The 72,089-nt window shown below is 49.3% G+C and overlaps 2 protein-coding genes across 2 annotated transcripts in view; both read left to right on the top strand.

The window, feature by feature from the left end:
- The window catches only part of LOC140198483 (choline transporter-like protein 4), a 102,072-nt gene extending 89,336 nt beyond the window's left edge, over positions 1-12,736 (top strand). The window contains 3 exon segments of the mRNA XM_072259569.1: positions 10,344-11,355; positions 12,239-12,257; positions 12,627-12,736. Coding sequence (XP_072115670.1) covers positions 10,344-11,355; positions 12,239-12,257; positions 12,627-12,736 — 1,141 coding nt within the window.
- Positions 12,737-25,248: 12,512 nt separating this feature from the next.
- On the top strand, positions 25,249-46,566 carry LOC140198482 (zinc-binding protein A33-like). The gene is made up of 6 exons (XM_072259568.1): positions 25,249-26,502; positions 32,007-32,102; positions 33,270-33,503; positions 36,216-36,238; positions 36,336-36,448; positions 46,013-46,566. The coding sequence occupies exons 1-6, from the start codon at positions 26,026-26,028 to the stop codon at positions 46,564-46,566; spliced, it is 1,497 nt and encodes a 498-aa protein (XP_072115669.1). The 5' UTR covers positions 25,249-26,025.
- The last annotated feature ends 25,523 nt before the right edge of the window (positions 46,567-72,089 follow it).

Here is a 72,089-nt window from a genome sequence, read left to right as displayed (position 1 = left end):
AACGTTGTACCCGTACCCCGACTATCCGTGTCCCTCCCCAATAACGTTGTACCCGTACCCTCGACTATCCGTGTCCCTCCCCAATAACGTTGTACCCGTACCCTCGACTATCCGTGTCCCTCCCCAATAACGTTGTACCCGTACCCTCGACTATCCGTGTCCCTCCCCAATAACGTTGTACCCGTACCCTCGACTATCCGTGTCCCTCCCCAATAACGTTGTACCCGTACCCTCGACTATCCGTGTCCCTCCCCAATAACGTTGTACCCGTACCCTCGACTATCCGTGTCCCTCCCCAATAACGTTGTACCCGTACCCTCGACTATCCGTGTCCCTCCCCAATAACGTTGTACCCGTACCCTCGACTATCCGTGTCCCTCCCCAATAACGTTGTACCCGTACCCCCGACTATCCGTGTCCCTCCCCAATAACGTTGTACCCGTACCCTCGACTATCCGTGTCCCTCCCCCAATAACGTTGTACCCGTACCCTCGACTATCCGTGTCCCTCCCCAATAACGTTGTACCCGTACCCTCGACTATCCGTGTCCCTCCCCAATAACGTTGTACCCGTACCCTCGACTATCCGTGTCCCTCCCCAATAACGTTGTACCCGTACCCCGACTATCCGTGTCCCTCCCCAATAACGTTGTACCCGTACCCTCGACTATCCGTGTCCCTCCCCAATAACGTTGTACCCGTACCCCCGACTATCCGTGTCCCTCCCAATAACGTTGTACCCGTACCCCGACTATCCGTGTCCCTCCCCAATAACGTTGTACCCGTACCCTCGACTATCCGTGTCCCTCCCCAATAACGTTGTACCCGTACCCTCGACTATCCGTGTCCCTCCCCAATAACGTTGTACCCGTACCCCGACTATCCGTGTCCCTCCCCAATAACGTTGTACCCGTACCCCGACTATCCGTGTCCCTCCCCAATAACGTTGTACCCGTACCCTCGACTATCCGTGTCCCTCCCCAATAACGTTGTACCCGTACCCCGACTATCCGTGTCCCTCCCCAATAACGTTGTACCCGTACCCTCGACTATCCGTGTCCCTCCCCAATAACGTTGTACCCGTACCCTCGACTATCCGTGTCCCTCCCCAATAACGTTGTACCCGTACCCTCGACTATCCGTGTCCCTCCCCAATAACGTTGTACCCGTACCCTCGACTATCCGTGTCCCTCCCCAATAACGTTGTACCCGTACCCCGACTATCCGTGTCCCTCCCCAATAACGTTGTACCCGTACCCCGACTATCCGTGTCCCTCCCCAATAACGTTGTACCCGTACCCTCGACTATCCGTGTCCCTCCCCAATAACGTTGTACCCGTACCCTCGACTATCCGTGTCCCTCCCCAATAACGTTGTACCCGTACCCTCGACTATCCGTGTCCCTCCCCAATAACGTTGTACCCGTACCCTCGACTATCCGTGTCCCTCCCCAATAACGTTGTACCCGTACCCTCGACTATCCGTGTCCCTCCCCAATAACGTTGTACCCGTACCCTCGACTATCCGTGTCCCTCCCCAATAACGTTGTACCCGTACCCTCGACTATCCGTGTCCCTCCCCAATAACGTTGTACCCGTACCCCCGACTATCCGTGTCCCTCCCCAATAACGTTGTACCCGTACCCTCGACTATCCGTGTCCCTCCCCAATAACGTTGTACCCGTACCCTCGACTATCCGTGTCCCTCCCCAATAACGTTGTACCCGTACCCTCGACTATCCGTGTCCCTCCCCAATAACGTTGTACCCGTACCCTCGACTATCCGTGTCCCTCCCCAATAACGTTGTACCCGTACCCCCGACTATCCGTGTCCCTCCCAATAACGTTGTACCCGTACCCCCGACTATCCGTGTCCCTCCCAATAACGTTGTACCCGTACCCTCGACTATCCGTGTCCCTCCCCAATAACGTTGTACCCGTACCCTCGACTATCCGTGTCCCTCCCCAATAACGTTGTACCCGTACCCTCGACTATCCGTGTCCCTCCCCAATAACGTTGTACCCGTACCCTCGACTATCCGTGTCCCTCCCCAATAACGTTGTACCCGTACCCCGACTATCCGTGTCCCTCCCCAATAACGTTGTACCCGTACCCTCGACTATCCGTGTCCCTCCCCAATAACGTTGTACCCGTACCCTCGACTATCCGTGTCCCTCCCCAATGACGTTGTACCCGTACCCTCGACTATCCGTGTCCCTCCCCAATAACGTTGTACCCGTACCCTCGACTATCCGTGTCCCTCCCCAATAACGTTGTACCCGTACCCTCGACTATCCGTGTCCCTCCCCAATAACGTTGTACCCGTACCCTCGACTATCCGTGTCCCTCCCCAATAACGTTGTACCCGTACCCTCGACTATCCGTGTCCCTCCCCAATAACGTTGTACCCGTACCCTCGACTATCCGTGTCCCTCCCCAATAACGTTGTACCCGTACCCTCGACTATCCGTGTCCCTCCCCAATAACGTTGTACCCGTACCCCCGACTATCCGTGTCCCTCCCCAATAACGTTGTACCCGTACCCTCGACTATCCGTGTCCCTCCCCAATAACGTTGTACCCGTACCCTCGACTATCCGTGTCCCTCCCAATAACGTTGTACCCGTACCCTCGACTATCCGTGTCCCTCCCAATAACGTTGTACCCGTACCCTCGACTATCCGTGTCCCTCCCCAATAACGTTGTACCCGTACCCCGACTATCCATGTCCCTCCCCAATAACGTTGTACCCGTACCCTCGACTATCCGTGTCCCTCCCCAATAACGTTGTACCCGTACCCTCGACTATCCGTGTCCCTCCCCAATAACGTTGTACCCGTACCCTCGACTATCCGTGTCCCTCCCCAATAACGTTGTACCCGTACCCTCGACTATCCGTGTCCCTCCCCAATAACGTTGTACCCGTACCCTCGACTATCCGTGTCCCTCCCCAATAACGTTGTACCCGTACCCTCGACTATCCGTGTCCCTCCCCAATAACGTTGTACCCGTACCCTCGACTATCCGTGTCCCTCCCCAATAACGTTGTACCCGTACCCTCGACTATCCGTGTCCCTCCCCAATAACGTTGTACCCGTACCCTCGACTATCCGTGTCCCTCCCCAATAACGTTGTACCCGTACCCTCGACTATCCGTGTCCCTCCCCAATAACGTTGTACCCGTACCCTCGACTATCCGTGTCCCTCCCCAATAACGTTGTACCCGTACCCTCGACTATCCGTGTCCCTCCCCAATAACGTTGTACCCGTACCCTCGACTATCCGTGTCCCTCCCCAATAACGTTGTACCCGTACCCCCGACTATCCGTGTCCCTCCCCAATAACGTTGTACCCGTACCCTCGACTATCCGTGTCCCTCCCCAATAACGTTGTACCCGTACCCTCGACTATCCGTGTCCCTCCCCAATAACGTTGTACCCGTACCCCCGACTATCCGTGTCCCTCCCCAATAACGTTGTACCCGTACCCTCGACTATCCGTGTCCCTCCCAATAACGTTGTACCCGTACCCTCGACTATCCGTGTCCCTCCCCAATAACGTTGTACCCGTACCCTCGACTATCCGTGTACCTCCCCAATAACGTTGTACCCGTACCCCGACTATCCGTGTCCCTCCCCAATAACGTTGTACCCGTACCCCCGACTATCCGTGTCCCTCCCCAATAACGTTGTACCCGTACCCCCGACTATCCGTGTCCCTCCCCAATAACGTTGTACCCGTACCCTCGACTATCCGTGTCCCTCCCCAATAACGTTGTACCCGTACCCTCGACTATCCGTGTCCCTCCCCAATAACGTTGTACCCGTACCCTCGACTATCCGTGTCCCTCCCCAATAACGTTGTACCCGTACCCTCGACTATCCGTGTCCCTCCCAATAACGTTGTACCCGTACCCTCGACTATCCGTGTCCCTCCCCAATAACGTTGTACCCGTACCCTCGACTATCCGTGTCCCTCCCCAATAACGTTGTACCCGTACCCCCGACTATCCGTGTCCCTCCCCAATAACGTTGTACCCGTACCCTCGACTATCCGTGTCCCTCCCCAATAACGTTGTACCCGTACCCCCGACTATCCGTGTCCCTCCCCAATAACGTTGTACCCGTACCCTCGACTATCCGTGTCCCTCCCCAATAACGTTGTACCCGTACCCCGACTATCCGTGTCCCTCCCCAATAACGTTGTACCCGTACCCTCGACTATCCGTGTCCCTCCCCAATAACGTTGTACCCGTACCCTCGACTATCCGTGTCCCTCCCCAATAACGTTGTACCCGTACCCTCGACTATCCGTGTCCCTCCCCAATAACGTTGTACCCGTACCCTCGACTATCCGTGTCCCTCCCCAATAACGTTGTACCCGTACCCTCGACTATCCGTGTCCCTCCCCAATAACGTTGTACCCGTACCCTCGACTATCCGTGTCCCTCCCCAATAACGTTGTACCCGTACCCTCGACTATCCGTGTCCCTCCCCAATAACGTTGTACCCGTACCCTCGACTATCCGTGTCCCTCCCCAATAACGTTGTACCCGTACCCTCGACTATCCGTGTCCCTCCCCAATAACGTTGTACCCGTACCCTCGACTATCCGTGTCCCTCCCCAATAACGTTGTACCCGTACCCCGACTATCCGTGTCCCTCCCCAATAACGTTGTACCCGTACCCTCGACTATCCGTGTCCCTCCCCGATAACGTTGTACCCGTACCCTCGACTATCCGTGTCCCTCCCCGATAACGTTGTACCCGTACCCTCGACTATCCGTGTCCCTCCCCGATAACGTTGTACCCGTACCCTCGACTATCCGTGTCCCTCCCCGATAACGTTGTACCCGTACCCTCGACTATCCGTGTCCCTCCCCGATAACGTTGTACCCGTACCCTCGACTATCCGTGTCCCTCCCCGATAACGTTGTACCCGTACCCTCGACTATCCGTGTCCCTCCCCGATAACGTTGTACCCGTACCCTCGACTATCCGTGTCCCTCCCCAATAACGTTGTACCCGTACCCTCGACTATCCGTGTCCCTCCCCAATAACGTTGTACCCGTACCCTCGACTATCCGTGTCCCTCCCCAATAACGTTGTACCCGTACCCTCGACTATCCGTGTCCCTCCCCAATAACGTTGTACCCGTACCCTCGACTATCCGTGTCCCTCCCCAGTAACGTTGTACCCGTACCCCGACTATCCGTGTCCCTCCCAATAACGTTGTACCCGTACCCCCGACTATCCGTGTCCCTCCCCGATAACGTTGTACCCGTACCCTCGACTATCCGTGTCCCTCCCCGATAACGTTGTACCCGTACCCTCGACTATCCGTGTCCCTCCCCGATAACGTTGTACCCGTACCCTCGACTATCCGTGTCCCTCCCCAATAACGTTGTACCCGTACCCTCGACTATCCGTGTCCCTCCCCGATAACGTTGTACCCGTACCCTCGACTATCCGTGTCCCTCCCCAATAACGTTGTACCCGTACCCTCGACTATCCGTGTCCCTCCCCAATAACGTTGTACCCGTACCCTCGACTATCCGTGTCCCTCCCCAATAACGTTGTACCCGTACCCTCGACTATCCGTGTCCCTCCCCAATAACGTTGTACCCGTACCCTCGACTATCCGTGTACCTCCCCAATAACGTTGTACCCGTACCCTCGACTATCCGTGTCCCTCCCCAATAACGTTGTACCCGTACCCTCGACTATCCGTGTCCCTCCCCAATAACGTTGTACCCGTACCCCCGACTATCCGTGTCCCTCCCCAATAACGTTGTACCCGTACCCTCGACTATCCGTGTCCCTCCCCAATAACGTTGTACCCGTACCCTCGACTATCCGTGTCCCTCCCCAATAACGTTGTACCCGTACCCTCGACTATCCGTGTCCCTCCCCAATAACGTTGTACCCGTACCCTCGACTATCCATGTACCTCCCCAATAACGTTGTACCCGTACCCTCGACTATCCATGTACCTCCCCAATAACGTTGTACCCGTACCCCCGACTATCCATGTACCTCCCCAATAACGTTGTACCCGTACCCTCGACTATCCGTGTCCCTCCCCAATAACGTTGTACCCGTACCCTCGACTATCCGTGTCCCTCCCCAATAACGTTGTACCCGTACCCTCGACTATCCGTGTCCCTCCCCAATAACGTTGTACCCGTACCCTCGACTATCCGTGTCCCTCCCCAATAACGTTGTACCCGTACCCTCGACTATCCGTGTCCCTCCCCAATAACGTTGTACCCGTACCCTCGACTATCCGTGTCCCTCCCCAATAACGTTGTACCCGTACCCTCGACTATCCGTGTCCCTCCCCAATAACGTTGTACCCGTACCCTCGACTATCCCTGTCCCTCCCCAATAACGTTGTACCCGTACCCTCGACTATCCGTGTCCCTCCCAATAACGTTGTACCCGTACCCCCGACTATCCGTGTCCCTCCCCAATAACGTTGTACCCGTACCCTCGACTATCCGTGTCCCTCCCCAATAACGTTGTACCCGTACCCTCGACTATCCGTGTCCCTCCCCAATAACGTTGTACCCGTACCCCCGACTATCCGTGTCCCTCCCCAATAACGTTGTACCCGTACCCTCGACTATCCGTGTCCCTCCCCAATAACGTTGTACCCGTACCTCGACTATCCGTGTCCCTCCCCAATAACGTTGTACCCGTACCCTCGACTATCCGTGTCCCTCCCCAATAACGTTGTACCCGTACCCTCGACTATCCATGTACCTCCCCAATAACGTTGTACCCGTACCCCCGACTATCCGTGTCCCTCCCCAATAACGTTGTACCCGTACCCCCGACTATCCGTGTCCCTCCCCAATAACGTTGTACCCGTACCCGACTATCCGTGTCCCTCCCCAATAACGTTGTACCCGTACCCCCGACTATCCGTGTCCCTCCCCAATAACGTTGTACCCGTACCCTCGACTATCCGTGTCCCTCCCCAATAACGTTGTACCCGTACCCCCGACTATCCGTGTCCCTCCCCAATAACGTTGTACCCGTACCCCCGACTATCCGTGTCCCTCCCCAATAACGTTGTACCCGTACCCTCGACTATCCGTGTCCCTCCCCAATAACGTTGTACCCGTACCCCCGACTATCCGTGTCCCTCCCCAATAACGTTGTACCCGTACCCCCGACTATCCGTGTCCCTCCCCAATAACGTTGTACCCGTACCCCCGACTATCCGTGTCCCTCCCCAATAACGTTGTACCCGTACCCTCGACTATCCGTGTCCCTCCCCAATAACGTTGTACCCGTACCCCCGACTATCCGTGTCCCTCCCCAATAACGTTGTACCCGTACCCTCGACTATCCATGTACCTCCCCAATAACGTTGTACCCGTACCCTCGACTATCCGTGTCCCTCCCCAATAACGTTGTACCCGTACCCTCGACTATCCGTGTCCCTCCCCAATAACGTTGTACCCGTACCCTCGACTATCCGTGTCCCTCCCCAATAACGTTGTACCCGTACCCTCGACTATCCGTGTCCCTCCCCAATAACGTTGTACCCGTACCCTCGACTATCCGTGTCCCTCCCCAATAACGTTGTACCCGTACCCTCGACTATCCGTGTCCCTCCCCAATAACGTTGTACCCGTACCCTCGACTATCCGTGTCCCTCCCCAATAACGTTGTACCCGTACCCTCGACTATCCGTGTCCCTCCCCAATAACGTTGTACCCGTACCCCCGACTATCCGTGTCCCTCCCCAATAACGTTGTACCCGTACCCTCGACTATCCGTGTCCCTCCCCAATAACGTTGTACCCGTACCCTCGACTATCCGTGTACCCGTACCCTCGACTATCCATGTACCTCCCCAATACCGGATAATGTTGTCAATGTACCTGCACCCATCACATCTTGTGCTAGATTGCTCTGTAATCATCCCATGGTCTGGGTGAAGAATTTGTCCTCGGGTATTGAACCCTTGAATTAATTAAAATCACTTCACCTTTGTCATCAGTAGATCGTGTCATCGAGCACTCTGGAACAGAAACAGGTCATCTGGCCAACTCAGTCCAAGCCAAACTGTTAATCTGCCTAGCGCCATCCACCCACACAGACCATAGCCCTCCATATCTTTACCATCCATGCACATATCCAAATTTCTCTGATGTTGAAATCAATATTGCATCCACCATTTCCATCTGGAGCTTGTTCCACACTCTCACCACCGTCTGAGTGAGGAAGTTCCCTGTCATGTACTCCTTTAACATTTCACTCTTAACCCATGACCTTTAGTTTTAGTCCCACCCAGCCTCAGTGGAAAAGCTTGCTTGCATTTGTCCTAATCCTCATTATCATCCTGTGTTGTGTGATGTGGTCTATCCTGTGTCGTGACCATGATTGTTCTTGGCAAATTGTTCCGCAGAAGTGGTTTGCTGTTGCCTTCTCCCGGGCAGTGTCTTTACAAGACGGGTGACTCCAGCCATTATCAATACCGTTCAGAGATTGTCTGCCTGGTGTCGGTGGTCGCATAACCAGGACATGATATGCACTGGCTGCTCATACGACCACCCACCACCTGCTCCCATGGCTTCGCGTGACCCTGTTCAGGGGGTTCAGCAGGGGTTACATCTAGCCCAAGGGTGACCTATAGGGTCGCAGAGCGACGGAGTACCTTACTCCTCTTTTGGTATCACCACCCCAGCATTCATACCCTATCTATATCCCTCATAATTTCTGTATCCCTCAACTCAATCTCACCTCGTTTTCCTTCTCTCCAGGGTATAAAGTCCTAGTCTATTGAACCACTCCCTATAACCCTTGTTAAAGTTCTCCTCTCTTTGTCCATCTTACTGATATATTTCCTGCAGGCAGGTGAGCAGAACTGCACAAAATACTTCAAATTCGGCCTCAGCAGCCATTTATACAATTTCAACATAACATCCCACCTCCCGTACTCAGTACTTTGATTTATGAAGGCCGAAGTGTCAAAGGCCCTCTTTGTATCCTCCAGTCTTTGGTTGCCTTTTACTGCGAGGAAGACAGTACGGTTACCTACCTACACCACTCATGATTTTATCCACCTCTGTCAGATCCCCTACGTTCCATGGACAATGTCTTGCCCAGCCCACCATCCCTCTCTAATTCAGGTTCTCACATCCTCGAACATTCTCAGAAATCTTCCCTGCACCCCTCCTAGCTGAATGACTGCCTTCCAAAAACGGGGAGACCGGAACTCTCCTCCAGGTGCCATCTCACTAACATCTTGTGCACATCCAAGATTCAAGATTGTTCAACGTCATTTCCAGTGCACATGTGTAAAGGAAAAAGAAGTCATTGTCACTCTGGAACTGATAAAAATAAGGCATCCATTAGTCTTGCGAGACCATGGATCTGCGCCTGGAAAGTCTTCACTCTCCAGGGCGCAGGCCTGGGCAAGGTTGTATGGAAGACTAGCAGTTACCCATGCTGCAAGTCTCCCCTCTCCTCAACACCGATGTTGTCCAAGGGAAGGGCATTAGGGCCCATACAGCTTGGCACCAGTGTCGTCGCAGAGCAATGTGTGATTAAGTGCCTTGCTCAAGGACACAACACGCTGCCTCAGCTGGGGCTCGAACTCACAACCTTCAGATCGCTAGTCCAATGCCTTAACCACTTAGCCACGTGCCCAAAACTGATACAGCACAAAAATAACCCACAATAAATATAAATAGATAAGATAGCTGATGTATGTCCATAATATGACCCTAGGCACAGGAGTATCTGTACGTAAAGTGACTGACAGGAAATGATAAAGTAGTGGTGGGTGGAGGTGCGTGGAACCGTACACACGTCATTCCACAGATGCGCGGTAGACGCATCCTGACCAGCTGCGTCATTGCTTGCTATGGAAACTGCACTGTGGCAGACAGGGAGGCTGTACAACGGTGGTCAAAACTACCCAACGCACCTCCGGCACCAGCCTACCCACCATCGAGGGCGCATATAGAGAAAGGTGCTGGAAAAGGGCCAATAACAACAGGAAGGATCCCAACATCCCGACTCCTGTACTCACTGACGTGACTGATGAAGGTCGGTGTGCTAGAAGCTTTCTTCATCTTGTCAACCTGTGACTCCATGTTCAAGGAGCCATTTACGTCCCTCTTATCCACAACTCCCACCAGGGCCACAACGCTCGCTGTACCCTGGTGTGTCTTACCAAATGCAACACCTCGTGCACAATTTACCACTCCTCAGCGCCTAAACCCAGACTGTAGAGCAACCTGCTCTGGGGGAAGAGGAGATTCCTCTGCTCAGGATAGCTCCTCACCCTCTGAATCTCTCATGACTCTTCCCATGTCTTTCATCCAGCAACCCCTCTCGTCCCATTCCCAGCACAGCCAGGACCCACAGGAATGTGAACAACCCCTCCCGTCCCATTCCCAGTGTGGCCAGGACCCACAGGAATGAGAACAGCAACCACTCCCATCCCATTCCCAGTGTGGCCAGGACCCACGGAAATGTGGACAACCCCTCCCGTCCCATTCCCAGCACAGCCAGGATCCATGGGAATGGGAACAACAACCTCTCCTGTCCCATTCCCAGTGTGGCCAGGACCCATGGGAATGGGAACAACAACCCCTCCCGTCCCATTCCCAGCACAGCCAGGACCCATGGGAATGTGAACAACAACCCCTCCCGTCCCATTCCCAGCACTGCCAGGATCCACGGGAATGGGAACAACAACCTCTCCCGTCCCATTCCCAGTGTGGCCAGGATCCACGGGAATGGGAACAACAACCTCTCCCGTCCCATTCCCAGTGTGGCCAGGACCCACGGGAATGGGAACAACAACCCCTCCCGTCCCATTCCCAGTGTGGGTAGGACTCACGGGAATGTGAACAGCAACCCCTCCCGTCCCATCCCCAGCACTGCCAGGACCCACAGGAATGTGAACAGCAACTCCTCCCATCCCATCCCCAGCATGGCCAGGACCCACAGGAATGTGAACAGCAACCCCTCCCATCCCATCCCCAGCACTGCCAGGACCCACGGGAATGTGAACAGCAACCCCTCCCATCCCATCCCCAGCACGGCCAGGACCCACAGGAATGTGAACAGCAACCTCTCCTATCCCATTCCCAGCACGGCCAGGACCCACAGGAATGTGAACAGCAACCTCTCCTATCCCATTCCCAGCACGGCCAGGACCCACAGGAATGTGAACAGCAACCTCTCCTATCCCATTCCCAGCACGGCCAGGACCCACGGGAATGTGAACAGCAACCTCTCCTATCCCATTCCCAGCACGGCCAGGACCCACAGGAATGTGAACAGCAACCTCTCCCATCCCATCCCCAGCACGGCCAGGACCCACGGGAATGTGAGGCATCATAGTAGTGTTGCAATTAGGTTAGCACAATCACATCACAGTGTCACCAATCACCAATTGCAGTTTGAATCGCGCCTCCGCCTGTAAGTTTTCCCCCTGACTCCCTGGGGTTTTCCGGGGTACTTCAGTGTCCTCCCACATTCCAAAGATGTACGGATCAAGGTTCGGGAGTGGTGGACGGTTGCAGGAAACATGGCAACACTTGTGGTCTGCCCCTGGCACAATTCTTGCTGATTTGATTTGACAATAACAATGCATTTCACTGTATGTTCGACATACCTGTGACGCATAAAACTAGTCTTAATCTTATGAAGCATCCTCTGGGGAAGAAATTTATCCCAATTGACGCCCACTTCCTTCTCCAGTGAAAACATAGTCTCTGTCAAAAAAGTGAGAGGGGGGAAGCAGTCATTCAGCCCCTCAGACCTGTTGGACAAGGATGGGGGAGGTCATTAGACCAGAAGACAACAAGACGTAAGAGCACAATTACGCCATTCTGCTCCGCCAATCCATCATGGCTGATTTATTTTTCCTCTCAACCCCATTCGCCTGCCTTCTCCCTGTAACCTTTGACGCCCTGACTAACCAAGAACCTATCAAACTCCACTTTAAATATACCCAGTGACTTGGCCTCCACAGCCATCTGTGACAATGAATTCCACACAATCACCATGCTCTGGCTAAAGAAATTCCTCCACATCTCTGTTCCAAATGGACGTCCCTCTAATCTGAGGCTGGTCCCTCTGGTCCTAGACTCTGCCCACTATAGGAAACATCCTCTCAACATCCACTCTATCAAGGCCTTACAATATTTGACAGGTTTCAATAACATTGGGCCCTCACACCAACTCCCTTCCTCTCTTTTGTTAAGCAGAGATCTCCTCACCTCGGAGGTAATGTCACATCCTTCGGTCGCACTGGAGCCAACATTGATCACAGCTTGCGAGGAGGGATTCCCAACCCCTCCTGCCCCATTGCATGGTGATGTGTCCCTGCGTTTCAATATCCCAAATCCTGGCTAGGAATCTCGCACCTGCACCCTCCTGCTCCCGGATGCCCAGGCTATGAAAGCTTGCAAAGATCTGGATCAGTTGGGAAAGTGGGCCGTAGATGGGAGATGGAATTTAATGCACACACATGTGTGACGTTGCACTTTGGGAGGACAAACCAGGGTGGGACGTACATCCTGGTCTCACTCTCCCAGGAGGGGTGACACTTCAGCATTGACCTCCCTCTCTCTCTGCTTCTCTCTTCACCCACAGTGGAAGACCTCGAGCGGAACGATGGCTCTCTCGAGAAACCGTACTACATGTCCAAATCCCTGATGAAGATCTTGAACAAGAAGAACAAGGCCCCGAAGAAGGGGAAATAACCCCCACCCAGCAACCCTCCCCCAGCCCAGCTCCAACCCTCTTACCACCCCCGCACTTTAGAAATTACACAAACAGTAATTTGCCAGTGACTGCCAGAGCCTTTTGGGTGGGTGGGTGGGGGGCAAAGAAAGGGGCAGGAGGTACTTACGGATACGTTTTCTGGTAGAATTCTTCCCCCCCACACATGTCCATGTTGCACACTAACTGGTGAGACTGAGTAACTTTGTACAGATGAATTGCACCCATTTCTCGTTTGCAATCCAGTTTGTAGAATATGAAACTGCCCCATCACCCCTACTGGGGCATAGGCTGTTGACAGCAGTTTGCCGGAGTCCTGAGCCAATCTTCCAAGTTGACTCCAAGAGCAGCCCGTTCCTTCCCCTCCCACGGATGAAGTCTTTGGGGTTTATGCAGCTCTTGGTTTTTATGAGATGGGGTACCTGGCTCCACGTCCAATCGTCCTCCTCTCCCAACTGGGCTTGGGACCAGCCACGGTGGAGCTGAGGGAAGTGTTTGGGAATTGCCAAAAAATGGCCACACATTTCCATCGTACCTCCTACCTTGCCTGGTCGAATGATTACCTTGGGATGCTCCCCCCTCCCACCCCGCTGCACCTTGTTGACCATGTGGCAAGGGGTCTGTGAAACCTTCTTCTTCATTCCGTAGAGCCCGGTCTCAATGAGCCCTGAATAGACGGGGAGGGGTGGGGGAAAGGGAATTATTGCACTTTTTGCGATTTGTGCCTTTAAAATGATGTTACTCCCAAAACAGAAAAACGAATGTGATGATAGATGTACTGGATTTTAAATTAAATGACACTATTTACATTTTTAAGCATTAAACCTATTGACCGTGACTGGGCATCCCCAGTGGGATGGCCCTCAGGCAGACATCCCACCCTGCAAAAACTGATTTCAGGGAGGTAGCACCATCAATTTGCAGGAGACTCCCGGAACTTCTGGGAGAGGTGGGATGTCTGCAATAGAGTAGCTCCTTAGCAGCCAGCCAGCTAGTTTAAATAACGTTAGCTATGCTAATGAACGAATGACACCTGTTAAACTCACCTCAACATGTCTTTTACATTTTAACCCACCATGGGCAATAGAAAAGTCACTGTTGCAAACAGTGCAGCGAGCAACACTGTCATTATTTTTGACCCCTATTAGGCAGGGGTACACTTTAGTGTAGTCTGGGGTGACGTACGTTTTATATTTTCTTTTTTTTCTGGAACACTCTGCCACGGCGCCCTCTCTCGAGTGCGCTCTCTCTCTCTCTCTCTCTCTCTCGTGGTCGCTTGCTTTCTCTCTCACGCTCTTGCTTGCTTGCTCTCGCGCTCTCTCGTTCGCGCGCTCTCAAAAAAAATTGGTTTCCGTGATATTGTATATAATTTGTGGGCATCAGGGAGCCACTATTCATATGCGGGAGACTCCCGGAACTTCCGGGAGAGGTGGGATGTCTGCTCAGGAATACTTATCTTTGAAGCCTGCTCAATCTTCAGCTCAAGATGGTGCCTCTCCAATTTTGTCTGCCACGTAAATGGTTGTCGAAACATTGGGTTCAGCTCTGGGGCCTGGAGCCAGCCGCCTCGATTCAGCACAGTGCTTAAATCATCAGCAAACAGCGGGGTCATCACTTCGATGGGCTCTGGGGCCTGGGGCCTGGGTCCTGGGTCCTGGGGCCTGGGCCCTGGGTCCTAGGGCCTAGGGCCTGCCGCCTCAATTCAGCCTGCACCCATTGTTACCAATTCAGCACAGTGCTTAAATCATCAGCAAACAGCGGGGTCATGGCTTTGACACACTCTGGGGCCTGGACCCAGCCACCTCGATTCAGCTTGTGCCTGACCTTTCTGATTCGGCCCGGCACTTGAATCGGTCGGACCGTGGATCTTCCTCGCTCTTGGCGATGGGCCCGCTGCCTCGCCCTGCCCTGCCTTGCCTGAGTTCTGCCACAACAAATTGCCTGCATTTAGCAGACTATTGTTTGCGATGATCATTTGCCAGAAAAAGAGTAATTAGCAAAGTAGTTAGCTGTTCTCCTAGTTTCATTCGTCACCAGTCAAATGTCGCTGAAATTCACTGGCACCTTCTTAAACTAGAAGCCAGTTCCTCCCTCACCCCCTCTCTCCCCTCACTCTCCTCCTCTACACCCTCCAACTTCCACCCCCACCACTCTGTCCACTTCTCTACCCACCCTCTCTCCCCCTCTCTCAAACTGTCCCCCTCTCCCCTTCATGCCCTTTCTGCCCCCTCTACCTCTCTCTGCCCACCACCATCCCATCTCTCCCACTTTCCCCCACTCGCGCCCTCTCCCCAACACTGTTCCATTTCTCTCTTCCCACCTCTCCCGCTCTCTCCCCTACCCCTGTCAACTACCCCCCACCTCCCGCTCTCTCCCCGTCTCTACCCCTCACTGCTTATTCTCTCGACCTCTCTACCCACCTCACCCATCCCCCATTCCCCACCCCTCTCCCTCCTATCCAGCCCCTCCCTCCTCTCCACACCTCTCCCCCCTCCTCTCCACCTCTCCCAGTCTCTCCCCCTCACTTCCAATTCTCTCAGCCTCTCTACCCGTCACCCCTCTGTCCCTGACTTCTCACCCTCCCCGCCTGCTCTCAGCCCGCTTTGCCCTCTCTCCCCCCTCTCCCTGCTCTCCTCACCTCTTTCCCCCTCTCCCCCACTCTCCCTGGCTCTCGCTCCTCCCCCTCTCCCACTCTCCCACTCTCCTCCCTCTTCCCCCTCCTCTTCTCTCACCCTCGCCCCCCCCACTCGCCTCACCTCTCCTCCTCTCTCATCCCTTCTTCCTCTACCCCTCTCGCACTCCTTTCACCCTCTCCACACCTCTCCCCCTGTATACCTCCACTACACTCTCTCCCTCCACTCTCTGTCACTCGCCCGTCCCCCCTACTCTATCCCTCTTTCCGCACACCCCTTCATGCCCCCCTCTCTACCTCACCCTGCCCTCTCCCGACTGCTCTCGCCATCTCTCACCTCCTTTCCCCCTCCCTCCTGCTCCCTAGCCCCCTTTCTCCCCACCACCCCTCTCCCTTTTTCCTCCTCTTTCCCACTCTCACCCCCACTCCCCCACCAACTCCCCAAATCTCTCTTCCTCTCTCTCCCCTCTCACCCTCCACGACCCCTCTCCCCCCTTGCTAACCATCTCTCCTTTTTCTCCCCCACCCTCTACCCCTTTCTTCTCCTCACTATCCACTCCGCCCTCTCTCTCTTCCCCACCTCCCTCTCCCTCTGTCTCTCCTATTTCACTCGCCCTCTCTTCCTCGTCTGCTTCTCCAGCTCTCTCATAGTCACAGTCATAGTCATACTCTATTGATCCCGGGAGAAATTGGTTTTCGTTACAGTTGCACCATAAATAATTAAATAGTAATAAAACCATAAATAGTAATATGTAAATTTTGCCAGTAAATCATGAAATGTCCAGGACCAGCCTATTGGCTCAGGGTGTCTGACTCTCCAAGGGAGGAGTTGTAAAGTTTGATGGCCACCGGCAGGAATGACTTCCTATGACACTCAGTGCTGCATCTCGGTGGAATGAGTCTCTGGCTGAATGTACTCCTGTGCCCAACCAGTACATTATGTAGTGGATGGGAGACATTGACCAAGATGGCATGCAAATTGGACAGCATCCTCTTTTCAGACACCACCGTCAGAGAGTCCAGTTCCATCCCCACAACATCACTGGCCTTACGAATGAGTTTGTTGATTCTGTTGGTGTCTGCTACCCTCAGCCTGCTGCCCCAGCTCACAACAGCAAACATGATAGTACTGGCCACCACAGACTCATAGAACATCCTCAGCATCGTCCGGCAGATGTTAAAGGACCTCAGTCTCCTCAGGAAATAGAGACGGCTCTGACCCTTCTTGTAGACAGCCTCAGTGTTCTTTGACCAGTCCAGTTTATTGTCAGTTCATATCCCCAGGTATTTGTAATCCTCCACCATGTCCACACTGACCCCCTGGAACTACCTCCGCCCTCACTCCCCTGCCACGCTCCACCTCACCTTCCCTCCCTGACCTTCTCTCCACTCACACCCACCTCTCCCCCTCCCATCACACATTGGCCCCCTCTACCCACCTCCTTACCTCCCCCCTCAAATCCCCTCTCCCACTACTCCCCTTCCCTACTCTCTATCCCTCTCACCCTCTCTCCACACCTCTTCCCTCTCTTACCCATTCCCCTCTCTCCCCATTGCTCACCCTCACCCCCCTTCTTCCTCTCTTCTCTCTCCCCTCCCCACCACTCTCCCACATTCCTCCTCCCCTGCCCCCTCATCTCTCTCACCCTCATTCGACCTCCCTCCACATCTCACCCCTCCCCTCTACCCCCTTCATCTCTTATTCTGCCCATATTCCTCCTCTCCCCCCACTTCCCCTCACCCTCTCCAACTCTCCATGTTTCACCCCTCCCCTCTCTCCTACTCTCCCCCATCCTCTGTCCCCCTCACACCCTCTCATCTCCCCACTCCTCTCTCACAGAATCACCCCCCCATCTCTCTTGCTGTCTCCCTACCACTCTCCACCCTCTCCCCCACTTTCCCCTCTGAAACTCTCTCCCCGTTTCCCCCCTCACGGCCCTCTACCCCTCTTGCCTCCCCATCCCCCTCTCTCGCTTCTCTGACACTCTCTCCACACTTCTCCCCTCTCCCTTCCCCATCTTCCCCTCTTTTTCCAGCACTCTCTTCACTCTCCCCACCTCTCAGCCCTCATGCCCACTGTATCCCCGTCTCTGCCTCTCCCTCTCAGTCCATCTTCCACATCAACTCCCCTCCCCTTCTCCCCCTCCCCCACATATCACCTCTCTCGCTCCCCCCTCCCCACCTGGCCCCCTTATGCCCCCTCTTCCCCACTGCTTCAGCCTATCTCTCTTTCTCCTCCCTCTCTGCCCCCTCTCTCCCCCCCTCTCCCCCTCACTCCCCCTTGCCCCCCTCTCTCTCATCCTTTCTGCCCTCTCCTACCTCTCTCCACACTCACTCCCCCTTCTCTCCCCTCCACTTCTTTCCAGTCACTCCTCCTCTCTCCTTGACCTTCTCTCCCCAGCTCTCCCACTCTTCCCACCTCTCTCAACCCCTTCTCCCCTTTCTCTCACTATCTTCCCTGCTCTCCCACCCCCTCTCACTCTCTTCCCCTCTCTAACCCACTCTGCCCTCCCTCTCTCTCTCCCCCCATATTTCTGCCCTATCTCCACCCTCTCGACACCTCGCTCCCCTTCTCTCCCTCACTCACCCACCACTCTCCCCTCTTCCCCATCTTGCCCTCCCAGCCAACTCTCCACTCTCCCCACCTCTCCACCCTCTTCTCCCCTTTCCTCCTCACACTCTCCCCCTTCCCTCACGCATTATCCACCTCGCTACACTTCACCCCCACTGCTCCCACTCTCACCCCCTGTCTCCCCATCTCACTCCTGATCATCTCTCCACTCTTCCCCTCTACCTACCACTCTCCCCACACTCTCCCCCCTCTACCTACCACTCTTCCCATCTACCCCACTCCATCTCACACCTTCCCCTCTTTCTTCCTCTCCCCTTCTTTCCCACTCTCCCCACCTCTCTCCCTCATTTTCTCACCCTTTCCTTCTCTCTCCCCCCTCTACCTCTCTAACTCTCTCCCCTTTTTCCCCACACTTCCTTCCCCCATTCTCCCCCTCTTACTTCTCTGCCCATTCTCTCCACACCTCCCTCTCTCCCCTCTTTCCCCATACTCCCCTCCCCTCTCTCTTGCTTCTGTGCCTCTCTCGACACACCTCTCCCCACTTTCCCCTTCCCTCTCTATCATGCTCTTCCCTCTCCCCACCTCTCACTCCTCCCTCTCCCCTTCTCACCTCCTCTCACCCACCCTCTCCCCCTCCCTGCCCTTCTCTTCCACACCTATCCCCCTTTCTCCCACTGTCTCCCCCTCTCTCCACACATCTCACACACAGGCTGGGTGAGTGGGCAGATGCATGGCAGATGCAGCTTAATGTGGATAAATGTGAGGTTATCCACTTTGGTGGTAAGAACAGGAAGGCAGATTATTATCTAAATGGAGTCAAGTTAGGATAAAGGGGAAGCACAACAAGATCTAGGTGTTCTGGTACATCAGTCACTGAAAGCAAGCATGCAGGTACAGCGGGCAGTGAAGAAAGCTAATGGCATGCTGGCCTTCATAACAAGGGAAATTGAGTATAAGAGCAAAGAGGTCCTTCTGCAGCTGCACAGGGCCCTGGTGAGACTACACCTGGATTACTGTGTGCAGTTTTGGTCTCCAAATTTGAGGAAGGACATTCTTGCTATTGAGGGAGTGCAGCGTAGGTTCACAAGGTTAATTCCCGGGATGGCGGGACTGTCATATGTCGAAAGATTGGAGCGACTGGGCTTGTATACTCTGGAATTTAGAAGGCTGAGAGGGTATCTTATTGAAACATATAAGATTATTAAGGGATTGGACACACTGGAGGCAGGAAGCATGTTCCCGCTGATGGGTGAGTCCAGAACCAGAAGCCACAGTTTAAGGATTAGGGGTAGGCCGTTTAGAACGGAGTTGAGGAAAAACTTTTTCACCCAGAGAGTGGTGGATATATGGAATGCTCTGCCCCAGAAGGCTGTGGAGGCCAAGTCTCTGGAAGCTGTCAAAAAAGAGCTGGATAGAGCTCTTAAAGATAGCGGAATCAGAGGTTATGGTGATAAGGCAGGAACTGGATACTGATTGTGGGTGATCAGCCATGATCACAGTGAATGGCGGTGCTGGCTCAAAGGGCCGAATGGCCTACTGCTGCACCTATTGTCTATTGTCTCCCTTTCTCCCCCTCCCTATCACTCTCTCACCCTCTTGTCCCCTCATGCTCCCTCTCACCCCCTCTCAACGGAAGATGTTGAATCCTTGTGGGTTGAGTTAAGAAACTGCAAGGGTGACAGGACCCTGATGGCAGTTATATACAGGTCTCCCAACAGTAGCTGGGATGTGGACTACAGATTACAATGGGAAATAGAAAAGGGCAATGTCATGATAGTCATGAGAGATTTTAACATGCACATCGCCCCATCTCGCCCCCTAGCTCCACTCTACCAACCTCTCAACCCACCCCCCACCTCTCCTCCTTCCCTCCAACTCTCTGCCCTTTCCCCTCTCCCCACCTCTCACCTCCTCTCTTTAAGAACAGGAGCAGGAGTCGGCCATCTGTCCCGTCGAGCCTGCTCTGCCATTCAATAAGATCATGGCTGATCTGGCCATGGGGTCATCTCCATCTACCTGCCCATAACCCTTAAATCCTCTACTATGTAAAAGCCTATTCAACCTTGTCTTAAATATCTTGACTGAGGTAGGTCCACTGCTTCACTGGGCAGAGAATTCCACAGATTCATCACTCTTTGGGAAAAGCAGTTCTTCCTTTTCTTCATCCCAAGTTTACTCCCCCGAATCTTGAGGCAATCTACAGATTTTTTTTCCTCTAAATTCAATTCAAGTTTAATTCTCATTCAACCATACATGAATTCTCATGAATACAGCCAAATGCGACAGCATTACTATGGGGTCAGGGTGCTACAGTACAGTCACACGCAACACATTCACAGAATGAGTCCTGATGCCTCCCTCCCATGGCTGGATGCCCAGCCCGTTCCCATACAAACCCATTTAGAATATTAGTAAAGAAATTCAATGATGCAGAATATGCATTTATATAATCCCTAGGACTGGTCGAGAAGGTGCAGCCAGGTTCAATCACTCGGCATCCAGGAGGAGGTAGTAAACTGGATCAGACGTTGGCTTTGTGGGAGAAGCCAGTGAGTGGTAGGAGATGGTTCCTGTTCTGACGGGAAGCCTGTGACTAGTTTTCTGCCACAGGGACCAGTGCTGGGCCCCTTGTTGTTTGTCATCTATGTCAGTGATCTGGATGATCATGTGGTTAACTGGATCAGCACATCTGCAGATGACACCAAGATTAGGGGTGTAGTGGATAGTGAGAAAAACTATCAAAGCTTGTTAGGTGTCACGTACCCCATGATGGGTTAAAGAACCAGCAGAAATGGAAAACACTTTGGAGTGCAGTATTGCTCTTAACTAATATTATTTATTAGTAACTATGCAATACAGTAATATAAAATGCAGATAAATCATACAGGTTAGCAATGATTATATATAAGTAAGTATATCAGTAAGTGTGGAAATATATATGAAAAACCAAGCTTCTTCAAGTCTAGGGGTAAATAGATAGCCTTACAATGATGAGTAAAGTTCAGTTCGTGGTATTGAGTTGAGTAGTGATGGGGAGAGAGAGGGAGAGATTTGAGTCTTCAGATGAGCTGACACCGTCAATCTTCCCATGGTCCTCTGAAATCCTTTAAGTCACCGACTGTGACTTCAACAAAGGGGACCGTTTTTCTGCGGTGGAATCATCAACCCAGGCAAAGGTTGGACACATGGACAACTCCCCACCGGTTACTCCCTTTTCCTCACTGCAAGAGCCACTGATCGATCCTCCAAAAACCCACTTTTTTCTGTGGGCACAACAAAGCTCATTCAGTGTCCAAAACTATGTGTCTCAGGTCTATCATCTGACCTTCTATTTCTCTCACCATACTGAGTACCAACTGTCATTCAAATAACTCCTCCTTCCTTTGTCTGTGTAAGAGTGTACAAGCAAGCAAATATCCTTGTAAAAAATAAACACACTCCAGAGAAACTATAACATCGATTGTCCATCAAATAACGTCGCCCTCGGTCACCATAGTGACTTATGAGCTACTCGGTGCCCTCTCTCTCTCCAACTCAGCAGAAAAGTTAGTCTCAATTCCTCCTCGTGCCTTAAAGTGGCAGTCCAAAAGTTAGTCTTCGTCTCTCTCTCTTTTCAAAACCAGATGTTGGTGTTAAATACCTCTCTCTCGCTTTTCAAAAGCACAGTTCATAGGGGTAATTCAGGACCCCGTCACAGAGGAATCTGCATCAGCTGGAAAAATGGGCTGAAAATGGCAGATGGAATTTAATGCAGACAGGTACAAGGTTTTGCTCTTTGGCAGGACCAACCAGGGTCGGTTTTACCCCATGAATGGTAGGGCACTGAGGAGTGTAGTAGAACAAATGGATCTGGAAATACAGGTCCATAATTTATTGACAAACAAGAGAAAATCTGGAGATGCTGGAAAACCGAGCAACACACACAAAATGCTTGAGGAACTCAGCAGGCCAGGCAGCATCTGTGGGAAAGAGTTCAAGTGACGCTTCCGTCCGAAATGTTGACCATCCTCTTTTCCTAGATGCTGCCTGGCCTGCTGAGTTCCTTCAGCATTTTGTATGTGTTGCTCCATAATATGTTGAAAGGGGCGTCATAGCTAGATAGGTTTGTAAAGATTGCCTTTGGCACATTGATCTTCATAAATCATTGTATTGAGTGCAGGAGATGGAATGTTATGTTGAAGTTGTATAAGACGTTAGTGAGGCATTGTGTGCAATTTTGGTCACCTGCCTGCAGGAAAGGTTGGAAGAGCACAGTAAAAAATTACAAGGATGTTGCTGTGTCTGGAGGACATGAGTTATAAGGGAAGACTGAATAGATTAAAACTGCATTCTTTTGAACGTAGAAGATTGAGAGGAGATTTGGTGGAGATGTACAACAATATGAGACGTAAATGCAAGCAGACTTTTCCAACTGAGGTTGGGTGGGACTACAAACAGAGGTCATGGCTTAAGGGTGAAAGGTGAGAAGTTTAAGGGAAACATGAGGGGAAACTTCAAGTCAAGTCAAGTCACTTTTTATGGTCATTTTGACCATCACTGCTGGTACAGTAAACAGTAAAAATGAGACAACATTTTTCAGGACCATGGTGCTACATGAACAATACAAAAACTACACTGAACTACGTAAAACAACACAGACCTACCGAGGACTGCATAAAGTGCATGAAACAGTGCAGGCATTACAATAAATAACAAACAAGACAGTAGGGCAGTAGGTTGGTGTCAGTCCAGGTTCTGGGTATTGAGGAGTCTGATGACTTGGGGGAAGAAACTGTTACATAGTCTGGTCGTGAGAGCCTGAATACTTCAAGCAACACACATCAAAGTTGCTGGTGAACGCAGCAGGCCAGGCAGCATCTCTAGGAAGAGGTATAGTCGACGTTTCAGGCTGAGACCCTTTGTCAGGAGTAACTGAAGGAAGAGTTAGTAAGGGACTTGAAAGTGGGAGGGGGAGGGAGAGATCCAAAGTGATAGGAGAAGACAGGAGGGGGACGGATGGAGCCAAGAGCTGGACAGGTGATTGGCAAAGGGGATATAAGAGGATCATGGGACAGGAGGCCTTGGGAGAAAGAAAGGGGAAGGGGGAACCCAGAGGATGGGCAAGGAGTATAGTGAGAGGGACAGAGGGAGAAAAAGGAGAGAGAGAGAAAGAATGTGTGTATATAAATAAATAACGGATGGGGTACGAGGGGGAGGTGAGGCATTAGCGGAAGTTAGAGAAGTCAATGTTCATGCCATCAGGTTGGAGGCTACCCAGATGGAATATAATGTGTTGTTCCTCCAACCTGAGTGCGGCTTCATCTTTACAGTAGAGGAGGCCGTGGATAGACATGTCAGAATGGGATGTGGAACTAAAACGTGTGGCCACTGGGGGATCCTGCTTTCTCTGGCGGACAGAGCGTAGGTGTTCAGCGAAACGATCTCCCAGTCTGCATCGGGTCTCACCAATATATAGAAGGCCACATCGGGAGCACTGGACGCAGTATATCACCCCAGTCGACTCACAGGTGAAGTGTCGCCTCACCTGGAAGGACTGTTTGGGGCCCTGAATGGTGCTAAGGGAGGAAGTGTAAGGGCATGTGTAGCACTTGTTCCGCTTACACGGATAAGTGCCAGGAAGGAGATCAGTGGGGAGGGATGGGGGGGGGGGGGGACGAATGGAGAAGGGAGTTGCGCAGGGAGCGATCCCTGCGGAATGCAGAGAGAGGGGGGGAGGGAAAGATGTGCTTAGTGGTGGGATCCCATTGGAGGTGGCGGAAGTTACGGAGAATAATATGTTGGACCCGGAGGCTGGTGGGGTGGTAGGTGAGGACCAGGGGAACCCTATTCCTAGTGGGGTGGCGGGAGGATGGAGTGAGAGCAGATGTGCGTGAAATGGGGGAGATGCGTTTGAGAGCAGAGTTGATGGTGGAGGGAGGGAAGCCCCTTTCTTTAAAAAAGGAGGACAGCTCCTTCGTGCTGGAATGAAAAGCCTCATCCTGGGAGCGGATGCGGCGGACCAGGTTAACCAGTTCCAGCTCCAACTCCTTGACGCGGATTGTCGTAATCTGCCGCCGGATGCGCTTCTCGCACTTGCGGACGTCACCGTGTTACTTGGGACACTGAAGCGGCACATAGAGCTGACCTCCGCGGCTGGCAATTATGTTTCAATTGACTCGGGTGGAGTGCGTATTCAGCCAACAGGGAGGGCAGGCCCAGGGGTTCGAGGCCTTCACTGGGTCAGGATCGACCCTGGCCCTGAGGTTAACCCGGTTCCTAATCGCTTCCCCGGTGCGCACAGAGAGTTCCGAACGTTTCCTCTAATGTTTCTAATTTTCCACGAAACAGAGTGACCTTCAAAGTCGCCAGTTTTCCGAAACATTGACTTGGTGGTTAGAAAGGGGGAATGTGATCATTTGGTAACAGCGCATCACAAATTCAAGTTTAATTGTCATTCAACCATGCAATACTCATGAATATGGCCCAAAGAAACGGCGTTGCCCCGGGGCCCCTAGGTGCAAAACACAGAACCAACATCCCCACACAGTACAAGGCGGCAAACGAAAATATAACAGGCCCAAGCCCCTGAGTCCACAGATGCTGTCGACAAGACGCCGGCAGCAATCTGCAGACGAACGCAGTCCAGCTTGTCTTCCAACAAACACACATCAAAGTTGCTGGTGAACGCAGCAGGCCAGGCAGCATCTCTAGGAAGAGGTACAGTTGACGTTTCGGGCCGAGACACTTCTTGTGTGTTGCTTGAATTTCCAGCATCTGCAGATTTCCTCGTGCCAGCTTGTCTTCCACCGAGAGAACACTGGGGAGCAGCCAACCTCTCCCGGGAGGCTGTAACCAGCGACAACCGCCGCCGGCTACAACTGTGGCCAGGCGGTGCCCCGATCATAGGCAAACTCTGCATCCAAGCCCCAGGCCGGTGAAAGCCACCCTTCTCCCAAGCATACGCCCAACTGTTCGCTTAACAGGGAATAGAGGTAGTGGATGGCCGAGATGAGAAATAGAGCTGGGGACCCCGGGACCTGGCGCCCTGAAACAAGGGGAGGGTGGGTTGCCGAGGGGGCTTTTCGCCGGCGATGGGTGTAGTTGAGAAGTTGGAAATGTCAGCAACTTGGGTAGTCTGAGCTAGCTCCCCGCGGAACCGTTTACCGAGCAAAGGGAGAGATACGAGTGGGGTGGGGTTACCGACATTGAAACAGTTTGTTACCGGGAGAACGTGGGTGGCCGCGGTTCACTCTGTGTGGCCGGCTGCGGAGGATGGAGGCGTGGCGAAATGTGGGAGGGGGAGCGTCTGGACCAGTCAGAGGCCCTCAAACGGGAGTTGGATTGGCCGAGCAATGAAGAGATGGAACTCATGGAGATCGTTTCTCCACTCCGTCGTTCCGTCCTCGTCCCATTTCCAAACTGTCCGCGCGGATCTCTCCACTCTATTCTCCTCCTGTGATCGACCCACGCGTTTCCGCTCGCTAACGTCTATCCCCGCATGTGAAAGTTCCACCCAGTGCAAAGTTAACGCCCTCTGTCAATCGGCCCACTGTCTTGCTCTCAGGGAAGAGAAGGAAACGCTTACCGCTGTCAGGCGGTGCGAGCTTCAGCGTTCCTTTGATAATTAGACGGCAGATCCCTCGGCCCACAATGATGTGCCAACCTTTTAACCTGTTCTAACCCTTCCCTCCCACACAGACCTCCATTTTCCTATCCAAGAGTACTGTACTCAGTAATCTATAACTATTGCCCATTGTATTCTATTGGCTGAAGATTACTCGAGGGCGGGGTCTAGGGGAAAGCAGATGTGCGTTGGTGAGCGCCGTTGCATAAGCATTGAGGGACTCAAGGCATGGTTCCTGCTGGCAAGGGGGCTGGCTTCTCTGTCCATTTCCCCCCGGGATTCAAGATGACTCAGTGCGCATTGCAATCTGTATCTGGCGGCCTGGAAGCCTGAGCGGGAATATTGCGGGACAGGGCGGAATTCCCGTTGGCTGTCCGCCCGAACCGCGGCGAGCGCTCCCCTCCCGGCTTCCCGCGGCCGCGCACGGGAAGTGTCCATGCAGCCGGCGGCGTAAGCGGGCGGAATGGCGTCGGGCCACTCGACGCTCAGCTTGGAGGATGAGCTGAACTGCCCGCTGTGCCGGCAGCTGTACTCCGACCCCGTGATCTTGGACTGCGGACACGACTTCTGCCGGGAGTGCATCAGCAAGAAGTGGGAGGTGGAGCAGAGAGCGCAATGTCCCGAGTGCGGGCAGATCTTCCGGGACGGGAGCCTCAAGCCCAACCGAGCCCTGAGCAAGCTGGTGAAGAAGACCCGGAATGTCTCCGTCAGCATGAAAGTCAAGAGCAACAGGCCCTACTGCACTGACCACGAAGAGGAGCTGAAACTGTTCTGCGAGACGGACAAGAAGCTCATCTGCGTGATGTGCCTGGACAGGCGCGACGGCCGGAGCCACAAGGCGCACAACTTCATGCTTATCAGCGAGGCGGTGGAGATCTACAAGGTAAGGCGACTCGGAGGTTGCTGGCGTGGATGGCGTAGAAGCTTGCGGAAGGTTGCAGTGGGACGTTGACAGGATACAGAGCCGGGCTGGGATGCTCCATCTGGAAAACTGTGAAGGGATACCATTTGGAGGGCCGAACCTGGAGGAAAATGCGGGGTTAATGGCAGGATTGTTAGCACTGTGGGGGGAACAGAGGGGTCTTGTGGTCCAGTCCGCAAGATGATGGGGGGAGGGAGGCGTGGGTGAGGTTAAGAAGCCATTACGGGGTGCTTCTTAACTTGGGAAGCGGAGTATTTTATACTTTATTGTCGGCAAACAATTGATGCTAGAGCGTACAATCATCGCAGCGATATTTGATTCTGCGCTTCGCGCTCCCTGGAGTATAAATCGATAGTAAATATTTAAAATTTAAATTACAAGTCATTCTGGAGGTAACTTTGTATCATAATGCATGCATTACTAAATGACAATAACAGAGGACTTCGTATCCTCATAATCTAATCTAATCTAAATAGAAAATAGAAAAGGGAAAGTAAGGTAGTGCAAAAAAACCGAGAGGCAGGTCCGGATATTTGAAGGGTACAGCCCAGGTCCGGGTCAGGATCCGTTCAGCACGGGAGCCACGAGGTAATGGTGCAACTCTATAAAACCCTGGTTAGACCACACTTGGAATATTGTGTTCAGCTTTGGTCGCCTCACTATAGAAAGGATACGGAAACTTGAGATGGGAGATATTGCATAGATTGGAGAGCATATCTCATAAGGATCGGCAGGACGAACTAGGGTTTTTTTCCTCTTTGGAGCAAGATGCGTCTTGATAGAGATGGACAGGATGATAAGAGGCATAGATCGAGAGGACAGTCAGATTCTTTTCCCCCAGGACCGAAACGGCTATTAGGACAGGAGCATAATAAGGTGATTGGAGGAAAGTAAAGGGGTGGGGGGGGGGGGACAGTCAGAAGTAGTTTTTTTTACAGTAGTAGATGCGCGGAACGCTCTGTCAACAGTGATCGTTGAAGTAAATATATATATTAGAGACATCTAAAAGAGTCACGGAGTCAGGACCTTCTCTACTTTTGCGTAGCCCTACGCCGTGGCGAGCATGCAGTAGTTGTGTTTGCGTCGCTCTGCAATTCTGCCTCGTCCCATCGACCTGCATCAGGACCACAGCTCTCCTATCCGTGTGCCTATCCAAATTTCTCTTAAATATTGAAATCGAACCAGCATCTCCCTGGCAGCTCGTTCCACACTCTCACTACTCTCTGAGTGAAGACGTTCCGCCTCGGGTTCCCCTTTAACATCTCACCTTTCATCTTTAACCTATGACCGCTTGTCCCAGTCTCGCCCAACCTCCGTGGAAAGAGCCCGCTTGCATTTACTCTATTTGTACCCCCATCTTCCCTTATTCTCCTAACCTTAGGAAATAGTCCCAACCTATTCAGCTTTTCCTATAACTCAGATCCTCAAGTCCTGGCAACATCCTTGTAAATTTTCTCTGTACTCTTTCAACCTTATTTACATCTTTCTCGTAGGTAGGTGTCACGTACCCCGTAACGGGTTAAAGAACCAGCAGAAATGGAAAAACACCTGGAGTCTGGTATTGCTGTTAACATAAGCTATTTTATTAGTAACTACACAATACAGTAATATAAAATCAGATAAATCAAACAGGTTAGCAGATTATGCATATATATAAGTGTGGAAATAGAAAACCCAAACTTCTTCAGGCTTAGGGGGTAATTGGATACAGTCTTGTGATGATGGGTAAATGGAGTCAGTTCAGTTGGTGTTATTGAGTTGAGTAATGGTGGAGAGAGAGAGAGGTGTTGTGGTTGTCCGAGTAAGCCGATACCGTCGATCCTTTGTTGTCCTCCGAAATCCTTAAAAGTCACTGAATGTGACCACAAAAAGGAGTCCGTCTTCTGGGGTGAAGTTATCAACCCTGGCGAGGGTTGGACACACTGATAACTTCCCACCAGTCACCCTTTTTCCACACTGCGAGAGCCACTTAATCCTCCAAAACCCAATTCTCCCGATCGATCCTCCAAAACCCAGCTTTCTGTGTGCACAGGAAGCTCATCCAGTGTCCAAAACCCTGTGTGTCTGTCTGACAACCAGCTGACCCTGTATTTATCTCAGCATGCTGAACACCCGCTGTCCATCACATAATACCGCCCGCGGTCACCATGGCTACCCCTGAGCTGCTCGTTGCTCTCTCTCTGTAAGAGCTCACAAGCAGGCAGCGTCCCTGTATAAGTGCAAACATGCTTTAGAGTTCGTATAAACACCATCTCAAGGCAGGCCTCGTCCCCCTCTCTCTGTAACAGCTCAAACAGTGTCCAAAAGTCAGTCTCATACTCTCAACGTTTTAAAGTGACAGTCCACAGAAAATATGAGCCCTCGGGGTACATAACAATCGGTGACCAAAATTGCACATGATGCTCCAAATTAGGCCTCGTCAACGTCTTGTACAACTTCAGCATAACATCCCAACTCCTGTACTCTATACATGATGGCCAATGTGCCAAAAGCTCTCTTTACAACCCTATCTCCATGTGACATCACTTTCAAGGGTAAGACTTACTCTAGTTGGTCATAACAAAGACACCTCATACTTGTCTGCATTAAATTTTTCCAGCTGGTCCAGATCCTACTGCAAGCTTTGATAGCCTTTCTCTATGTCCTCTGCACCCCCAATCTTGCTGTCATCAGTAGGTACATGGATGGAAAAAAATGGATGAATATATCTTAGAGTAGGAAAAACGGTTGGCACAACATTGTGGGCTGAAGGGCCTGTACTGTTCTATGTTCCAAGACACAGACACAGAGATGGCAAGGAGGCCACTCATTCTGTTCCGCACATTCCTTGTGTCATCTAGAACCAACAGTCTGCTCCCTTCTCCATCTTTCCCAGCTGCCCTGGAAATGTTCCCCTGTCACTTGTAGTCAGAAGTCCATGAAGTTGAGGTGTGTTAAATTCAGAATTTGGGGGTTGGCTTCCCGCAGTAGAGGGTTGGTGACCGGGATGTGGAGACTTTCAGGTGAACTTGAACAACTTCACTTGTGGAGGCAGTTAAATTGTTCCAAGATGGAACATGTCCTGACATACCTGCAGGGCCGTGAGCCATGGACCGGGAATAAGACAGGTTTCTATTTACAACAATTTAGCACGCACGATGGGCTGAATGGCCTTCTACACTATAACTTTCCCAGATTTTATACATTTCCTCTACTACAGAAAATTAAAAACAAGGTATCTGTTCATTGCTTCCAACCGGGTCATTAATGACAGGCAGTCCTACAAGCACCCCATCCGCTTGTCAGTTCTGTGGCCGGGAGGAGTCAGTGTGTCACATTTGTATGAAGTGTGAGAGGTTGCAGCCCCTATTTGCATATCAGAAAGGGCTGTTCCTCAAGTTTTGGTTGTACTTCACCCCATGATCTGGGTATATGAGCACCCAGTACAGAGTTGGGGGGCAGGCAGGGGGTGAAATGGGTCTCCAGGGGGGGGATGCTGTTGGGCCTGGTCAAGATGAGCACTCATGGGTCTAGGCGGTGAGCAGTTGAGGGTTCTGCCCCAGCCAAATGTTTGTCTCTTGTGCCCAAATGTCCTTGGAGAAGGAATCATGATGGGTACAGTGGGGGGTTTTGTGAAAACAGAGCCTCTGCCACACCCCCACCCTCAGGAATTGAATGTTTTGTAGGTGGTAGTAATCATATTTTAATTTGAAATGGATCACAGTCTTGTAAATCCTTGATGTTTGTATTTTGTGTGTGAAAAAATTTCTGTAGTTTTATATATTTTTTTAAAATGGCAGTCCTTCAAAGCCTGGCAGAATTAAATTCCTCTGCTCCTCTCCTCCCCATCTCATCTGTGTAGAGCGTGTCCCAGACCAGGTGGAAAAGTTTCTTCTCAACTCTCACTTCCACCCTCCCCAGATTGTAATCTTCATCCTTCAGTTTAAATCTGTGTCCCTGGTCCTGCCAACTCGCCCGACTCAACTGCTCTGATCTCATTCACCCCACAATCTTCCTTCTCAAAAGGGGATCAGGTGCCAACATCCCCGGTCTCACCCACCGGGGTCTGGAGGTTGGAAGTTCAGAGGCAGCCTGTCCTGGGGCTGGAGACCTGTGTATGTGTTGGCAGTGGAAGGGTGGGAAAAGGCACGGGTATGACCCAGTCCGTCACAGGTAAAGCCCTCGCCCCCAGTGAACACAGCTACTTGGAGTGTCGTTGCAGGAAAGCAGCCTCTATCATCAGAAACCCCTCACCGCTGAGGCCACGCTCTCCTCTCACTGTTGTCGTCAGGCTGGGGGTACAGGAGCCCCAGGACTCACAGCACCAGGCTCAGGAACAGATATTATCCCTCAGCCATCAGGCTTTTGAAGCAGAGGGGAGAACTTCACTTGCCCCATCACTGAACAGTTCTCACAACCTATTGACTCTCTTTCAAGAACTTGTTCATCCTGTTCTCAATATTCATTGTTTATATATATTTATTATTATTATTATTATTATTATATGTCTTTGCACATTGGTTGTTTGTCTGGCCCATTGGGTGCGGACTTTCATTGCTTCAGTTGTGTTTCCTGGATTTACTGTGTCATCCCACAAGAAAATGAATCTCGTTGTTGTATATGGTGACAGAACTGATAATAAATTTACTTTGAACTTTGTCTTGCTGTTGCTTGTTGTCCTGTTGAACCTTGTGAACACGCTGTGCTGGTGCTGGAGGATGTGGTGACACTGAAAACATGGAACAGTATAGCACGGGAACAGGCACAATGTTGTGCAGAACATTAGAAACCAAAATGGCCAACTAAACTAATCCCCTGACTGCACAATGTCCGTATCCATCCATCTTCCTCACATTCACGTACCTATCTAAATGACCCTAAAAAGTCCATGATGTATCTGCCTCTGCCACCACCCGAGGGAGCACACTGCAGGTGCCCTCCGCTCTGTGGGTAAAAACAACAGCAACTTGCCCCTCACATTATGCACGAACATACCGCCTCTCACCTTCTGGTTTTAGACATGTCAACCCTGGGAAAAAAGATACTGTCTATCTGCATCTCCCCTAAGCTTATAAACCTCTGTCAGATTTCCCTTCAGCTCTCCAGAGAAAACAACCCAACTTTGTCCGACCTCTCATAGCACATGCCCCCTAAACCAGGCAGCACCCTGATAACACTGCTTCACCCTCAACATCCTCCCTATAGTGGGGTGACCAGAACCATATGCAGCACCCCAGATGTTTCATAAAGCTGCAATGTAACTTCCTGACTTTTCAACACAATGTCTCGACTAATAGAGGTTTGCAGGCTGCTCCCAGCATACTCTTCGTGTTTTGGCTGCTGACCCAAATGAAACATTTCACCGTGTGTGGGTTATGAAGAAATCAGTCTGAAATCTGATATCTATCGGGTTCATTCCGATCACAGATCGCATCACCGTGATTTCTCTGCTGTCGTTGGGTAAATGAATCTGAAATCTGAAACCTGTCCGGTGCATTCCGATCACACATCCCATCACCCTGATTTCTCTGCTGTCCTTGTAGGGTAAACTGAAGGTGTACCTCAACTCCCTGAAGCAGAAGAGGAGTTACTACCATGAGTTTGAGGTCAAGCAACAAGAGAAGATCACAGAGATCAAGGTAGAGTCCTGCCGTGCAGACCTTCGGTCTGACCTGTGTTCATGTCGGTCCACGGCCACATCTTACTGCAGTTGCACAAGGCATTGATGAGACCACACCTGGAGTATTGTGTGCAGTTTTGGTCCCCTAATCTGAGGAAAGACATTCTTGCCATAGAGAGAGTACAAAGAAGGTTCACCAGATTGATTCCTGGGATGGCAGGACTTTCATATGAAGAAAGACTGGATCGACTAGGCTTATACTCGGAATTTAGAAAATTGAGGGGGGATCTTATTGAAACATATAAAATTCTGAAGGGATTGGACAGGCTGGATGCAGGAAGATTGTTCCCGATGTTGGGGAAGTCCAGAATGAGGAGTCAGAGTTTGAGGATAAAGGGGAAACCTTATAGGACCAAAATGAGGAAAAACTTCTTCACACAGAGAGTGGTGAATCTGTGGAATTCTCTGCCACAGGAAACAGTTGAGGCCAGTTCATTGGCTATATTTAAGAGGGAGTTAGATAAGGCCCTTGTGGCTAAAGGGATCAGGGGGTATGGAGAGAAGGCAGGTACAGGGTTCTGAGTTGGATGATCAGCCATGATCATACTGAATGGCGGTGCAGGCTCGAAGGGCCGAATGGCCTACTCCTGCACCTATTTTCTATGTTTCTATGTTTCTAATGGGTTGGAGGACGCATTATATTCTGTGTAGATGGCCTCTAACCTCATGGCACGAATATCGATTTCTCTAACTTCTGGTAGTTTTTCCCCCTTCCCCTGCGGACTTCTTCATTTTCCCACTCTGGCCTCTTACCTCTTGTCCTTGCCTGCCTACGTCCTTCTCCTTCCCTTTCTCCCATGGTCCACTCTCCTCTCCTATCAGATTCCTTCTTTGTCACCCCTTTTCCTTATCACCTCACAGCTCCTCCCCCACCCACTTGGCCTCTCCTATCACCTTTTACCTTGTCCCCCACCTTATTCTAACTTCTTCCCCCTTCGTTTCCAGTTCTGATGAAAAGCCTCGGTCTGAAGATTTGACTGTTGATTAATTTACACAGATGCTGCCTGACCTGCTGAATTCTTCCAGCACTTCGTGCGTGGCTCCGGATTTCTAGCATCTGCGGAAGACCGTGCGTTCAGGGCTCGGATCTGGCGCGGGTTACAGACCCTTGTTTCCCTCCCCACAGGACCTGTCGAGTAAACTGCAGAGCAACATGACGAGAGAGTTTTCCAAAATGCGCAGCGCTCTGGACAAGAAGCAGCAGTTCCTCTTCAACGACTTCGCGGCGCAGGAGGGTGACATCCTCACCAGGATGGGGGCGAACCTCCGCAAGATCCAGGACAACCTGAGCCGCACGCAGCAGATGCTGATGAACATACAGAGGCGGCTGGAACACCAGGACGTCTATACCATGCTGAAGGTTAGCCACTCGCCGCGCTGCGCTGAAACCGATGGCGCAGACCCCCCGTATGTTAGCAGAGTCGTTTGTGGGCAGCTCCGTACAAATGGACAGTGGGGGGCCGCGACGTGCCAACACTTACATGAAGTACGCAGTGTGGGGAGAATTAACCAGGAATCTGCCTGGGTTGGAGACAGGGTTTCATGAAGGAAAGATGAGCGAGCTCGGGCTTTTCTCTTTGGAGATAAGGAGCATATTAGGTGACTTGATTGAGGCATAGATTGGAGAATGGGGGGGCAGTGTCATAGTTAATTCTTTACACAGAGAGTGGGGGGTGCTTGGAATGCGCTGCCCAGGATATAATGGTAGAGGCAGGTACATTAGGGACATTTAAGAGACGCTTAAGATAAATAGGTGGATGATAGAAAGAAATAGAGGGTTGCGTAGGTGGGAAGGGTTAGAATAATTTTAGAGTACGTTAAAAGGTTAGCACAGCATCGTGGGCCAACGGGTCTGTGCAGAGCTGAAGCATTCAGTGACTGAATTAATGGTAGCTTCTTTCTTAGGATGTCCCGTTGTCAAAAATGTTTGGTCAATAGACAAAGTAATTTTTGGTCCGTATGTTTGTAGAGCTCTGAGCGGACACTGCAAGAAGCGAGAGATCTAGGCTGAAGTTCCGATGGGCAGGGCCTAGGGTGGGGTGGGGGTATGCCACACCATCGGCGGTTCCCTGTCGAGCGGTTGCTGTTGTAAGACACTTTGCAGCTGCCGTGAGGTGGAGAGCCAGGCAGTCGGCACTGTGTAGCTTAATCAAAATTACTAACATTGGGTGATGTGGCGTTTCCTCTCCTTAAGGCGCTGGCAATATTGTTGACATCCCAGCAGTGCGGTCCCTCGTTTCCCATGAGTCACTTTGTCAGTGGTGTGGACGGCCCCACAGAAACGCAGGTGGCACGGCTGTGTAGCAGTTAACGTGGCCCTAGTACAGCTTGGGGTATCGGGGTTTGGGGTTCGATTCGGGTGTCCACCTCATACACTGCTTGGCCTTCCTCGGGTTAGTCGAGTAATTGGTCGTTGTAAATTGCCCTGTGATAAGGCTAGTACTAAATGGGTGGGTTGCTGGGCAGTGCTGCTCGTTGGGTCACTGTGTCTGCATTCGAAGCCTGCGCTCCCTCGTTTCCCGTAAACCGCCTTGTAAAGTGTATGACCAGCTCAACAGAAACGCAAGTGTTTGATACAACACCTCTACTTTCCGAGGAGGCCAGAGAGAGCTGAACTTCACACACCTATATTCGTGTCACCAGAATCATTCCAGGATTGAATAGCCTGTCATATGAAGAACGTTTGATGGCTCTGGGCCTGTAATCACTAGAATTCAGAAGAATGAGGGGTGACCTCATTGAAACCTATCGAACGGTGAAAGGCCTTGATACAGTGGATGTGAAGAAGATGTTTCTTGTGATTGGGGAGTCCAAGCTCAGAGGACACAGCCTCCGAATGGAGGGGTGTCCATTCAGAATCGAGATGAGGAGGAATTGCTTTCGCCAGAGAGTGGTGAATCTGTGGAGACCAAGTCTTTATGTATATTTAAGGTAGAGGTTGATAGGTTCTTGACTGGTCAAGGCATGAATGGATATGGGGAGAAGGCAGAAGATGGGGGCTGAAAGGAAAATTTGATCGGCCATGATGAAATGGCAGAGCAGACTGGATGGGCCAAATGGCCTAATCCTGCTCCTGTATCTTATGGTCCTTCTACAGATGTGCAGTAGAGAGTATCCTAACAAGCTGCATCACTGCATCAATGGAAACTGCACTGCAGCAGACAAGAGGGCTCTACGATGGGTAGTCTCAGTTGCCCAATGCATCACCGGAACCAGCCTACCCACCATCAAGGACAGGTATAGAGAAAGGGGCCAGTAACAGCATGAAGGCTCCCACCCACCCTGCTCATGGACTGGTTGTCCCACTCCCATCAGGGAGGAGGTCACGTAGCATCCACACCAGGACCACCAGACTCAAAAACAGTGACTTTCCCCAAGCAGTAAGGCTGATCAACACCTCCACCCACTAACCCACCCCTCCACACCCCCAACCTCCACTACTTTATCATTTCCTGTCAGTCACCTCATGCACAGACACTCCTGTGCTTAGTGTCACCTGATGGACATACAATCAATCCCTGTGTTTAAGCTAACTTATTGCGTTTTTTTAAAAAATTATTATCATTGTTTTCCTTATCTTATTGTGTTTCTTGTGCTGTGTAGGATCCAGAATAACAACTATTTTGTTCTCTGTTACACTTGTGTGCTGGAAATGACATTAAGCAAACTTGAATAGAGTGGACGTAGATATGATGTTTCCAATAATGGAGGAATCTAGGACTAGAGGGCACAGACTCAGAATAGAGGGTCATCTGGTTAGAACAGAGATGAGGAATTTCTTCAGCCAGACGGTAGTGGATCTGTGGAGTTCATTGCCACGGACAGTTTTGCAGGACAAGTCATTGGGCGTATTTGAAGTGGAGGGTGGTAAGTTCTTGATTAGTCAGAGTGTCAAAGGTTTCGAGGCAAAGATGGGGGGACGGGGTTGAGAGGGATAATAAATCAGTCATGATAGAGTGGTGGAGCAGACCGATGGGCTGAATGGCCTAATTCTTCTCCTATGTCTTCTGGTTTTACATAAGGCTGCGCTTTTCTTCACCGCCACTAAATGCCAGTTTTATTTTCCCTCCAGGAGGCTCCTCTGGATGTCAAAAGGTATGGCATTTTCTCCGCTGAAACTGGACCGGCAAAAATTAAGTGACAGATGGGAGCACTTCATCTGCTAATCTCACCTATCTTGTATTCACACCAGTACTGAAGACGGTTACCAGCCAACGATATTGGAAGAAAACCTACCTGTCAGTTTATTCCAAGGACCTCTGCAATATAGAGTTTGGAAACAAGTTATAGATGTTATTAATCCCGGTAAGGAAGTTTTTATATCCATTTGATTAAACACTGCGGCAAGTCTTCAACACGGATTGTGCTCAGGAACCATTTTATTTATATTTATTTTGTGATTCAGTGCAGAACAGGCCCTTTGGCCGAACAAGCTGCACCATCCAGAAACCCACCCTAGCTTAATCAACATTCAAGGTTGTTCAATGTTGTTTCCGGTGCACAAGTATAAATGAGAATGAAATAAATGTTACTCCAGATACTGTGCAACACCAAAATAAGATAAAGAACACAATAGTAATAAAAAGACTCAATAAATGTAAATGTGTGGCGCGTGGCCAAGTGGTTAGGGCGTTGGACTAGCGACCTGAAGGTCGTGGGTTCGAGCCTCGGCTGAGGCAGCATGTGTGTCCTTGAGCGAGGCACTTAACCACACAATGCTCCAGCCTACCCAGCTGAGAACGGGTACCGGCAGAAACGCTGGGGGTTAACCTCATGATAGACTGGCGTCCTATCTGGGGAGGGGAGTCTCGTACTCTCGGTCATTTCACGCCACGGAAACCGGCATAAGCACCGGCCTGATGGGCCACAAGGCTCGGGACAGACTTTAAAAATGTAAAGTAGACATCGATTGATTGTATGCCCATAAAGTGACATCTGTGCATAAGGTGAGTCCTGACAGAAAACGATAAAGTGGTGGTGTTCGGGGGTGTGGAGGGATGGGTTAGTGGGTGGAGGTGTTCAGTAGTCTTACTGCTTTGAGAAAGTAACTGCCATGAGTTGGGTGGGTGGGATCCTACATGGATAATCACAGACAATTTACAATGAACGATTAATTTATTCTCCGGCATGTCTTTGGATCCATGTATCCCGAGGGAGTTCCATATAGATTGCACCGGAATTGAACTCTGAACTTGAGAATGCCCTGTGCTGTAATAGCATTGAGTTAAATGCTGTGCCAATGTGTCTCACTGCCCACCCACCAGCACCATAACTTCAAGAGAAGCTGGAAACTTGACTTCTCATGATTTATGGTTGTAGACATCTCTGCCAATGCCAGCATTTATCGCGCATCCTTAGTTACCCTTGAGAGATGGCAGAGAGCAGCTGTCCTTCTGATCAGAAAATTGTGACAGGAGAGCGAGTTCAGGATTTGGGCACAGTGGCGATGAAGAAACAGTATCTTCTAGAAGATGATGTTATGTTGAATTTGCATACGATGGAATAATATTTTGAAGATGGCTAAGGCAATGGTGAGTCCTAATCTGGAGTATAGTGTGAAATTTTAGTCAACCACCTGCAGGAAAGATGTAAGAAAGACTGAAAGAGTTCAGAGAAAATTTACAAGGATTTTGCCAGGACTTGAGGACCTGAGTTGTAAGGAAATATTTAACAGTTTGGGACTTTATTGCCTGGAACATAGAAAATTAGATAGCTAGATAGATAGACATACTTTATTGATCCCAAGGGAAATTAGGTTTCGTTACAGTTGCACCAACCAAGAACAGAGTACAAACATAGCAATACAAAACCACAAACAATCAAATAATAATATATAAACTATGCCAGACGGAAATAAGTCCAGGACCAGCCCATTGGCCCAGGGTGTCCGACCCTCCAAGGGAGGAGTTGCAAGGTTTGATGGCCACAGGCAGGAATGACTTCCTATGATGCTCAGTGCTGCATCCCGGTAGAATGGGTCTCTGGCTGAATGTACTCCTGTGCCCAACGGTAATTGAGGGGAGATTTGATAAAGGTACTGTATACAAAGTTCAGGGTATAGGTAGGGTGACTGCAAGCAGGTTCTTTCCACTGAGGGTGAGTGGAACGACAACTACACAAAAAGTGAAACACTTACAGGGAACCTGAGAGGTGTAGCATTAGCTGGTTGGCAGAAAACTGAGAATGGGAATAAAGGGATCTTATTCTGGCTGGCTGCTGGTTATCAGTGGAGTTCCACAGGGGTTGGTGTTGGGACCGCTGTTTTTTACGATGTATGTCAATGATTTGGACTATGGGGATTAATGGATTTGTGGCTAAATTTGCCAATGATACAAAGATAGGTCAAGGAGCTGGTAGTGTTGAGGAAACAGAAAACCTGCTGACAGACTTACATAATTTAGGGGAATTGAGCAATGAAGTGGCAAATGAAATACAATGTTGGAAAGTGTATGGTCATGCACTTTGGTGGAAGAAATAAATGGGCAGACTATTATTTAGATGGGCAGAGAATATCAAAATGCAGAAATGCAAAGGGACTTGGGAGTCCTTGTGCAGGATACCCTAAAAGTTAACCTCCAGGTTGAGTCGGTTGTGAAGATGGCGAATGCATTGTTGGTATTCATTTCTAGAGGTATAGAATATAAGGGCAGGGATGTGATATTGAGTCTTTATAAGGCATTTGTGAGACCACACAAAGTATTGTGTGCAGTTTTGGGCTCCTTATTTTAGAAAGTATATACTGACATTGGAGAGGGTTCAGAGAAGATTCACAAGAATGATTCCAGGAATGAAAGGGTTACCATATGAGGAAAGCCTGGCAGCTCTTGGGTTGTATTCCCTGGAGTTCGGGAGAATGAGGGGGGAATCTCATAGAAACATTCCGAATGTTAAAAGGCCTGAACAGATTAGATATGGCAAAGTTATTTCCCGTGGTAGGGGATTCTAGGACAAGAGGGCTCAACTTCAGGATTGAAGGACGTCAGTTTAGAACAGAGATGCGGAGAAATTACTTTAGTCAGTGGGTGGTAAATCTGTGGAATTTGTTGCCATGAGCGGCTGTGGAGGCCAAGTCATTGGGTGTATTTAAGGCAGAGATAGATAGGTTCTTGATTAGCCAGGGCATCAAAGGGTATGGGGTGAAAGCAGGAGAGTGGGGATGACTGGAAAAATTGGATCAGTTCATGATTGAATGGTGGAGTAGACTTGATGGGCTGGTTGGCCTACTTCTGCTCCTGTATCTTATGGTCTTATGGTCTAACTTCTTCACTCAGACAGTGGTGAGAGTGGGGAACGAGCTGCTAGTGGAAGTGGTGGATGGGGTTTCGATTTCACCATTTAAGAAAAAATTAGATGGACAGGAGGGGTATGGAGGGCTGTGGGCCGGGTGCAGGTCAATGGGACTAGGTAGTGTTAATGGTCTGGCACAGAGTAGATGGGCCGAAGGGCCTGTTTGGGTGCTGTAGTTTTCTTTGATTCTGTGGGTAACTGGGCTTGTAAGGGGGTGGTGGGTTGGGATGGGAGGGCATGTACAGTGCCTCACTGTGCTGTTGGGTTTGAGTGGTCCGTTGCCACAGATCTTGTCGACGGCATGCACTGCTGTTGGCTGAGGAAGTGACCGTGTTCTGTGGTTAATGGGGGCATCAATCAAATGGACCTGCAATGTAATGCAGAGGTTTTCAAGATTTGCCACAGCAGCACTTCAAGTTCAAAGTTCAAGTTTAAATTTATTATCAAAGTCACCCTGGGATTCAATTTGTTGTGGGCATACATGGTGGATCCAGAATAGAATAACAACCAGAATAGAATCGATAAAAGACCACAGCAGCTTGGCCATTCAGCCGGTGTGCAAAAGACAACAAACTGGTCAAATACAAAAAGAAATAATAATAATTAAATATCGAGAACTTGAGATGAAGAATCCTTGGAAGTGATTCCATAGGATGTGGGAGCAGTCCAGCGATGGGAACCAAGAACCCAGCTGATCCAGGGTTTACCCTCCCAAAGGCTGCACACACACCAACGTCACAGACTGGGATCGTGGGATCATCGGGGAGTGTGAGAATTCCCGATGATTCCTCCGTCATAGCAAACACAGAGGGCATTGACGTCACCTGGAAGTGAAGGCCTGTTGTCACCTATGACCCGATTGAACTTTAGAAGAGGTGATAGTATTCAAGCCTGTCGAGCATCCTTCATTGATTCCAGTTTAGCCCAGACAACTGGAGACTGTTCTGTCAGATTCAGAGTTATTTACCACAGGTACATGGAGACATGCCCCCACCAACTAGCTCAGAGCCTCGTAATGCAGCCGTGAATGGGCTAATGAGTTAAACCAGTTCTTCAAAAGGTTTGACAATTGTCCTCCTGTTCACACCCACCTCAGCACACCAGACCAGGTGTACGGGTACCAGATGTTCCCTCAGCACCGATGCCTCCCCTCCTCCCTCCTCTCCACTTCTGTTCACCCACATGAATATAGAATACTACAGCACATTACAGGCCCTTCAGCCCACAATGTTGTGCTGACCCTCAAACTCTGCCTCCCATATAACTCCCCACCTTAAATTCCTCCATATACCTGTCTAGTAGTCTCTTAAACTTCACTAGTGTATCTGCCTCCACCACTGACTCAGGCAGTGCATTCCACGCACGAACCACTCTCTGAGTGAAAAACCTTCCTCTAATATCTCCCTTGAACTTCCCACCCCTTACCTTAAAGCCATGTCCTCTTGTATTGAGCAGTGGTGCCCTGGGGAAGAGGCGCCGGCTATCCACTCTATCTATTCCTCTTAATTTCTTGGATGAACAATATGGGCTATCACTGTGTACATCCTCTCCTTGCCCTGCACCTAGCACCCACACCTCCACATACCAATTGCTATCGTCCCGATCTTCACCTTCCCCAGCCCCACCTTCCACCAACTCCCCAGTCATCATGGACTCACCTTCTCTACTGAGCAGGGGAGAGGGGCTCTGGGGAAACTCAGACATGACGAAGCTTTGGGACCCCGGATGGTGTGAACCCCAAGATCCTGAGGGAGTGTGCTGAGCTGCTGTGTGGACTTCTCCGGAGCATTTTCAGTCTCAGCCTGGAAGGGGTCCCGACGGTGTGGAAAACATCATGTCTGGACCCAGTACCCAAGAAAGGCCAACTGACAGTCTTGACTGACCACTGTCCAGTGGCCCTGACCTCACACATCATGCAGACCCTGGAGAGGCTGGTCCTGGCTCACCTCCGACCCCTGATCCGATCAGTCCTCGATCCCCTGCAGTTTGCCTACCCGGAGCACATTGGAGTTGACAATGCTGTCATCTACCTGTTGAACATAAGTTAATAAAATATAATTCAAAATGTATACCGTGCACAGCACAGGGAAACAGTAAACAGCTGACTGTCCTCGGTGGTGGCAGGGTATTCATTAGTTTCACAGTCTGAGGGAAGAAGCTGTTACCCAGTCTGGTGGTCCAGGTCCTGATGCTCCTGTACCTCCTTCCTGATGGTAGTGGGTGAAAAAGATTGTGAGATGGGTGGCAGGGATCCTCAACAACACCTCAAGCTCTCTGTGATCCTCTCAGCAAGTTAGTACTTCATATAAAAATATTTATATTGGATTATGACATGCTTTGAGAGAGAGATTGAATGTATTTTCAAAATCGTAGACTGCTCTGAGAGTAGATAAATAATCTCTGACTCACATCTCCAGGCATGGTACTATGCCAGATCAAATATTTTTATTGTATTTAATTTAGAGACACGGCACGGTAACAGGTTCATCTGGCTGAGTGAGCCCTGCTCTATCCAAGTACGCCAAAGTGACCGGTTAACCTACTAACCAGTACGTCCACGGAACGTGGGAGAAAACCCACACAGTCACGGGGAAAATGTCCAAACTCCTTACAGACAGCGACGGAATTGAGCCCGAGTCGCTGGCACTGTAAAGCGTTGTACTCACCTCGCTGTTGTCGTGCCACTCCCAAAAATAAATTGGAGGTGGCAGAACCACTCGGGTCGGGCAACAGAGTGGAGAGAGAAACGGAGTTATCCTTTCACATTGATACCCATTCATCAGGCTAAGATGAACTTTATTTACAGGTTTGGGAAGCAAAGAAACAATTAGTTTTAAACTGCAGAACAGGTAAGGGGTGAGAAAGTGGATGTATGAAGGAAGGTTGAGTGAGCTTAGAGCTTTTCTCTATGGAGCGAAGGCGGATGAGAGGTGACTTGACAGAGGTGTACAAGGTGATAAGAGGTGTTGATTGTGTGGACAGAGTCTTTTTATCCCAGAGTGGAAATGGCCAATACGACGGGACGTAATTTTAAGGTGACTGGAGGAAAGTATAGAGAGGGTGTCAGAGATAGGGACCTTCAGCCACATGGATGATAGGAAAACAGAAGGCTCTGCAGAAGAGAAGGTTTAGATTGAACTTAAGGTAGTTTAAAATGTTGCACAACACTGTGTTCCAAAGGATCTTTACTGTCCCGTTCTATGCTACAGTTACATATATATATTTTTTTTACCTGTGAAGTTGCGAGCCTTGGGAAGTTGAAATCGAGCAAAGGCATAACATTCATGAAGAACAAGACAATAGACAAGGGCAACACACACACAAAGTGCTGGAGGAACTCTGCAGGTCAGCCAGCATCTGTGGAGGTGAATTAACAGTCAATGCTTCAGGCCAAGACCTTCATCGGACTGGAAAGGAAAGGGGAAGATCCCAGGATAAATTTAATGACATATGCCAGTGATATTAAACCCGAAAGAATCAGCAGCTCATCATGTCACAGCCTTCCATTCCTTCTGGATTTACTCCTTGCTACTCTTAGGGTTTTCCCAGCCATGCCAAAGGTTCCCACCATCACTAGGCCACGTGATCTGTGGACCCTGCCTCCAAACATCTCACTTGGGTTTGTTCATCCTTAGAGACGTTCACTTAGCTTCAAATGACCTGTCTCTAACCAAGACCTTAACCTGTCTCTTTTTCTTTCCAGGCACTGAAGGAACCAGTGATCTGAACTCTGCTCTGGGTGGCAGAGTTGGGGGCATAGGTGGGACTGGCACTCAGTTACAGACCACCACCAAAGGCCAGGCAAACATTGATACCCCCCTCCCCAACCGCATGGGATGGGCAGGAGTGCACACCCCCCCAGCCTCTCCAAGGCCCTGCCGCAGTTGGGGAGGGAGACAGATTGTTGTCATGGATTCCAGGTGAATTGTTGTTACTGACGGGGCAGACCAGGCAAATTGCCCAATAGTTCTGAATGGTAAAGGAGGCACACAGTTCCAGAGAGGGTGGGAAGGAGATTCATGTTTGTTGCTTCATGAAACATTATTTGCCGTGAGCTGGTGCTCACCCAGACTCTATAGTGTGTACACTGGACAGACCAGCACAATGTTGTGCCAACCGTTTAACCGTCTGACCTCCATCCAACCTTTCCCTCCCCACAGAGGAGCTTTGATTCCAGCCCTTCACCTGTCACCTTCTAGCTTACCCTCTGTCCCATCCCCCACCTTTTCATTCTGGCATTGCACCCCGCCTCCCTCACCAGCCCTGAAGGAGCTCAGGCCAAAATGCCAACAGTTTATTCATTTCCATAGATGTTGCCTGACCTGCTGAGTTCCTCCAGCATTTTGTGTGTAGTGCGGGTGTGGGTATGTAACCCTATATTTTCCTCTCATCCATGTGCCTGTCTGAGAGTTTCTTAAATGTCCCTAATGTATCTGCCTTTGGCAGCAGATCCAATGTACTCACCACTCTCTGTACAAAAAGCCCCACCTCTGACATTCCCCCGTACCCTCCTCCAATCACCTTAAACTTATGCCCCCTCATGTTGGCAAATTCAAGGCAGGGTACACTTTTGCAGGGGTAGCCTAGATTGGAAAGCAGAAACAGGCCCTTCGGCCCGACGAGTCTAGTCTGGCCATCCAATTACCCAGTCCTATATTTACTTTTATGCTCTGCATCTTCTCACCTCTCCCCCTCCCCCTTCCAGATTCTACTCCATCCCACCCCACCCACACCCTATGGACAATTCACAGCAATCAATTAACGGGCTGACCCCCAGGTCCCCGTCAGAAGCTTCCCCCCTTGCATCTGGTGTACTGAGTTCCTTGGCATCAAGTTTCTTGCCTGCCCTGACTCACTGGGTCAGAAGGGTGCTGTAATAATTTCACCCTACCGTTCAGCCTGGTCTCTACTCTGAGTAACACAGGGGCTGGTTGTATCATTGCCAATTGAGTGTTGTGGCATGCTGCCTTGCTCTCCTCTCATGTAACAGCATACGAGGGCAGAGTGTGGGAGAAGGTTCAGTCCCGTCCACTGACCTTGTTTGGGCGGGTAGAGCTGTCACCTCTGATGAAAATGCAGTCACTCTGGGATCAGCCTGGTCCCGGGGCAGTCTTGTCACCCCCACGTCATCTGGTCTGTGGCCAGCAGAGGGCTCCTCCAGCAGGGGCAGTGGTTGCCAGCCGAGGGTGCAGAGTTCACTGCAAAAGTTGACGTGTACCTTGCACCTCATTATCAAACATTCCCTCAAGCTTACATCAGCCCCGCATCATCTGGTCTGCGACCAGCAGAGTGCTCCACCAGTTATGGGCAGTGAGGGCTGGGGGATGGGATAGGGCTGGGAGGGGGTGTGCGTTTCACTAGTGCCAAAGGTGACACATGTACCTCTTTATCACTGTTCCCTCTCATTTTTATTTACAGCTGCAGGTTCCAACCATTGCAGAATCTTTTAATGGCCTGAAAACTGTACAGCACTTTAAATGTTTATTTTAGCAATATGCACATCAAACAAACATGAACCACAGCTCACAACAGAAGTGAACAATGTCAACACAACTGACAGGCACAACAGCAACAGTAGACAGCGTCAGCGTTCATTGGCCGGTGGTTTAGTAACAATGAGCTACCAACTTCCATTCTGTGTTTGTTGTTACAATTTGCAACAGTGTTGTAACTTGAAACACTGACAATGTAAACACATTGAAACCCAAGATGTTTCAAAGAAAAGGTTGTACATTTATTATTTACAAAATTTATAGATGGTATTAATTAAGAGAATTAATTACAGGCTATTTTACAGCATAGATTTCAAAATTATATCAGCATAATTTGAAGATTATATTAATTTATAAAAGAAAACTCCAGCTGTGCAGTCACAAAGGTTATGTGCATGGAAGCATTTCAGTTACTTCCCTGCCACGCATCTTAGAGGGAACAGTGCGCTAAATGATGGACTCGCCCTTTGATAGGTAGATCCCAACATTAATAACCATTGTGGCCGCTATTATTTCTAGGATTTGGAAATAAAATGTAATAAATTACATTTTGATACAATCTAATGTAGAAGAATAGATAGGGAGGATTGGTATAGTGTAGCGGTATACATGCACGATCACAGCTTGCGATGTCAGAGTTCACAGCTGAATTCCGGCGTCTGTCCTCCATTAAGAGTTTACCTGTGCTTGACGTGAGCGTGTGGATTTCCTCCGACAGTCTGAAGACATACTGGTTAGTGGGTTAATTTGTCATTGTGAATTGCCCTGTGATTAGGATAGGGAGCACAGTAGTGTGGTGGTTAGCACAACGCTTTACAGTACAGGCGACCCGGGTTCAATTCCCGCCCTGCCTGTAAGGAGTTTATACGTTCTCCCCATGACTGCGTGGGTTTCCTCTGGGTGTCTTGGTTCCTCCCACAGTCTAAAGACACCATTGACAATTGTCCTGTGATTGGGCGAGGATTACACCGGGGGATTGCTGGGCAGTGCGGCTCATCGGCTGATATAAAGAACAGTCTGCAAGCTAATCGAGAGCGGCGGGTGGAAGGAGCACGCTCTGACTTTTGGCTTTTGTTTTGCTCTCTGTCAGTGCCAGCCTACCTGACGCTGAACCCCAGCACGGCGCACCCTCGCCTCCGGCTGTCCGACGATCTGACAGTCGTGTCCTACGGCGACATGAAGCAGGAAGTTCCTGACAACCCTGAGAGGTTTGACACCTGTGTGTGCGTGCTGGGGTTGGAGGCCTTCTCGTCCGGCAGGCACTACTGGGAGGTGCAGGTGGGCAGCAAGACTGAGTGGGACGTGGGAGTGGTCAAGGAATCCATCGGCCGGAAGGGGCACACCACCGCCACGCCGGAGGCCGGCTACTGGATTGTCTGGCTCCGAAATGGTAACGAGTACAAAGCGACAACGGTGCCGAGGACACGCCTGAATGTAACGGTGAGACCCAAGGCAGTTGGTGTCTACCTGGACTATGATGCCGGACAGGTGTCCTTTTACAACGTGGACAATATGACTCACCTGTACACTTTCATTGACACCTTTTCAGAGAGACTTTTTCCTTACTTCAGCCCGGGGATTAATGATGACGGGGAGAATTTGGAACCGATGAAAGTCCTCCCAGTCAAATGTCACGATGAATAGAATGAAGCCAGTCACCGCCCTTCACAGGGACTCTCCCCCCACCATTTCTGTCCCCCGTTCTCTCTCAGTCTCCACCCTACCACAGATATCTCCCCTGTAACTTCCACCACCCTTCGGCAAATTGAAACGTGCATCGACCTACGTGTTAACTCTGTCTCTCTCTCTCCACAGATGCTACCCGACCTGCAGTGTGTTTTATACCAGCTGCTGCTATTTGTCTTTTGTAGTTGCCGTCATGTCTGAGGTGTGTGTGAGAGAGAGGGAGAGATGGTTGTGTGTGTGTGTGTGTGTGTGTGTGTGTGTGTGTCCATCCGTCCGTCCGATGTACAGGAGCACGTGGTCACAAGATCACAAGACAAAGGAGCAGAAGAGGGCCATTCGGCCCATCGAGCCTGCTCCGCAGCTCCCCCATGAGCTAAACTATTCACCCATCTAGTTCCAGTTTCCGGCTTTTTCCTCATATCCCTTGATAGCCTGACTAATTAGATACCTGTCAATCTCCTCCTTAAACACCCTCAATGATCGGGCCTCCACAGCTGTATGTGGCAACGAATTCCACAAATCCACGACTCTCTGGCTAAAAAAAATTTCTCCTCATCTCTGTTTTAACTGGGTACCCTCTAATTCTAAGGCTATGGCCTCTTGTCCTGGACTCACCCACCAATGTAAACAACCTTTCCACATCTACTCTGTCCAACCCTTTCAACATTCGAAATGTTTCTATGAGATCCCCTCTCATTCTTCTATACTCTAATGAATACAATCCAAGAGCCGACAAACGCTCCTCATATGTTAGCCCCTGCATTCCAGGAATCATCCTCGTAAATCCTCTCTGAACTCTCTCCAACATCAGTACATCCTTTCTAGGATAGGGGGCCCAAAACTGCACACAGTATTTCAAATGAGGTCTCACTAATGCCCATAGAGCCTCATCAACACCTCCTTACTCTTATACAGTATTCCTCTTGAAATGAATGCCAACATAGCATTCGCTTTCCTTACCGCCGATCCAACCTGGTGGTTAATCTTTAGGGTATCCTGCACGAGGACCCCCAAGGCCCTTTGCACTTCTGATTTTTGAATTTTCTCCCCATCTAAATAATAATCTGCCCGATTATTTCTTCTTCCAAAATGTACAACCGTACATTTGTCAACGTTGTATCTCATCTGCCATTTCTTTGCCCACTCTCCTAAACTGACTAAGTCTCTCTGCAACCTTTCCGTTTCTTCAACATTTCCTGCTCCTCCACCTATCTTGGTGTCATCCGCAAACTTGGCCACAAAACCATTTAATCCATAATCCAAATCATCGATATACATCGTAAAAAGAAGCGGCCCCAACACTGACCCCTGCGGAACACCACTAGTAACCGGCAACCAATCAGACTAGGATCCCTTTATTCCCACCCTGATGAGGGTGCGACGTGTGGAAATGAGTGTAATTGAAGCGCTGGCCCGAGTCGTACCTTTGTTCAGTTCCAATCCGGCGCTCCACTTCAAACCATAAGCCTGGTGTAGGTGAATGACAATGTTGTAATTGTGCATATAGAGACACTCTCGCCGGCAGCAGCCGCCGTTAAATGGCGTTGTGTAGGACTTACTGGGCCAGTTTCCGTTTCCAACCAAGACTTGATGAATTGCCCTCTTGTGGGATAGGATGATGGTGGATTAGAGAACGTGTCCTCTGAGCGAGTTCGAACCTTTCTGCGGAGTGAAGGCAGATACTTGTTTGAGGTGTACGAGATGATAAGGCATAGATCGAATGGACAGCCAGAGACTTTTTCCCCAGGGCGGAAATTGCTAGTTCAAAGGGCGTAATTTTAAGGTGCTTGGAGGAAACTATCGGGGGGAATGTCAGAGGAGATTTTTTTTTACGCAGTGTTGCGTGCGTTGAACTCGCGAGCAGGGGCAGATACATCAGCGGCATTTAAAGCATTTAGACACATGGATGATAGAAAAATGTGGGAGGGAAGAGTAAGATTGATTTTAGAGTGGGTTAAAATGCCGACACAACATCTTCGGCGGAGGGCCTGTACTGTTCGATGTGAGGTTACCTGTAAGTGCGATCAGTTGATGTCCCCAGTGCTCAGACGAGTGTGCCCCCAATGGAAAAGTGTGTTTTTTCCTTCAGAACTGCGGTCGTGAGCCTGGACTCGCAGACGGTCCTTTGGGAGCGCCTGTGTCAGTGCGCGAACCCGTCACCCCGTGGAAGGGCATTTCAGGACAAGTGGTCAACGCTGGCCCTGAGGCCAACACCCCAGGCACTCTTTTAACAGTTCGCGTGACACTATCACAGCGCGGGCGTTCCCGAGTTCGGAGTTCGGGTCCGGCGCCCTCTCTGTGAAGGGTTTATACGTTAAACCGCCTGAACGTGTGGGTTTCCTCTGGGTGCTCCCGTTTCCTCCCACAGTCCAGAGACGTACCTGTTAGTAGGTTCATTGGTCATTGTCAATTTTCCTGTGATTAGGCCAGGGTTAAATAGTCGGCTCGCTGGGTGGTGCCTGTTGGAAGCGCCTATTCCGAGCTGTATCTCTAACCCAACCTGGGGTTCACGGACCCCTCGGTTGCGTGGCATAAAAAGCGGTTGGGAGCCCTGCTCTAAACAAACACACAAATAAGAATACACATTGAGACGTTTGATACACAATAGGTATTGCACGGCATCAGTGTAGGTAGCCTCCGACCTCAGTCTGAAGTGCGTCCATTGTCCGCCAAACACTCGCGAGTTTCTCTGGACCAGCTCCGGGCTACCTGCCCGAGACTGGTCGCATGTGATTTTGGTGCAGTCGGCTTAGTTCGGTAACCAAACCCGTCATCCCCGAACCATCGGGAGAAGTCACTCAAAATTTTTCAAAGAGTCAAGTTTTATTTTCTTAATTTACAGTTTGGCGCGAGAAAATCGTGAAGTCAGCAGCAACTGGTTTGTAGAAATGTTCCGTGGCATCGTTCAAAATTCAAGGTTATTTACTGTCATTTCTAGTGCACAAGCGCAGAGGAGAGCACAGCAGTTTTTACTCCGGATCCGATCCAGCACAAAAAAACACAATAAAATAAAGAAGAGAACAATAATAATAACGCAATAAAAATAAATACACAAGAGCGCTTTTATACACGGACTGGTTGTATGTCCATAAAGTGACACTAGCCGCAGGAGCGTCGGTACATAAGGTGACTCTCTGACAGGAAATGTAAAGTCGAGGTGGTGGGAGGGATGGATTGTTAGCGAACTGTTGGCGTTTGGAACCCCGTCAATTCCTCTTGTGACTGGCATGTGTAAAATTTATAACAGAACATTACATAAAATAAAAATGGTACGAATGAAACATTATGAGTATCATATTTTTGCGTAGCATTGTTTTGTTCTATTACTACGGATTCCGGGTGGTACTGGGAAACTCCGCGTTCATCGCTCTCCGTCCGGACAGCCTGCAGAGTTCGCTCAAAGAAGATTCAGTCCACCAGCTTCGGAACCGCCGTTACTGGGACACAATATTTCTTCCCTGCTTCTCTAATTGAACTTGGAATTGGTTTATTATTGTGAAAAGTTAAAAACACAAGAGATTCTGCAGATGCTGGAAATCCAGAGTAACACACACAAAATGCCGAAGGAACTCAGCAGGTCAGGTAACAACTTTCCCTCTATTTTTCTTTACAGCTGCGCCGACCAACCTTTGCTCTGAGCAGGATATTTTTACACGGCCTGAAAAATGCGCGGCATTTTAATAAACATTATATAAAAGAAAATTCCAGCTGCAGCACAACAAAGGCTATGTGCGTGGGAGCATTTCAGTCACGGTGCGGCCACGCAGCTTAGAGGGAACAGTGTCAGGCAGCGACTATGGAGAGAATAGTCAACCGACGTCTTGGGCCGCGATTCTTCATCAAGACTGGAAAGGAAAAGGGGCAGATGCCAGAATAGAAAAGTGGGGAGAGGGGGAGGAGGACAATCTTGCACGTGACAGATGAAACCAGGGGGGTGGCAGAGGGGAGGAAGTGAGATGCTGGGTGACAGGTGAAAAAGGCAAAGGACTGGAGAAGAAAGAATCTGATAGGAGAGGAGAGTGGAATTGAGGAGAGAGGGAAGAAGGAAGAGTACCGGGGGAGGTGATAGGCAGGTGAGGAGAAGAGGTAAGAGGACAAGATGGAAGGTGATAGGTGAGACCAGGTGATGGGTCTCACACACACACACACACACACACACACGTGACAGAACTCAGCCGGTCAGGCAGCAACTTTTGTTTTCATAGCATCCAGACAGATTATTCCGTACATGAGTACAGTGCCTATAAAAAAGTATTCATATTCCACCCCGCCCCCCGAGGAAGTATTCATGTTTTATTGTTTTACAGCATTGAATCACAGTGGATTTAATATGGATTTCATGCCACCGATAAACAGAAAAGTCTCCTTCATATAAAAGTTTCTTTCTACAAATTGGTGTAAATTAATTACAATTATTAAACACATAATAATTGATTCACCCCCTTCAAGTCAGTATTTAGTAGATGCACCTTTGGCAGCAATTACAGCCTTGAGTCTGTGTGGATAGGTCTCTATCAGCTTTGCACATCTGGACTCTGCAATTTTCCCCCATTCTTCTTTACAAAACTACTCAACTCTGTCAGATTACATGGGGATTGTGAGTGAACAGCCTTTTCAAGTCCAGCCACGAATTCTCAATTGGATTGAGGTCTGGATTCTGACTTGGCCACTCCAGGACATTAACTTTGCTGTTTTTAAGTCATTCCTGTGTAGCTTTGGCTTTATTTTTGAGTTCATTGTCTTGCTGGAAAACAAATCTTCTGCCAAGTTGCAGTTCTTTGCAGACTGCATCAAGCTTTCCTACAGAATTTCCCTGTATTTTGCTATGTTCACTTATCCCTCTAACTTCACAAACTTTCCAGGGCCTGTTGCAGTGAAGCATCCCCACAGCATGATGCAGCCACCACCATGCTTCAGGTAGTGATGGTGTGTTTTTGAGGATGTGCAGTTTTTGGCTTATGCCAAACAGCGTTTAGTCTGATGGCCAAAATGCTCAGTTTTGGTTTCATCAGACCATAGAACCTTCTTCCAGCTGACTTCAGAGTCTCCCCCATGCCTTATAGCAAACTCTAGCCAAGATCTCATGTGAGCTGTTTTCAACAGTGGCTTTCTCTTTGCCACTCTCCCATAAAGCTGTGACTGGTGAAGCACCCAGGCAATAGTTGTTGTATGCACAGTCTCTCCCATCTCAGCCATTGAAGCTTGTAACTCCTCCAGAGTTGTCATAGGTCTCTTGGTGACCTCCTTCACCAGTCCCCTTCTTGCACGGTCACTCAGTTTTGGAGGACGGGCTGCTCTAGGCAGATTTACAGCTGTGCCATATTCTTTCCATTTCTTGGTGACTGACTTCACTGTACTCCAGGGGATATTCAGTGACTTGGACATTTTTTTGTGTCCATCTCCTGCCTTGTGCTTTTCAATAACCTTTTTACGGAGTTGCTTGGAGTATTCTTTGTCCTCATGGTGTATTTTTTGCCAGGATACTGACTCACCAGCAGTTGAACCTTCCAGATACAGGTGTATTTTTACTATAATCAGTTGAAACACCTTGACTGCACACAGGTGATCTCCATTTAACTAATTATGTGACTTCTAAACCCAACTGGCTGCACCAGTAATGATTTGGTGTGTCATATTAAAGGGGATGAATACTTATGCAATCAATTATTTTGTGTTAGATAACTTTGCAGAGATCTCTTTTCACTTTGACATGAAAGAGTTTTTCTGTTGATCAGTGTCAAAAAAAGCCAAATTAAATCCATTTTGATTCAATGTTGTAAAACAATAAAATGTGAAGACTTCGAGAGAGGGGGAGAAAATTTTTAAAAAATTAAAAAACAGGACTGCTGAAGAGCCTCAGCCCAAAACATTGACTGTTTACTCTTTCCCATAGATGCTGTCTGACCTACTGAATTCCTCCAGCATTTTAAGTGTTGCAAGAGAAAATGAGAGGGTTAGTCTATCTGTCACTCAATCAATCAATCAATCAGTCAACCAATCTATTTATCCATCTATCTCTATCATGATGTCTTTCTTTCTCCATCTCTCTCTTTCTCTCTTTATATATATATCTCTTTCTCTCTCAATAGCTCTCTCTTTAGCTGTCTGCCTTCATCTCTGTATCTCTCTCTCTCTCTATCTCTGTCTCTTTATCTCTCTTTATCATTTCCCTCTCTCTAGCTACTGCACCTCTCTGTATCTGTCTTTCTAACTCCTCTCTCTCTGTCTCTCTCCATCTCTATGTGTCTATCTCCTCTTCTCGGTCTCTCTTCATTTCTCCTTGTTTCTCTATCTTTCTCTCTCACACACACACACACACACACACACCCTTCCCCAGCGTTCACCCAGCCTGTTGGACCCTGATGCTGAAGTGATTCACAATAACCTAATACAATTGCCTCCTCTATGCATCATTGGATGTTGTGGCAGTGGAGATCACCAGAAACCGGCTAGCACAGTTCTAATATCTGACTAGATATCAGCTGGGAACTTGGAGCAAAACAACCACTCGTGGTAGCTGCTCACTGTCAGAACCATTGGCTTCGTTCGGAACCAGGGATTGAACTGGTTCAAACCTTGGTTGCGGGAGATCACGCCGGTTACATTGGAGTTGGGCTGGGCCCAATATAACAATGGAATTACAAAGACAACTTGACAGTCGCTGTATTTCATTGTTACCAAAGATGCCAGCAAATTTCTCCAGATGTACCATGGAGAGCATTTTGACTGGTTACATCAGCCATCATAGAATGGCAGAGGACTCGATGGGCTGAATGGCCTATGTCTTATGGCCTTATCCATCATAATCGCTGACAGAGGGGCCACTGCACAGGGTGGGAAAATAGCACAGAGGCTGGTGAAGTCAGTCAGCTCCTTCATGGGCACTCGGCTCCATTTCTTCAAAAAGTAATGCCTCAGAAAAATGGCATCCATCGTTAACCCAGGATATGGCCTCTTCTCATGGTTTTAGAAACCTAAAAATGCATGCTCAACGTCTTAGGGACAGCTTCTTCCCCTCCGTCATCAGATTTATCAATGGACAACACTTCCTCATATTTTGCATAAGTCAAGTCACTTTTTATTGTCATTTGGACCATAACTGCTGGTACAGTACACAGTAAAAATGAGACAACGTTTTTCAGGACCATGGTGCTACATGAACAATACAAAAAACAACACTGAACTATGTAAAAAAAACAACACAAAACTACACCAGACTACAGACCTACCCAGGACTGCATAAAGTGCACAAAACAGTGCGGGCAATATAATAAATAATAAACAAGACAATAGGCACAGTATCGGGCAGTAGGTTGGTGTCAGTCCAGGTTCTGGGTATTGAGGAGTCTGATGGCTTGGGGGAAGAAACTGTTACATAGTCTGGTCATGAGAGCCTGAATACTTTGGTGCCTTTTGCCAGATGGCAGGAGGGAGAAGAGTTTGTATGAGGGGTGTGTGGGGTCCTTCATAATGCTGTTTGCTTTACAGATGCAGCGTGTGGTGTAAATGTCTGTAATAGCGGGAGGAGAGACCCCGATGATCTCCTCAGCTGACCTCACTATCCGCTGCAGGGTCTTGTGATCCGAGATGGTAAAATTTCCAAACCAGGCAGTGATGCAGCTGCTCAGGATGCTCTCAATACAACCTCTGTAGAATGTGGTGAGGATGGGGGGCTTACTGAACTTAATGAATTTTAAAATACTTATTTTTAATGTAATTTATAGCTTACTTTATGCACTGGGTTGTACTGCTGCTACAAAACAACATATTATACGATATATGTCGGAGTCTAGTATTTAGGAGAATGGGGGATCTAATGGAAACCCATCAAATATTGGAAGGTCTACACAGAGTAGACATGGAAAGGATGTTTTCTATAGTGGGGGAGACTAGGACCAGACGGCACAGATAGAGTGGATGTGGAGAGGATGTTTCCTATAGTGGGGGAGTCTAGGACCAGAGGACACAGATAGAGTGGATGTGGAGAGGATGTTTCCTGTAGTGGGGGAGTCTAGGACCAGAGGACACAGATAGAATGGATGTGGAGAGGATGTTTCCTGTAGTGGAGGAGTCTAGGACCAGGGGACAGAGCCTCAGAATAGAGGAATGTCCAGTTAGAACAGTGAGGAGGAATTTCTTTAGCCAGAATGTGGTGAATCTGTGGAATTCATTGCCACTGATGGCTGTGGAGGTCAAGTTATTGGGTTTATTTAAAGTGGAGGTTGATATGTTCTTGATCTGTCAGAGTGTCAAAGGTTACAGGGAGAAGGCAGGAGAATGGGGATGATAAATCAGCCATGATGGAATGGCAGAGCAGACTTGATGGTCTGAATGGCCTAATTCTGTTCTGAGGGTGTGGTGTTATAGTCTGATTTTGATTCTGTTTGTAAAGGTAATGGGGGGGGGCTTCCTTTATATATTTAATGGTTTGTGTCAGTGATGCAGCCAAGGCCAAATGTATTGTCCAGCTGCAAGGTGCCCAGTTAAACTGGCACAACGATTCACCTGGTAGTGTTGCAAGGTGCCCAGCTAAACTGGCACAACGATTCAGCTGGTAGTGTTGCAAGGTGCCCATCTAAACTGGCACAACGATTCATCTGGTAGTGCTGCAAGGTGCCCAGCTAAACTGGCACAACGATTCAGCTGGTAGTGTTGCAAGGTGCCCAGCTAAACTGGCACAACGATTCAGCTGCTAGTGTTGCAAGGTGCCCAGCTAAACTGGCACAACGATTCACTGGGTAGTGCTGCAAGGTGCCCAGCTAAACTGGCACAACGATTCAGCTGGTAGTGTTGCAAGGTGCCCAGCTAAACTGGCACAATGATTCACTGGGTAGTGCTGCAAGGTGCCCAGCTAAACTGGCACAACGATTCACTGGGTAGTGCTGCAAGGTGCCCAGCTAAACTGGCACAACGATTCAGCTGGTAGTGTTGCAAGGTGCCCAGCTAAACTGGCACAACGATTCACTGGGTAGTGCTGCAAGGTGCCCAGCTAAACTGGCACAACGATTCACCAGGTAGTGTTGCAAGGTGCCCAGCTAAACTGGCACAACGATTCACCGGGTAGTGCTGCAAGGTGCCCAGCTAAACTGGCACAACAATTCACCGGTTGGTGCTGCAAGGTGCCCAGCTAAACTGGCACAACGATTCACCGGGTAGTGTTGCAAGGTGCCCAGCTAAACTGGCACAACGATTCACCGGGTAGTGCTGCAAGGTGCCCAGCTAAACTGGCACAACGATTCACCGGGTAGTGCTGCAAGGTGCCCAGCTAAACTGGCACAACGATTCACCGGGTAGTGCTGCAAGGTGCCCAGCTAAACTGGCACAACGATTCACCGGGTAGTGCTGCAAGGTGCCCAGCTAAACTGGCACAACGATTCACCGGGTAGTGCTGCAAGGTGCCCAGCTAAACTGGCACAACGATTCACTGGTAGTGCTGCAAGGTGCCCATCTAAACTGGCACAACGATTCACCGGGTAGTGCTGCAAGGTGCCCATCTAAACTGGCACAACGATTCACCGGGTAGTGCTGCAAGGTGCCCATCTAAACTGGCACAACGATTCACTGGTAGTGCTGCAAGGTGCCCATCTAAACTGGCACAACGATTCACCGGGTAGTGCTGCAAGGTGCCCATCTAAACTGGCACAACGATTCACTGGTAGTGCTGCCGCCTCCAGCATCTCATGTTCAGCCACTGGTCACCGGAGCCTGTGGAACTTGCACGGTCCCCCTTGTGGATTTCATTCCCGGGCTTGGCTTCCTCCGCATCCCAAAGACGTGCGGGTTGATCGCTGTGAATTACCCGTAGAGTGTGGGTGGGGTGCGATGGAGGTAGAGTCTGGGCGGAGTGGGATGGAGGTAGAGTCTGGGTGGGACGGAGGTAGAGTGGGGGTGGGGTGGGATGGAGGTAGAGTGTGTGACGGGCTAGGACGGAGGTAGGGTGGGGTGGGACGGAGGTAGAGTGGGGGCGGGGTGGGACGGAGAGGGTGGGGTGGGATGGAGGTAGAGTGGGGGTGGGACGGAGGTAGAGTGGGGGTGGGACAGAGGTAGAGTGGGGGTGGGGTGGGACGGAAGTAGAGTGGGGGCGGGGTGGGATGGAGGTAGAGTGTGTGACGGGCTAGGACGGAGGTAGGGTGGGGTGGGACGGAGGTAGAGTGGGGGCGGGGTGGGACGGAGAGGGTGGGGTGGGATGGAGGTAGAGTGTGTGACGGGGTGGGACGGAGGTAGAGTGGGGGTGGGGTGGGACGGAGAGAGTGGGGTGGGGTGGGACAGAGGTAGAGTGGGGGTGGGGTGGGACGGAGGTAGAGTGGGGGCGGGGTGGGATGGAGGTAGAGTGTGGGACAGGGTGGGGCGGAGAGAGTGGGGTGGGGTGGGATGGAGGTAGGGTGTGTGACGGGGTGGGACGGAGAGAGTGGGGTGGGGTGGGACAGAGGTAGAGTGTGGAACGGGGTGGGACGGAGGTAGGGTGTGGGACGGGGTAGGACGGAGGTAGAGTGGGGGCGGGGTGGGACGGAGAGAGTGGGGTGGGGTAGGATGGAGGTAGAGTCTGGCGGTGCGGGGTGAGAAGATGCAGAGCATAAAAGTAAATACAGGACTGGTGTAAATGGGTTATTTGATGGTTAGACTAGAATCGTTGGGCCGAGGGGCCTGTTTCTGCGTTGGAATTTTAGGATATACCTGCAAAAATGTACCCTGCCTTGAACACTCGTGCCTTGGTGTTTGGAGGAAATTATCGGGGGATGTCAGATTAAGTTTTCTTTCACACAGAGAGCAGTGACATTAGAGCATTCGGCTCCCCATTCCATCATGGCTGATTTATTATCCCTCTCCACCCCTTTCTCCCGCCTTCTCCCTGTGGGAGATTCACGGCAGCAAATGGACAAAGTAAATATGGAGAGGGTTCTTCTCCACGACTGGATCTATGACAAGGTGTGTGTGTGTGTGGGGGGGGGGGACATTTTCACTACAAGGGGGTTGTCCCTTTGAAATGCAATGGGGTGGAATTTGTTCATACGGGGGTTCATGTAGCGGGCGCGCTTAATCGCCCCAGTTCTGTACTCGCTGGCGTTTAGAAGAACGAGGTGTGTGTGTGGCGTCTCATTGGCACTTATCGAATATTGAGAGGCCAGGATAGAGTGGGTGTGGGCAGGTGTTTCCTATATCGGGAGAGTGCACGGCCTTGGAATAGAAGGGCATACATTCTGAACAAAAATGAGGCAGAATTTCTTTAGGCAGCGCCCGGCGAATCTGTGGAATTCATTGCCACAGACGGCTGTGGAGCCCAAGTCATTGGTTATATTTATTCTTGATTAGTCAGGGTGTGAACGGTTACGGGGAGAATAACGTTGCGAGGGGAAGTAAATCAGACATGGTGGAACGACGGAGGAGACTCGAAAGGCCAAATGGGGTAAATGAGACATTTTGCAGATGTCTCCCCCGAGATCTGGAGAAGAGGCCGACACAGGTCCAATAGAATGGAGGGTAGGAGGATGGGGCTGAGATTTGTGTCAGTCAGTCCTCATCCTGATGAAGGGAGCAACGAAGTCGAGGGGCCGAACGGTTGACTTCTTTATGAACCTGACTCCCTAGAGAAGAGATCTCCGTTGGGGATGGAGGAGAGACGCGACAGTGGCCGGGTTTGGAAGATGACGGCTGTCTCCGAGGGGTCTGGACGTCCAGTGTAAAGTCACCAGAAGTTTCAAGGCGACCGCAGCCTTCGGTAGACGGAAGCGAACCCGGAGTCGCAACAGGGAATTGACAAATGTTGCGTGTGTTCTGAGCGCGCAGGACATTCTGTTTCGAGAATAGATCCAGTGATGGGATACATACAGATACTTTGTTTCCTCTGAACCCGAAGTTCCGATCCTCAAGGTTCAATTAACAATGTAACAATTCAGGGCCAACTCCTCTGTACCGGGAACGCGGCGACAAAGTTGCATTGTCACCGTGAAGATGGTGAACGTTCCGTGCAGCTCCTCGCAAGGATCGGAATGTGCTTTCAAGTTTGAATATTCTGAGAATGGATAAAGAAATACTTTATTTAACAGATGTCCGTGCGTCAACTGCAGTGCAACACCTTTCCTGGCAAGCGCTGAGGAAGGCGGTTCGGTCAAAACGGCCACACACCAACGCCGATTGAACTGCGACATTGCACAGGCCACGGTTACAATATTGTCCCTGACATGCAACATGGTCCAATAAAAAAAACGGACGTACGTATTGCTGTAGATCTCGACATGCTCATATACTGTCGAGCTTGCCCTCCCGGTGAAGTGCGCCCGGTTCCCGGTAGCCAACAATTTTAATCCCAATCCCCATCGTCATGTCGGTCCACGGCCTTCTCGTCATTCATTCTCAGGATGGAGGAGCAACAACTCAGATTAGCCTCCCACCTGATGGCTTTAACTTTCATTTCTCTTTCCAGTAATTTTCCCTCCCCCTTTCCTCTTCTTCTGTTCCCCACTCCGACCTTTTACCCCATCACCTCCCCGTGTTGCCCCCCTCCTTCCCTTTCTCCCACTGTCCACCCTCCTCTCCAGCCCCTTACCTATTCCACCAATCTCCTCCCAGCTTCCTACTTACCTCCTTCCCCTGCTCACCTGGCTTCACCTATCACCTGCCAGATTGTCCTCCTTCCACCCTCACATCTTCTTATTCTGACTTCTACCCCGTCCCGTCCTCTCATGAAATTTGTTGTTCTGTGGCAGCAGTACACTGCAATACATAATAATTTTTAAACTTTTTTGAACAATCCTCCTAAACTGTGGAATTCAATACCTAGAGCGATAAGGGATGCAGACTCAGTGACACTTATAAACGCCAGCTCAAAACCTATTTATTTAACCTTGCTTTTAACTAACTTCTTTATGTCTTCTATTTTCACGTTTGTACTTTTGCCCCATTGTAAACCACTTTGAACTACCTCGTCTGCATGAGAAGTGTCTATAAATCAGTCATTGTTATTAACATCTCCCCTTGCTCCAGTTCAGGATGAGTCCACAAGTATTTCAGAATCAGAATCAGATTTATTATCACCGGCATGTGTTGTGAAATTTGTTAACTTAGCAGCAGCAGTTCAATGCAATACATAATCTAGCAGAGAGAGAGAAAAAAAGAATAAAGCATAATAATAAATAAACAAGTAAATCAATTATGTATATTGAATAGATTATTTAAAAATGTGCAAAAACAGAAATATTGTATATTTTTTAAAAAGTCAGGTAGTGTCAAAAGCTTCAATGTCCATTTAAGAATCGGATGGCAGAGGGGAAGAATCTGTTCCTGAATTGCTGAGTGTGTGCCTTCAGGCTTCTGTACCTCCTACCTGATGGTAACAGTGAGAAAAGGGCATGCCCTGGGTGCTGGAGGTACTTAATAATGGACACTGCCCTTCCAAGACTGACTATTCGTAACTATTTTATATCTAACAGAAAGATGCTCACTGGTCCCAAACTGCCCCCCCCCTGCCCCCACCACTGACATGTCAACCACTTGCCCAGGCTCATTTCCTGCGAGGAGGTCAAGTGTGACCCCTTCTCTAGTCGAGCATCTGCACGTTGCTTGTGAAACCATTCCAGACCACACTCACAAATGCTACCCTGTCAGATCCCTCAGCAGTCCCAGTCCTATGATACTTTTTGCATTGAAATATACACAACTCAGGACACTAGTTACACCATGCTCAACCTTTTGATTCCTAACTTTGTCTGAGGTCTTACCAACATCTGTCTCCACAACCTCTCCACGAACTGTTCTGGTACTCTGGTTCCCATCCCCCTACAACTCCAGTTTAAACTCCACCGTGCAGCATTAACAAACCTTCCTGCCAGGATATTATTCCCCCTCCAGTTCAGATGCAAACTGTCCCTTCTGTACAGGTCCCACCTTCCCTGGAAGAGAGCCCAATGATCCAAAAATCTTATGCCCTCCCTCCTACACCAACTCCTTAGCCACGTATTAAACTGTATAATCTTCCAAGTTCTGACCTCACTAGCATGTGGTATGGGTAGCAATCCTAAGATCACAACCCTGGTGGTCCTGTCCTTTAACTTAGCACCAAACTCCCTGAACTCACTATGCATAACCTCATTATTCATCCTTCCAATGTCATGGGTAACTATATGGACCATGACTTCTGGTGATTCGCCACCCCACTGAAAAATGCTGAGGACACAATGCAAGACATTCCAGATCCTGGCACCTGGGAGGCAACATTCCATCCAGGAATCTCATTCTCCTCCACAGAACCTTCTGTCTGTTCCCCTAACTAGCAAATCCCCTGTCACCACAGCGTGTCTCCTCTCCTCCCTTCCCCCTGAGTCACAGAGGCAGACTCAGTGCCAGAGACCCAACCGCTGTGACTTTCCTCTGTTGCATCACCAATGACCCCCACCCCTGACAGTATCCAACAGTGATATACCTGTTGTTGAGGGGGATAGCCACAGGGGTTCTCTGCACTGGCTCCTTTAGTTCAGGACCCTGATGGGTTAGGGGTAATAACTGTTCCTGAACCTAGTGGTGAGAGTCCTGAAGCTCCTCTATCTTCATAAAGTGACTCTGGCAGGAAATGATAAGTCAAGTCAAATCAAGTTTATTGTCATTTAAGTATATGCATGTATACCATCAAACGAGACAATGTTTCTCCAGACCAGTGTGTAAAGCACAGTAGTACACATAACATACATATAACACACAATAATTTGGGAAAGTAAGAATAAAGTGTACAGATGAATTACGGATGAAGAAAAAAGTGCATAAGTTAAATTTTGTCAGGTACAGAACTGATTATCTGATAACACGTCGAATACAATGTGGCTGGGATTTAGAATCATCATGGCCTGAGGAAAGAAACTGTTTCCCATCCTGACTGTCTTGTTTTTGTGCATCAGAGTCCCCTGCTTGATGGTGGAAAGACAAAGAGGGTGCTGGATGGATGGGTGGGATCCCTGATAATACTAAGGATCCTGCATATGTAACAGCTCCTGATAAATGTCCACAATGGATGGTAGGGAGATCCCTCTGATCCTCTCGGCTGTTCTCACAGTCCTTTGTATGGTCAGGTGCTTAGCTGCTCCCAGACCAGATGGAGATGCAACTTGTCAGGATGCTCTCGGTGGTGCTGCGGTAAAACACAGTTTAGATGGTGGGGGGTGGGGAGGAACATTGCTTGCCTCGATCTCCTCAGGAAGTGGAGACGCTGCTGTGCCTTCTTGTTCAGGGAGGTGATGTGGAGGGACCAGATGCTAGGAACTTGGTGCATTAACTCTGTCTCTGGAGGAGCCATGCATTCTCAAAGGGGGATGGTTTGTCTGCACCTTCCTGAAGTCCACGGTGATCTCCTTTGTCTTCTCCATGTTCAGGCTCAGGTTGTTCTCACACCAATCCACCAGCCGCTCCACTTCCTCCCTGTACTCCGTCTCGTCATCGTTGTTGATGAGGCCAACCACTGCTGTGTCACCCGCAAACTCGACGATGCAGTTTGGGAAGGATCCTGAGACACGGTCCCACGTCAGCAGTATGAACCGCAGTGGGCTGAGCACACACTAGTGCTTACCGTAACTGGACGAGAGACGTCGCTGCCCACACAGACTGACTGTGGCCTTTCTGTGAAGAATTCCAGTGTCCAGTTGCAGAGGGAGGCGCTGAGACCCAGCGAGGAGAGTCTCCTCACCAGTTTCTGTGCTGCGTTGCTCCCTTTTCCATGGCATGTTGTAAAAGCAATAAAGCAGTGGTGTGGGGGTGGGGGGGTGGGGAAGGTTTAGTGGGTGGGGGGTAATAAAATAATACTGGTGGGGGATGGAGGGGGTTAGTGGGTGAAAGGTAACAAAGTTGTGGGGGTGTGTAGGGGGTTAGTGGGGGGTAATAAAGTAGTGGTGGGGGTTGAGTGTGTGGAGAGGTTGATCAGCCTCACTACTTCTTGAGTGGTCCTAGTGTACAAGCTACGTAGCCTCCTCTCTGATGGGAGCAGGACAGTCAATGAGTCGGATCGGTGGGATCTTCCATGATTTTACTGGCCCTTCTTTTTGTTATATATGTCGTCAATGGCGGATAGGCTGATGCTGGAGATGGGTTGGGCAGTTTTGACTACCCACTGTAGAGCCTACCCGTCCACCATATTTCAGTTTGCCTATCAAGCAGTGCTGCAGTATGTTACGATGCTCCCTACTGCACTTCCGTAGAATGGCCTGAGTATAGATGTGCAAAGTCCAGCTCTCTTCAGACTCTTCAGAAAGTAGAGGTGTCGGTGAGCTTTCCTGATTATATAGAATGTGTCCTGGGATCATGAGAGGTTGTGTGAGATGTACACTCCTAGGAGTTTGAAACCACTCACAGTTTCCACTGCTGTGCTGTCAGTGTAAAGAGGGATGTGAGAGGTGTGAGTTCTCCTGAAGTCAGTAACCATCTCCTTTGTCTTGTTGACTTTGAGGAAGAGATTATTTGCTAGTACCACGCCTCGAGTTCTTCCACCTCCCCCATGCAAGTTGTCTCACCATTGTCGGTGATGAGCCCGTCGGATGGAGCAATTAGAGTCAGCTACAGCTTTAGTCCAGGAGACAGAACTCTACTGACTTACCTCCCTCTGAGAAAAGATCATTTTCTTCCCTTTCTTAAATGATTTACCAAGTTCCCTATGGTGCGGGAGTCTCGGCCCAGAGGGCACAGTCTCTGAATAGAGGGATTTCCTTTAGAAGGAGGAAGACTTCCCGTATGAGCAGGCATTTCTTTAGCCAGAGGGTAGTAGAATTCATTGCCAAACCATTGGATGTATTTAAAGCTGAGGTTGATACATTAATGATTAGTCAGGATGTCAAAGGTTATGGGGAGAAGGCAGGAGAATGAAGAAAATAAATCAGCCATGATGCAATGGTGGAACAGGCTCGATGGGCTGAATGGCCTGATGCTGTTGGCATGTTTTACAGCCCAGTGCCATCACAAAGGTGTGGCAGCATGTCTTCTTGGTCAGCAGTCCGTGTCGACTCAGCACGCCTCTGACAAACGTCTGTCGCTGCACGGTGCAGAGTACCCTGACTGGTGGCATCTCAGCCTGGTGGGGTACAGAAACCCCACAGAAAGCGGTGAACACAGCCCATCCCATCAGAGGAACAGAAACCCCACAGAAAGAGGTGAACACAGCCCGTCCCGTCAGAGGAACAGAAACCCCACAGAAAGCGGTGAACACAGCCCGTCCCGTCAGGGGTACAGAAACCCCTCAGAAAGCGGTGAACACAGGCCATCCCGTCAGGGGTACAGAAACCCCACAGAAAGCGGTGAACACAGCCCATCCCGTCAGCGGAACAGAAACCCCACAGAAAGCGGTGAACACAGCCCATCCCATCAGAGGAACAGAAACCCCACAGAAAGAGGTGAACACAGCCCGTCCCGTCAGAGGAACAGAAACCCCACAGAAAGAGGTGAACACAGCCCATCCCATCAGAGGAACAGAAACCCCACAAAAAGTGGTGAACACAGCCCGTCCCATCAGAGGAACAGAAACCCCACAGAAAGAGGTGAACACAGCCCATCCCATCAGAGGAACAGAAACCCCACAGAAAGCGGTGAACACAGCCCGTCCCGTCAGCGGAACAGAAACCCCACAGAAAGAAGTGAACACAGCCCATCCCATCAGAGGAACAGAAACCCCACAGAAAGCGGTGAACACAGCCTGTCCCGTCAGCGGAACAGAAACCCTCCACACCACGGAGCACAACTCCAAGGATTGGTGCCACAGGAAATGAGCATCCATTATCAAGGACCCCAACCACCCAGGTTCCCTGACCTGCTCATCGCAGCCATGCCATGTCAGTGACAGTGAGAAGCAGGTGAGTTATATGACGGATGGTCCCTCTCCCAGGCCAGGTGCATCTATGCCCTTCACCCCACTGCTCCACCCACAGGTGCCTGCTGTTTGGCCCCTCCTTCGTGTTCCGCCTTCCAATGGGGTCTCGGTGCAAGTTATAAAATGCCGAGGGGCGTTAACAGGGTGGTCAATGAAAAGTTGCATTTCTTAGTGTGGGGGAAGAATATTCAGAGTTGGGAGTTATAGTTTTGGATTAAGGAGTGACCCAATTAAAATGGAAATGAGGGAGAATTTCTTTAGATGTGTGAGGTGAATCTTCTCTTTCTTGCTTCTTCACCGTAAGCTTCCATTAGGCATATTCCACATATCTCCCATCAGACCATGAAACATAGGAGCGTCCTGACGAAGGGTCTCAGCCTGAAACGTCGACTGTACCTCTTCCTAGAGATGCTGCCTGGCCTGCTGCGTTCATCAGCAACTTTGATGTGTGTTGATAGGAGCAGAATTAGGTTATTTGGTCCATTGAGTCTGCTCTGCTATTCCATCATGCCTGCTTTATTATCCCTCTCAATCCTATTCTCCGGCCTGCTCCCCATAACATACGAATGTAAAAAATAGGAGCAGGAGTCGGCCATCTGGCCCGTCAATCCTGCTCCGCCATTTAATAAGATCATGGCTGATCGGGCCATGGATCCATCTCCACCCACCTGCCTTTTCCCCATAACCCTTAATTCCCCAACTCTGCAAAAATCTATCCAACTTTGTCTTAAATACATTTATTGAGGTAGCCTCCACTGCTTCATTAAGCAGAGAGTTCCACATATTCACCACTCTCTGGGAAAAGCAGTTCCTCCTCATCTCCATCCTAAACCTACTCCCCCGAATCTTGAGGCTATGTCCCCTAGTTCTAGTCTCACCTACCAGTGGAAACAACTTTTCTGCCTCTATCTTATCTATCCCTTTCATAAATTTATATGTTTCAAAAAGATTTCCTCTCATTCTGAATTCCAGTGAGTACAGTCCCAGGTGACTCAATCTCTCCTCATAGCCTAACCCCTTATCTCTGGAATCAATCTGGTGAACCTCCTCTGCACTACTTCCAAAGCTAGTATGCCCTTCTTCAACTAAGGAGACCAGAACTGCATACGGTTCTCCAGGTGCGGCCTCACCAGTACCCAGTACGGTCGCGGCATAAGCTCCCCACTCTTGAATTCAATCCCTCTAGCAATGAAGACCAAAGTTCCATCTGCCTTCTTGATAGCCTGCTGCACCTTTTGTGATTCATGCACAAGCAATCCCAAGTCCCCCTACACAGCAGCATGCTGCAATTCTTTGCCATTTAAATATTGATCTGATCTTCCATTTTTCCTTCCAAAGTGGATGACCTTGCATTTACCAACATTGTACTCCATCTGCTAGACCCTTGCCTTTCTATATCTCTCTTCAGACTTTACATATCTTCAGTACAATTTGCTTTTCCACTCAGTTTAGTGTCATCAGCAAAATTAGATACACTACACTCGGTCCCCTCTTCCAGATCGTTAATGTATATCATGAAGAGTTGAGGGCCCAGCACTGACCCCTGTGGCACACCGCTCACCACTGATTGCTAACTAGAGTAACACCCATGTATCCCAACTCTCTGCTTTCTGTTGGTTAACTAATCCTCTATCCATTCTAATACATCACTCCATCTCTTTTCATCTTTACCTTATGGATAAGTCTTTCATGTGGCACCTTATCGAGCACCTTCTGGAAATCAACAACGTCCATCTGTTCCTCTGTATCCACTGCGCTCATTTTATCCTCAAAGAACTCCAGTAAGTTTGTCACACAGGACCAGCCTTTGCTGAATCCATGCTGCATCTGCCTGGTGGATCCATTTCTTTCCAGATGCTTCGCTATTTCTTCTTTAATGATAGCTTCAAGTATTTTCCCAATTACAGACGTTAAACTAACTGGCTTATAGTTACCTGCCTTTTGCCTACATCCTTTTTTGGACAATGGTGTGACATTCGCCGTCTTCTGATCCACCAGAGCCTGTCGAGAGTCCAGAGAATTTTGGTAAATCATCACCAAAGCCTCTACTATAACTTCTGCCATTTCTTTCAGTACTCTGGGATGCATTCCATCAGGACAGGGGAACCTATCTATCTTCAGGCCCACAAGTTTGCTTAGTGATAGCTATTGCATTGAGGTCCTCACCTCCCGTTGCATCCATAATATCTCTCTTTGGCATGTTAGGTGTGTCCTCCACTGTGAGGGCTGACACAAAATAGTCACTCAAAGTGTCGGCCATTTCCTCATTGCCCAATATCAATTCCCCCTTCTCGTCCTCCAAGGGACCTGGGTTCACTTTAGGCACATTTTTCCACCTTATATAATTATAAAAACTTTTACTGTCCGTTTTTATATTTTGTGCTAGTTTACTTTCATAATCTACCTTGCCTTTCTTTATTGCTCACTTAGTACTTCATTGTTCCTTTTTAAAGTTTTCCCAATCTTCCAATTTCCCACTACTCTTGGTGACTTTGTATGCATGAGCTTTTAGCTTGATGCCTTGTTTTATTTCCTTAGTTATCCAAAGCTGGCTCTCCCCACCCTTACTGTCCTTGATTTTAACTGGAATATACTTCTATTTAACACTGTGAAAAATCTCTTTGGAAGTCTTCCACTGTTCCTCAACTGTCCCATCATGTAGCCTGTGTTCCCAGTCTACACTAGCCAAATCCTCCCTCCTCCCCCCCTTGTTTAGGCATAATACACTGGTTTTAGATCAAACTATGGCACCCTCCATCTGTATGAGAAACTCAGTCATACTGTGATCACTTTTTCCAACAGGATCCCTAACTACAAGATCAAAGCCACTGTAATGTTATTATTCGGTGGCCAATAGACAACTCCCACCTATTCACAGCCCTGGTTATGCGATTCACCAGGATCCAGGTCCCATTACGGTTCAGGTGGAGCCCGTCCCATTGGAACAGCTCCCTCCTTCCCCAATACTGGTGCCAGTTTCCCATGAATTCAAACCCGCTTCTCTCACACCAATCCTTGAGCCACGCATTTAACTCTCTAACCTTCTTGGCCCTGTGCCAATTTGCACGTGGCTCAGCTAGTAATCCAGAGATCACCACCCTTTTGGTCCTGCTTTGTTAATTTAGTCCCTAGCTGCTCAAATTCCCTCAGCAGAACCACTTTCCTTGTTTGAACTATGTTGTTGGTACCCAGACGGACATGACAACTTTCCCCCTCCCACTGCAAATTTCTCTGGAGGTAAGATAAGATGTCCCGAATCCGGGCACCAGGCAGGTAACACAGCCTTCGGGACACTCTGTCCTCATGACAGAGAACTTTGTCTATTCCCCTGACTACACTATTCACAATTACCTCTACATTTCTCTTCTCTCCCCCTTCTTGAATGGCCCCCTAAACCACAGTGCCACAGTCAGGTTGCTCATCCTGCCTACAACCCCCACTCTCATCCACACAGGGAGCAAGTATCTCAGGCCTGCTGGACAAGCTCAAGGGCTGAGGCTTCTCCAGCCCTGACTCTTGGATCCCACTACCTGCCTCACTCGCAGTCACACTCTCTTGTCCCTGACCGCAGACCGAATATGAAGTAACCTTTGACACCCTGACTAACCAAGAACCAATAAACCTCCGCTTTAAATACACCCAGCACCTTGGCCTCCATAGCTGTCTGTGGCAATGAATTCCGTAGCTGTCTGTGACACTGCCTTCTGGCTAAAGAAATTCCTCCTCACCTTTGTCCTAAAGGACGTCCCTCTATTCTGAGGTTGAGCTCTCTGGTCCTAGACTCCCTCCACTACAGGAAACATCCTCACGACATCCACTCTATCTAGGCCTTTCACTATTTGATAGCTTTCAAGGAGATCCTCCTCATTCTTCTAAACTCCAGTGAGTACAGGCCCAGCACCATTAAATGCTCCTCATACGTTAACCCTTTCTTTCCCATGATCATTCCTGTGAGCCTCCTCTGGAGCACATACTTTCTTATATAAGGGATCCCAAACTGCTCACAATGTTCCAAGTACAGACTGACCAATGCCTTATAAAGCTTCAGCATCACATCCTTGAGTACATTCGGTGACCTCCGCAGCTCTGTGTGCAAAAACCGCCAAGGACTAAATAAGGTGGATATGGAGAAGATGTTTCCTACGGTGGGGGTATCCAGAACTAGAGGGCACAGCCTCTAAATTGAGGGGCAACCTTTTAGAATAGAGATAAGGAGGAATTTTTTTTTTTGCCAGAGACTAGTGAATCTGTGGAATGCTCTGCCACAGACTGTGGTGGAGGCCAAGTCCATTGGTATATTTAAAACCAAAATTGATAGTTTCCTGATTGGTCAGGGCATCAAAGAATATGGCGAGAAGTCAGGTGTGTGTGGTGTTGAGTGGGTTCCAGGATCAGCCATGAGCAGACTTGATGGGCTGAATTGACTAATTCTGCTCCTATCTCTTATGGCCCTATGGTCTTATGGACATGATCACCGGAATCTATCTTTCCTCAATTTGTGACATTTACTGGCTGTATTGCAGACAAAACGTCCGAAGCATTATTGAGGATCCCGACCACCCATCCCACAATCTCTTTGATCCAGAACCATCAGGAAGGAGGTAGAGGAGCATCAGGACTAGGACTGTCAGACTGGGTAACAGCTTCTTCCCCCAGCCTGTGAGACTAATGATAGCTGACCAGCACTGGGGTCTCGTCACTGGGACAGTGAGCTGATACCTATTTATAATGTCTATAAAAAGTATTCACCTCCCTTGGAAGTTTTTATATTTTATTGTTTTACAACATTGAATCATAGACGTTTTTTAATACTGAACAACAGAAAAAGACTCTTCCAGGTCAAAACAAAACAGATCTGTACTGTGATCTAAATTCATTACAAATATAAAACACAAAATAATTAATTACACAAGTATTCACCCCATTTAACATGACACACCAAATCATCACTGGTGCAGCCAGCTGGTTTTAGAAGTCACATAATTAGTTAAATGGAGATCACCTGTGTGCAGTCAAGGTGATTCAATTGATTGTAGTAAATATACTGGAAGGTTCAACTGCTGGTGAGTCAGTATCCTGGCAAAAACTACACCATGAAGATAAAAGAACACTCCAAGCAACTCCACAAAATAGACTCAAGACTGCAGTTGCCGCCAAAGGTGCATCGATAAAATACAGACTTGAAGGGGGAGAATACTGAAGTTGTGCTGAATAATATTTTATAAATGAATTTATGGAATTATTTAGTTTTATGAGCTATGGGTGATATATGATTTATGGGTGACTGTGGAATGCTGCTGTATTTGATTGTATATGTGTGGAGTGAGATGACAATAAACATGACTACAACAGACAGATACAGACTGCAGGTATCTCCCCTTTCTCAGACAGGTACAGACTGCAGGAATCTCACCGTTCTCAAACAGGTAGAGACGGCAGGAAACTGCCATGAACAAGGCAGGTGTCTCTATGTTCTTTTCATTGTCTGTTCTTTATTGTAAATTTTCCCTTTCTGAGATAGATATCCCTTACCTCATTAAATACTCTGTGTACGTAGGGCTTTTGAAGTTTAATGGTTCTAAACCTTCTGTCTGTTTGGTGGTGATATTAAAGGTATTCTTTTCAGGACATTTGAGGCTTAGTGGCTCTTTCTGGAGAGGGCCCAGAGCAGGTTCTGATGATTCTGCGATTGAAAGGGTTAACATATGAGGAACGCTTATGGCTCTGAGCCTGTAGTCATTGGAGTTTAGAAGATTGAGGGAGAATCTGAGTATAAACTATCAAATACTGAATGGCCTAGATAGAGTGGATCTGGAGAGGATGTTTCCTGTAGTGGGGAAGTCCAGGACTGGAGAGCACAGCCTCAGAATTGAGGGACATCTATTGAGAATAGAGATGAGGAGGAATTTCTTTAGCAAAGGTAGTGATTCTGTGGAATTCATTGCCATAGAGACCAAGTCTTTGGGTATATTTAAAGTGGAGGTTGATCGGTTCTTGATTAGTCAGGGCATCGAAGATTACAGACAGAAGGCAGAAGAATGGGTTTGATGGGGATAGTATTTCAGCCATGAATGAATGGCGGAGCAGACTCAATAGGCTGAATGGCATAATTCTGTTCCGGTCTTATGGTCTTAACTTTCTGTTTGTTTGGTGGAGATTTCCATATGTATTGTTTTCAGTCGCAGACTCATAAACCACTTTACTGAAGTGACTTTAACTCAGAAGCCACCTTACTGAAGTGACTTTGATTTTCCTGAAAACAAAGGGGGGAAGAAAATTTTCCAGACAAATGTTTAATCACATCTGATAATGTTACAGCAGAATATCTTTTATTGCTTTCAGTACAGTCACGAGCAGATAGTTGGACCGTGAAAGTATCCATTTGTCATAAACTGTGAGAAACAGAGACAGATGATTCCGTCACTGTTACTGTCCTCATGGTAATAATGTCGATCCTTTTAGTTGTGACATTCTGGATTTCTACATTTTAAATTTGTTCTGTGCCTTGCTATTCTGTATAAAATACACCCGCGGGTGCAAAAGCATATTTCCTGTGGAAATCCGCCTGATGTCCGTGTCAATCCTTACGGCAAAAACCCATCTTTCTAACCGTAAATAGTGAGATATTATGATTGAATACTCATGTTTGTTAGGGGAAATATTCTGCTTTGGAGCCCCGAAGTGTAGGCGTTCGTTCTTATTGGGGCATGACTTTCCTCTTAAAATGAAGCAATGGTTTACGACATCCTATCAATATCCCAAACAGCATTCTCTCTAACTTTCTTTTACAGCTTCACAGACCAACCATTGCACTGAGCAGGAAATTTTTACATGGCCTGAAATCTGTGCGTCACTTTAAATGTGTTTTTTTTTTCTTTAGTAATGCACACTATGAATATTTAGAATGAAAACTGAAAAATCAAATAGTTTTGATTTTATTTATTAACTGAAGGGTATAGTGAAATACAGTACAACAAAGAAAAATACTTCATGTTTCGTAAACTCTTTTTCATCTGTCTTTATTCCAGCTGTGCGGCGGCAAAGGCTATGTACACAGGAGCATTTCAGTTACTGTGTGGTCGCGCACTCCCGCAGCTTAGAGGGAACAGTGAAAAGAACAAGATAGATTAAATTGCTCCCAGATCCACCCTGTTATATTGTTTATCCCAATGCAAAAGTAATGTCTTATCCACAATGGCCCCTTTATTGATTTGTCTACTGCTTATTGCCGTACACCTCACAGGTAGAAGCTCTTCATTGACAATGGACAGAAGACACAGATAATTTTTATTTCAAAGGATGAGGTTCAACATCTTAATCAAGTATGATTCCCAGTGGATTTACCTTAACTGTTTCCTAAATTGGTGCGTGGCTAAGTGGTTAAGGCATTTGTCTAGTGATCTGAAGGTTGCTAGTTCCAGCCTTGGCTGAGGCAGTGTGTTGTGTCCTTGAGCAAGGCACTTAACCACACATTGCTCTGTGACAACACCAGTGCCAAGCTGTATGGGTCTTAATGCCCTTCCCTTGGACAACATCAGTGGCATGGAGAGGGGGGACTTGCAGCAAGGGCAACTGCCAGTCTTCCATACAACCTTGCCCAGGAAACCTTCCAAGGTGCAAATCCATGTTCTCACGAGACTAACGGATG

The sequence above is a fragment of the Mobula birostris genome, chromosome 5, assembly GCF_030028105.1.
Source record: "Mobula birostris isolate sMobBir1 chromosome 5, sMobBir1.hap1, whole genome shotgun sequence".
NCBI lineage: Eukaryota > Metazoa > Chordata > Chondrichthyes > Myliobatiformes > Myliobatidae > Mobula > Mobula birostris.
The sequence above is the reverse complement of the archived record's forward strand: the minus strand, read 5'-3'. Positions and strand labels throughout refer to the sequence as shown.

Bases quoted from the DNA above. Each gene is read 5' to 3' on its own strand.
- LOC140198482 (XM_072259568.1), top strand. From the start codon at position 26,026: ATGGCGTCGGGCCACTCGACGCTCAGCTTGGAGGATGAGCTGAACTGC. The intron at 26,503-32,006 runs GTGGGACGTTGA...CTGTCCTTGTAG, and splicing joins GAAGCTTGCGGAAGGTTGCA to GGTAAACTGAAGGTGTACCT. The intron at 36,239-36,335 runs GTATGGCATTTT...TATTCACACCAG, and splicing joins GCTCCTCTGGATGTCAAAAG to TACTGAAGACGGTTACCAGC.